Below are 72,089 nucleotides of genomic sequence, written 5' to 3'. Positions count from 1 at the left end.
GTAAATTGTAACTTTAATGTGTGTAGACGGCTTATATAAAGTGGTTTCTGTTAGTTAAAAATATTAATTTTTAATTCAATTTATAAATAATTTCTTTTTTAAATCAACTATATCTTTAAAACTATATTTTATAAAGTAAGGAGAACTGGTTAATCCATATTTTATTCGTTTTTTGAAATTTTAATTCCATTGGTCATATTTTTATTCGAGTTATAAAACTAGATGTGCTTCGTAAAAATTGTAGAAATCATTTTCTTGCCGGCACTGAGGATTCTGCCTATTTGATTACGCAAAGGCTCAAATATAACTTTTAATGCCTACACTGCCGAAATAAGCTCTACTTCTCTAGGTTCTTGCATTATCGAATATAAAAACACATGGTGTTAGAAGTTAAGTTTGACTAATAAAAAATTTAGAAAGTGAAATAAAATTAGATTTAGTTTTTAATTTTAGGAAGAAATATTAAAACAAATTTAAAAAATAATTCATAAATTTATATTTTAGTATTAGTTGCAGTGTTTATTCCAGTTTTTTTCAATCAATAACTAATAAGAAAAAAATTGTAAAAAACTTCGTTCTCTAGAAAAATTAAGTTTAATGTTCCCACTGAATTGAAATTATTCCAGCTATTTTCTTAAAAAAACTAAAAAAGAATTTATGTTTTTTAGTCATCAGTAAATGAGTTTTAGCTAATCCATTTTAGAGTATTTCGGATGTTGCAGAGTTGCATATGTTTGCTTGATTATATTACTTCATTAATTTTTTACGGTATTTTTCGATTAGCTAGGCACATTAAAAGTTAACTGATTTTTTTTAAATTTTATACTTAAAGTGCTAATAAGTTATTTGCACTAACAGTGTTAGTACTTTACTGTTATAGCTTCATTTTTCAGTACTTATTCATTTTCTTATGAACATCTATTTTGTCCAGTGCTTAAAAAAATTAATTAAATAAGAAAAATAGTAACACAAAAAAGTTGGCAGAGGTCTGTATCTTTTTCTCGACTTTTCGCTTGCACCCTTTACTGTTGAGTGAAAAGTAAATTTTCACTTTATACCCTGAGTGTATTTTCTTTAATGTTTTATAAATTAAAGAGATCTTAGCCAAATGATTTTTTTTCTTTACTAATAATAATTTATGTGCACGAAGAGTGTTATTATTATACTGTTAGGAAGTTACAAGTAACAATGTTAGAGCATCATTTTTTTATACTTATTTAGTTTTTTTTTATGAACATCTATTTTGTCCAGTGTTTAAAGAAATAAATTAAATAAAAAAATAGTAATACACAAAAAGTTGTCAGAGGCCTATATTTTTTTCTCTTGCACTCGTACTGTTAAGAGTGAAAAGTAAGTTTTTCAATCATCCTGAATGTATTTTCATTAATATTTTATAAATTAAAGAGATCTTAGTACCAAAACATTTGTGTCATCAAATGACATTAATGAGAATTTGAGAAAATTCCATTTCGAAACACTAGGCCGCGTTTTTAAATTAGAAGTAAAATAATTCAAAATTTTTATATTATTGTATTTAAAAATCCGCACTGAATTTTCTATGAAAATTTCGCATTTTTACATTCACAACTTTAACTACATTAATGTTTTTATTAAATTCCTCCTTCTTAAGGATTTTTAGTTGTGCTTTTTATAATTGGGAAATGTAAATTCGAAATTAAAATTTCATTTGGTTTATTAAGTTATTTTTTACAATATAAATTTTTTTCATTAAACTATGTTCTCTCAAAAATTTCTTTTCCCCTATTTTATTCCTAACAATGGTATTGAATATTAAAATGGAACCCTTCTTCTATTGGTCCATTTTAAACGAATCATAGTCTAGCTTTAGAGCGTATGTACTTAAAAAGAAATTACAGTATTTTAAAGAGTGCAATAGATCATTTCTCTTCGAAATTTTTGTGTGTATGTGCTCTGAGTAACATTCAATTCTAAATCAAAGATGTTTAAAGTGATCAAGAAACTGTAAGCATTTTTAAAATAAAATTTAGTTAATACCAATTTAAGTTAAACAAATCAAGCTTTTAAAGTACATTTAATTTTGAGTGATAAGTTTGAACTTTCTCACGCAGAGAAATCAAAACACTAACCTAAATTAAAAATATAAGTCATAAATTATTCAAAACGCATTACATATAAGTTAAAATGTATTTAAAAATTTAAAATTTAATAAACACAATAATGTAATTTACTCCAAATGCAGATGATAAAGTGAACTAGAACAATTTCATAAACTGAATTCGTTGATTTGAGTTAACTTTAGTACCATAATTTAAAATATAGCGGCCTTTTAAAATGTGTATTTATCTTGAACTTGTGATGCAGTGGTATAAACAAAAGAAATATTTTGAATTGCTGTTTAAATATACTTTGATAAATGTGACTATGTTTAAAGGAAAGTCCAATTTAGTTTTTATTCAAATTAATATTTCACTCGGATTTTGATAGCTTTAAAAAAAATGAGGTTGGCTTAAACCTGCATTTACTTAATGTGTTAAAACTGCATATTCATTTCATAAACATTGACATTGTGGAATAAACAAATAATATCCATTTTTATCGTTAATATTCTTTGATGTTTGGAAAGCTAATTAGATTTTATAAAGTTGTCTGGGATAAGAAAGAAATATGTGATAAGTAACAGAAATGAAATTTGGCGATAGCTCAACACTAGAAATTAACCCATATATCTAAAATGGTCATAGTATATATTTTTCTATTGATGTTTTTAGTGCAGGTAATGGGAAAACACGTCAACATTCTAAGTTTTATTAAATTCGTACATCATTATTTAGCACAAGCAATCATCAAATTTAGAATTGTGAAGAAATTCTCGGTAATTTATGTCATACAGCATTCTCTTCATTCTTGCACTAAATTTCCAAATAGCTTAGATCTTTATATAAGATTATGAGATTAATATTTATTGTATAAATTAATATTAATTGACTTGCTACTATAGTCAATAAATATCAATTGTGTTTCCACAACATCGATCTCGTAATTGCTTTATTTAAGTTGTGCTTCATTAACCGCAAATATAAGTATATCAAAGTCTTTTCCACTGTTTATTAAACTGGAGTTTATATATACTTATTTCCTCCATGCCCTTCAACACAAGAAGAATTTCGAGTGTCCATTAGATTACGAAAAGCCAAGCTCCTATGTCTAATTAAATAATAATTTGCAATGAAAATAACAATGAATGTAATAATCATAGCATCGAAACACAGCAATAAAAATATTTATAGACTTTAAATAATTATCTAAGCATAAATAAGATGATTAGCATGGTATTTTGCGAGTAAATTTAACAAAAATGTAGATTCGAAACATGTTATGGAGTGTTTACAAAGGGTCAGAGATGACAAATAGAATATTTCTGATATTTTATCAATTCAAAAAATTTCTGTTTTGGCGACGAGGAAAAACTGTGTTACATTTTTATATGTCAGTTTTCGAATAGTTTTGTTACCAATATTAGAGCTTTCAAGGAACTAAATGAATGCAAGTACGATGTTTAGGTAATTACTGGGGCGAAAGTTGAAGATTCCTACAATATTTAGCAACTACCTACAATATTTAACAACTAGCTACAATGTTTAACAACTACCTACAATATTTAACATTTCCTACAATACTTATTAATTGGGAAACACTGGCATAAAATCATTATAACGTTACAAGAGTGTTTGCGCTTGCTCTTCAGAAAAGTATTTTTTTTTCATGCATAGTGTTTTTTAATAACAATAATAATAATAAAAATAAAGAATTAATTCCTTTTTATTTCCAGTATTTATATTAGACACATGTTATTTAACAGAAAATCTAACCTCGAATTTAAGCGTAAGAACTATTACTCTACAAAAAAAGAAAAGAAAATTCTTGTAATAAAATTTCCACCACTTCTTGACTAGTCTATATGCTCAAATTTTAACTGGTGGCAACACAACTAATTCAAAATGATCAATTTATTTGATATATCGTAGTTACCTGCGGTTTTTCCTAAATGTTAAAATCATAAAAACCAATTAGACAGGTTTCCACCCCTCCTCTAAATAGGAATTCATAGAACCATTTTTTCAGTCGATTTTTGATTCTATTGCATCACAAACCCAGGATTTGTGGAATCATTTTGAACTTTTTTTTCCCTCTCTACATTATCGTTGTTTTTATTTTATAACGTAAAAGAATGAATTTATAAATGCTTAAGGAACCCGTAGGATAAAATAAAGCTATAAGACAATAAAGTGTTATAAATAAATAATTAAATAAGCTGGGAATGCGAAAACAAGTTTTTTGTTTTAAAACGCTTCAAATATCTATATAATAGCTAGCAGAGAGTGAAAATTATAGATTGAAATTAAAAAAAGATTTGGGGCAGTTATATGTAAATTTACTACACACATTTATATGTGACGAACAATTTCCCAATTTTAGCGCTATTAATCGCACTTATAAAAAGAAAAATAATATATTCAAGAAAAAGAATATTTTATTTATGTTATATTATTTAATACAAATAAACTTTTATTTTTATTCAATATAAATTTCAAGCATTGAGCATGACCGGGTATCGAACCCCGGATCCTCAAGAAAAACAATTTCTTGATTTTAATAATTTAGACATAACGGCCACATCAGACTTGACTGTCTACATTAAAAAAGCATTAACTAATTTCTAGCGCTTTTTCTATGGCTGTATTGCACCACATTGAGACCTTTAATTAGTTTATAATTATTTCCTTTAAGAAGGTAATAAAATATATTATATTATAATATTGGATCGGGTTTGAAAAGTATAGATTAGTATTTAAGAGAGGTATGAGGCAATTTTTATGCACTGTATATAATCAACGATTTCCCCATTACTACGCTATTATTCGCACTCAGAAAAAAGAGAAATAAAAATTATAAGATAGGGATTATTTTATTTACTTTACAATATTGTGAAATAAATAAAAAAACATTTATTGTTCTTAAAGATAATTTTTAAATATTGACCATGACCGAGATTTGAACCCTGAATTCTCATGACTAGCAATTTTTTGCTTCCAATCATTTAGTTTAAACAGCTACACCATACCTGGCTGCTTGACTTATAACAAGCTTTTTTTTTGACACCATATTGTAACTCATTGAGGACTCCTTAAGTTCTGTATAATTATTTCCCTTGTTACTGTAGTATAGTATATCATAATATAATATCTGATCGAGTTTGAGAGTTACAGGTCAATATTTAAGAAGAGATATGGGGCCATTTTTACGTACAGGGCTATTCCACGGTAACTTACGTTACATTCACATAAACTTTATTGCATTGAGAACTTAGAAGCAAACAAATAATATGAGTATGCATATTAAAATAAAGTGATTTCTTAAAATTACAATCAAAACCAAAAGGAATCTAATTAAAATAATTATTATTTTTTAATTTAAACAGTGTAAAAGCCTAAAATTAGTGTGGTAACTTACGTTACCGAAAAAGGAATGGCATAAATTTGCAATATACTTGAAGGCAAAATTCTGTTCTTATGCAAAAGTTTCATGATTAAGATTATATGTATCATTTTTCTGACATGTTTAAATATTTCTTATGACTAGATTTAAGATTTTATTTCTAAAGTTAAATTAAATATAATATTTTAAGTGGCTAACTTACGTTACAGTAACTTACGTTACGAAATTCCCTTTGTATCAAACTTTCATCAAATCATGTACAAATGCAAATTAAGTTATTTAAACAGTATAGTGCAAGGGAGAAAAAGTGTACATGAAGTAAATTCAGATACTTTTGATTCACACAAAACTGCAAACTCATTAAGTCCTCTGTTATTAGCTAGTACAGGGAGCTCAATTATTTTCACCATGCTTTCTTTCTGGTAGAATATTTCATCTCTTTTTTCTGGCCATTTACAATAGATTCCCACAGCAGCCATTACATTAACTTTAAATTCTTGCTCTGCAACAGACATTACCACACCAGGATATAACATGTCCTCCTATCTAACCATATATCAACCCCCAGCATTCATCTTGAATTCATCATTTTCTTTTTCAACATCTTTCACTAAAAAAAACTCTTCTGGTATGCCTTCTTGTACTCTTGAATGGTGGATCTGCTTAATGTTTTTAATCTGTGGAGATTTTGAGAATAGACTAGACACTCCACTCATCTGTTCTAGAGACTCGCACTCAGCTGTTTTTTCTAAACATAAAATAAATTTCTAAAGAATTTCGTAAGATGGAACATTATAAATATTGCTGAAGGCTTTCTTAGTCAATCCGAACTTTTCATGATGCTTACAAACACAAACATTGCCTCGAAATTTGCTACTAAGCAAGACATGCTTTGGACGGAGCTCAAAGAATTTAGTTTTTCCAATTTTGCATTCTGGATTTTCTTCCATAAGCATTTGGTGCATTTCTCGAACTGAATGATGAAGATGCCATGCTTGCACTTTCTTTTTGCTACCATTAGCATCTCTTATTATAACTACATCCTTAACTCACGGTGCCTGTCGAAAGATTTCGTTCAACTTTGAAAACATATGAATGCCAACACCCAAATTAATAACTTAAAGCAAAGAGTTTCATTAAAATTAATATCTTAAGGCAGTGATAATTTATTTAAACTTTGGTATTGTAACTGGATACATCTTATTTAGTTTGTATTGACAATTTTCAAGAGGAATAAACTCATTTCACATTAGTAACTTACATAGCATGCATGTCAGTAACTTACGTTACACATATTGAATGGGGCACAGAACAATAAATAAGTAATATTTGAAAAGAAAACTATTGCTGCTTATTTAGTGTTAGCCTCTAAGGAAGAAAAAATATTATTCTTACTTTTGTATCCCCTGTTCTTTTTTGAACGCAAAAACTTTTTCTAGTTTTTGGTAACTTACGTTACATGCATTAATGTTTAGTTGAAATTTATATAATTAAATGAATTTAACAACAAAAACTCATTTTAACGCTGCACAATATTTCTATTAAGTGTAATAAACAATATTTATTCTTTGGAACATTTTGAAATTAAAATAATGTTAACTTACAGATTTTCAAAAACTGACCATGTTCTTCACCCAAATCAGAACAAGTTAATGCCAATGTTCAATGGGTTACCAATACTAAAAAAGTAAAGTCTCAAAAAAAATAATTATAAATTATCAAACTTCAAACCTTTCTAATTCAGAAGACATCCAAAATGATAACATTATTCTTATTTGAATTTTCCAATGCTTTTCCCCTTTTTCATGGAATTGCCCTACAGTATATGAGCAATGATTTTTTATTTCAACGTTGAAAAAATAAGAGTCATAAGCGAAATATTACTTTTGTGAAATAAAAAGTGTAGAAATAATGAAAAATGAAAATGCTTTCGTAATAAAAAGATAAAACCATTAATACCGAGAGGCTGAATACCATTTTATTCATATTTCTAGAGAATAATAAATTAGGTTTACTATTGCCATCGAAATACATCATTGTTACAAAAAGAAAAATTAAATTTTCACTACTTCGTATTATTATTTTTTGTTACGTTACAAGGTTACGTCAATAATTAGACTGAAGTACATTATTTAATGGTACTCTTATTTAATAAAGTATTCTGACATTTTATATCGAATCCGTCTTTTTCGAAATACACAGTGCAAAAAATTTCAAATAAAATTGTGGTAAAAAGTAAAGGCTAGCTTTTAACTGGAGCTATTGGTTACAAACATTTTAATTTAAAATGACCTTATCAACCCCCATCGCGTCCGCGGTTAATGGATTACGTAGATTTAATTTCACTTTTTTTAAATAAATCATTTTGAATAACAATATTCTAAGAAATCCCATTGAATTACAATATTTTATTTCAATCATTTTAAAAGGTAACGTTCCAATTGAAATTGCAAAATTACCAAATTTTACAAATTGCTAGAAAATTGTGTGTTAAATATCACGATCGGTATTATTCACTTACTATAAACAATTTAAACTTACTCAATAATAGAAAAAAAGCTTAAAAAATGTGATTCGTAATGATAGTAAAATTAAATGGTATAAAAACAACTGAACTATCAAAGGTAAAGAAAAATTGTACAACAAAAACATTGCATAAATTTTATAAAAATATGATTTAATTTAAAAAATGTACTTCAGTCTAATTTCTGAAATTTCATTCCATTAATTTCAATCCATTGAAGTAAAGCATTCAATGAAATTCATGACTGACAGTGTTATTCGGAGTACTTATCAAAACATCAAAGTGCCATCAAAAAAATACTGCGATACGAAAAATTGAAGTAATAATGAAATACGAATAGTAATTATTGCCCCAGTTACTTGATTATTGTTTAAAAAAAGGAAACATTAGCCTTAAGACTATCGTTTTAGTTAGGAGATGTTGTTTTAGACAGCTTTCAGCTCACTAAAAAGGAGATGAGTGCTTTGATTGGTGACTGAAAAGAAAGTTCGCGAAGAAAAAAAATCAGAGAAAAAAAACTAAATTAAAAGATTTTCAGATTTTTTTAAGCTTCACGCACGTTTGTTTATTGATTATTAATTTATTAATTTTTTCCTTTATGAGTGTATCTTTTTTAATGTTTCATATAAAGTAGAGATGGGTCATTCTCACTGAAAAGGTATAAATAGACTAAAAAATTTTCTTAAATAAAAGTAATTAAAAAAGTGATAAAAATTACATAAATGCCTTTATTTATTTTTGTTATATGTCTTTATAATAATGGTCAAGTTTTCTATTTTATTTTTTACAAGATTTAAAATATTTTAAATCCTACCTTGTCCACGGAAAAGATGTAATAGTCAACGGAGGAGACATTTTATGTTATAAAATATAAAATGTCAATGAAGACTAATTTTTTAATTATTGGGTACAACTGATATGAGTTTAACATTAATAAGTAAATAATAAAATATTTCATTACTAGAGATAGAGCTACTTCCGATTAATCATGCTGCTATGAAAGGAAACATCCTTTTTTAACCTAGGTGTGCACTTTTTTAAGTAACTCTTACTGAATATTCATAAAATTAAATATAAAGACTATTGAAATAAAAATTATGACTCCACATGAAAGTTGAGTGTTGAGGGTACTCTTTTATGAACATTTTATGCAAGTTAAACATACTGTCAACCAAATAAAGCTTTTGTTTTTTCTCTTTTCTTCTTGTTATTGTTTCTTTTCTTTCTGGGCACAAACGGCTTGCTCTATCAATTTCTAGAAATTTAAGTACATTTAATCACGATTTTTCTGTTAAATTTTTTTCTGACACAGATTTTAAAGTTTCTTCCTCTTAATTTTTTTTTTTGCTTTCTTCAAACAATATAGGGTTTTCTTTTAATTTCTGTCCAGCTTGTCTTATACTAATTTTTTTCTGTTTCCTTCTATTTTGCATTTGAACATTTGATTGTTTTCTTTTTTTAAATTTTGGTTTTGCCATTTTTTCCTAATATTTGAAGAGAAAAAAAATGTTAAACATCACAGAAATTATTTAGAAAAATTGCCAATATTTACTTCTCTGAGAAGAAAAAGTTAAACGCAATTGATTTTCTTTAAAAATACAAACAAATTAACACATTTGTTCCATTTAATAAAATATCAATTAAAGGAAAATAGTTTTTTAATTATTAAATTGTATTATGGTTATCTAACACATTGTCTCTTCCATTGACTGTGTCTTCTCCTCCGTGAACTTGCTATGTCCACGGAGGAGACAAAAACTAGTTCTGGAATTTACAAAAATGGGGCAGTTCTTTTTATTAAATATACTATTTCTGCAATCAAAAATAAAATAATTTTTTCTTACCTTCTTTATGATGTCCACGGAGTATACGGTGAGAACTTTGCCAAACCCCAGTTGAACACAACAATCCAAAACTGACACCAAAGACAACAAAAACAGCTGATAGTTAACATTAGAAAATGGAATGGATACCTTTCCCAGCAGCTGTCTTATAGGGATTTCACATATGCTGCCCTTTATTGCATATTTACCGAACTATATTAATTGTCCATGGAGGGAGACTTCATTTTTGATGGACAAAGTTTACTAGTCATTTATTTTATAAAAATAAATTTTTTTCAAAAAGATATTAAATAAAAAGTTACTATAAACATTTAACTAGGTAAAACTACAAAAATCATTAAAATAACATTTAAATTGTTTAACAGCCAATAAAAATTATTTTGTGTCACAGACGTAGGGACGTCCACGGAGGGGATTTTGAAGTTATGTTTATTAAAAAATAAGAATGAAATATTAAGTACATTTAGCAGAAATGCATATGATTTGTTAGTTAGAACTTTACGAAAGATGATGAAGACAAATATTAAGAAATCTGCTGTATTTCCGAATATTTATTGCTAAGGGACATAAAAAATCACCTTTTTGTGAGAAGGACCCAGATATTAGAACCAGAATATATGATATTTCAGGGAATTTCAGGAACATAAAGTAGGAAATATTAGGTAGCTGTTTTTTTTTAACTAAAACAATTTTAGTTAATTAGTTGCTAGAATAACACAGAAATTTCTATATTATGTAATATAAAATTCTATGATAAAGTATTTCAAATAAATTTCCTATTTTTAAAGTTGGAAAGATAAATATTTAAAAAAAATTAATTTATTTAAAAAGTTTTAAAAGTTTTTTAGTTGCGCCACGCTTATCTTTTTAAATGTCTAGTTTTAAGAATTTTCTTGAATAAAATGCAATAAATTTAAAAATATTAGGAAGCTGTTTTTTTCATTACTAGAACCATTTTATTTAAAGTTACTGATATAAACTAGAAATCTCAATATTATTAAATATATAATTCTATGAAAAATTATTTCATATAATGTCCATATTTTCAAATTTGGAAATATAAATATTTTTAAAAATTCATTTAACAAGTTTCTTGGTTGAGTCAAACTTATTCTTTAAGCTGTCTAGTTTTATAAATTTTCTTGGATAAATACACGCTGGAAAATTTTTATTATCTTTATACGAGGAAATTTAATTTTGAATTTAAAATTTCGAGTAAAAATTATTATTTCTACTATATTTTTTATTAAAAAAATCTCATACAAAAACACAGTTCCTTCAATTATTCTAAATAATGCAATTAAATATTATAACAGAAACCTATCTTCTATTGGTCCATTTTAAGCGAATCATAGCCTAGCATTAGTGCATATGTACCGAAAAGGAAAACATCATACTTTAACACAGTGCATTAAATCATTTCTATTAGAAATATTTTGTATGTATTCGCACTGAGTAATATTCTATTCAAAATCAACGATGTTTAAAGCGATCAAGAAAATGTAAGTAATTTTCAAATAAAATTTAGTTACGATAAATTAAAATCAAAATTATAATGCTTTTAAAATTGAACTTATTTAATAAGGAGGGGAAAATTTAGCCTTTTACTTATAAAGGGTAACTTAAATGTCGATTACCTTTCTAAATTAAAAGTTAAGCTTCCTTTATTTCAAAAACATTACACATAAGAAATTACTTATTTAAAATTTAAGAGATCAGTGATTATTATGTAATATTTAGGTCCCTATCATGATTTAATTTAAGTTTAAGATGTTTATTTATATTATATAAAGATATATTTAAAGAATTTTGCCGATATTTATGAAGTATGATACCATTTATTATTTATTATTTACCTAAGAAAATGTTCATGCTATTGCTTGAACTTTTTTTAAAATTGCCGTTTGAAACTACTTTATATTAAATTCTGCTTAAAATAATGCTTGAATTTGATTTTATTTCAATTCTTATTTCTCGTGGATTCCTCATAAATACATAAATAACTGTGGTTGTCTTAAACTTTCATTTCATTTTCATTCCATTTATTAAAACAGCATATAAAATTGTCATCATTTGTTATTGTGAGAGTAAACAACCAATATCAATTCAATTATTATAGTTTCTTGTTGTTTATAAAGTTCATATTTTAATTTTAACTTCATAAAAATAACTTTTTTAACGGTTTTAAAGAAATTAGATTTAGTGAATGAGGAAATAAAAAAGGATTGGACGATATGTAATGGAATTGACTGGTACTAAAAATTTGGCGACTTCTGAATACTAGAGAAAAACATTATTTAATACATTTTTTGACTTGATATAACATTACATTGGTGTTTTTAATTTAGGTCATTCGTATATATCTCAAAAATCAAATATCCTTTAAATTAGTTCATAGTTTCCTCACAGAAGCGATTGCGAAATTTTGAATGACGTTAAATGTTTCTGTTATTTCTGTTCACTTATTGCTTTCTCCCGATTTTTGAAGCAAGAATTCCAATACCTTATGTTTTTTTATAAAGTTAATTTAGTTTAGATTGCTCATTGAAATATTTTAGATTGATCATAATCTTATAGTTTTGTAAAATTTATTTCTGAAAATTTTAATGGAGAAAAATTACAGCTAAAAATTGTAATCGTTTCCATAGACAAAACTTAAACGTTTCACTTGAATTTAGTTTTCATTTATTCAGTTGTTTGGATTTGTTTTATATTAATATTATTATTGCGCAACGTCAAACGCATTCATAACAAATTTAAATTAATTGACTACTTAGAAATTTCAGATCAGGTTAAACATTTCAGAACCACGAAAATTTTTTAAAAAATAGCATACGTGATGTATTTTAAAATTGCATGCAATTATAAAACGTTTTCATTCCTAATTCCGTAAGATTTCTATATTTTTATGTATAACCTTACTGTAGCTAAATAACCTAAACCTTAATGTAAAATGTAACCTTAATGTATGTATAGACAGCTCATAAAAAGTTGGTTTCTGATTGTAGAAAATTATTTAATTTTTAATTATATTCATAAATAATTTGTTTTTGAAATGAGTTATATCTTTAAAATGTAGGAGAACGGGTTAATATATATATTTCATTTTTTTTTTGAAATTTTAATTCGATTGGTCATATTATTATTCGAAATTTAAACGTTTACATTGCCGGAATAAGCTCTACTTTTCCAGGTTGTTAAACTATCGAATATAGAAACACAATTTGCTGTAAGTTAAATTTGGCTAATAGACACATTAGAAAAAAAAAATTTCGATTTAATTTTAAATTTTTATACGGGTTAAGTCTTAAAGCTTAAAAATACTATTCATACTGAGACAAACAGGAGGGCCGAACAGAATACAGATTTGTGCATTTTATTGACTGATGAAGAATTAGTGAATCTTTTTCTACTCATAAACTGATCTTAATTACTATAAGTGACAACTGATCTGCAGTGGCTCAGGGGATACAGCGTTCGCCTTCCAATCAGGTAACCTGGGTTTGAATCCCCAGCGATGGCTGGTCGAAACGAATCCGCATCCGGCTTGCACCGACCACAGTGCTGACGTGACATGTCCTTAGTGGGAGACGGATCATGGGTTAGAGTCCTTTTGCTGTTCGGCTAACAGTGGGAGGTTCCCGTGGTCCTCCTCTCCATGTAACGCAAATGCGGGTTAGTTCCATCAAAATGTCCTCCACGGAGGCTTAATTTCTCCCTATACTTGATCCAGGAGTTGCCTTGTCTTCCGGATAGGGTTCAAAATGACAAGGCTAAGGAATTAAACATTAGTTGTCGTAAACCCAAGAAAACTGGGTCGACAGTCCAACGGCGGTTATAAAATGAAATATAAGTGACCACTGTTTGTTTTTGAACACGTTGAAGAGGCAATTTTCCTTTTTTTAAGTTTCTAATTTTAAAAAAATTTAGTTTGTTATTTTTCGGAATGTTAATTTAAAATTTACAAACACATTAAGTGAAATTAAGAGAAACATGTTTAATTATTCGAGTTTAATTTATTATAGTAAATTATTTGCTGAGCGGGCCTCTATGTGACCTGTGCACTAAGATGTAGTCCATAAAGATAACTTAATCCTTGTAAATTACCCTTTATATTTACGACCAATTGTGTAATTTACTAGAAAGGAGAAATATAAAAGCATTTTAAAAAGCGTTCATAAATTTATATTTTAGTAAGAGTTGCAGCATATATTCTATTTTTTTTTTAATCAATAACTAAAAAGAAAAAAAAATTGTAAAGAAATTTTCGTTCAGGCAAAAACTTAGGTTTAATGTTTCCACTGAAATGAAATTATTCCAGTTGTTTTCATAAAAAAAAACTGAAAATGAATTGATGTTTCTTTATCAACATAAAATGAGTTTCAGCTGATCCATTTTAGAATATTTTGGATGTTGTAGAGTTGCATATTTTTGCCTTATTACATTATTTCATAAATATTTCGCGGTACTTTTCGGTGAGCTAGGCGCATGGAAATTCAACTAATTATTTTTAATTTTATTTTATTTGAACTGTCAATAAGTTATGCGTACTAACAATGTCATTAGTACACTGTTAAGAAGTTCCAAGTAACACTGTTACAACATCATTTTTTTAATACTTATTTAGATTTTTTTATGAACATCTCGTTTTCCCAGTGTTTAAAAAAAATAAAATAAAAAAGTAGTAAAACTAAAAAGGAAGCAGAGGTGTACATTTTTTTTCTTCGAATTTCCACTTGCACCATTACTGTTATGGGGGAAAAGTACCTTTTCACTCATCCTGAGTGTAATTTCCTTAATGTTTAATAAATCAAAGTGATCTTAGTACCAAAAATGATGTGTCAACAAAGGACATTAATGGGAATTTGAGAAAATTGACTTTAGAGACACTAGGCGAAGTGTTTTTCGTTTCGAATTAAAATCATGTTATTTAAATTAGAAGTAGAATAATTCAAAATTTTTATATTATTGATTTTAAAATTCCACAGGGAATTTTCCATGAAAATCCAGTATTTTTGAATTATAAAATTTAAATATATTAAAATTTTTATTAAAATATTTCTTCTTAATGCTTTTTAGTTGTCCTTTTTATAATTGGAAAATGAAAATTTGAAATTAAAATTTTGCCTGGATTATTCATTTATTTGTTACAATAAAAATTTTTTTACAAGAAAATTTTCTGTCACAAATTTTTTTCCACCCATTTTTTTTTTATAATGGTATTGAATATTAAAGTGGAGCTCTTCATCTATTGGTCCATTTTAAACGAATCATTGTCTAGCATTAGTGCGCATGTACTTAAAAAGAAAACATACTCTACCACAGTGTATTAAATCAATTCTATTTGAAATATTTTGTGTGTATGCATTCTGATTAATATACAATTCTATATTAAAGATGTTCAAGAACATAAGAAAAATGTAAGTAGTTTTAAAATAAAATTTAGTTAAGATTAATTAAAATTTAAATTATAATGCCTTTAAAAATAGACTTTTTTTAAAATATGTATGAATAGTTTAGTCCTTTACATTTACAAGGAAACATAAAAGAAGATTACCACTATAAATTAAAAATTAAGTCTTAATTTATTTCAAAAACATTACGCTTGAGAAATTATTAATTTAAAATTTAAGAGGTCATTTGTATGCAATATATAGATCCCTAATATGAATTAATTTAAGTTTACTATGCTTATTTAAATTATATAAAGAGATATTTATAGAATTATACTGATATTCATTAAGTATAGTTCCGCTTGTTATTTATTATTTACCTATAAAAATATTTTCAACTACTGCTTGAAACTACTTTATATTAAATTCTGCTTAAAGTAATGCTTGAATTCTATTTTTATTGAAATAATTGCTTCACGTGGATTCCTCATAAATACAAAAATAACTGTGGTTGGCTTAAACTTTCATTTCATAGTCATTCCATTTATTAAAACTGTATATAAAATTGACATTCGTCGCAATATTGAGAGTAAACAACCAATGTCAATTCCTATCATTATAATTTCTTGTTGTTTCCAAACTTCACATTTTCATTTTAATTAAAAAATTAATTTCATTTTAAAAAAATAAACTTTTCTAACGGTTCTAAAAATATTAGATTTAATGAAGATGAGGAAATAAAAAAGGATTGGACGATATGTAATGGAAGTGACTGGTACTAAAAATCTGGCGACTGCTCAATATTTCAGAAAAACATAATTTAATAAATTTTTGACTTTATATAATATTACATTGGTATTTTTAATGTCGGTAATTAGTATATAACTCAAAAATAAAATTTTTTTAAAATTATTTCATAGTTACCTCACACAAGTGATTGCCAAATTTTGCATGGTAGTGAATGTTTATGTTATTTATATTTACATTGCTTTCTTCGATTTCTGAAGAAAGAATTTTAATAGCTCAAATTTTTTATGAAGTTAAATAATTTCAGATTGATTTTTGAAAGATTTTAGATGCATCAAAATATTTGCACTGTAGTTTCGTTCAGTTGCTTTAAAAACCTTTTTAATAGGGAACAATAAAGCTAAAAATGGTGATCGTTTCCATTGATCAAACTTCTCACTTGAATTTTATTCAGTTGTTTGCATTTATTTGATATTTATATTATTACTGTGCAATCATTCTGACCCATAACAAAACCAAATTAATTGACATTTTAAAATTCCAGATAGGGTTCAAAATTTTAGAGCTACGAAAAATTTGAAAAAAAAAAAAACATAGATGATTTATTTTAAAATTGCAAGCAATTATAAAACTTTTTCTTTCATAATTCCGTAAGAGTTTAAATTTTTCTTACGTATAACCTTCATAAAGTTAAATAACCTTAGTCTTAATGCAAGAATGTAGCCTTAATGTATGCATAGACGGCTCATAAAAAGTGGATTTCTCTTAGTAAAAGATCATTTGAAAAATTAAATTTAAGTACAATTTATAAATGATTGGTTTTTAAATCAACTATTTCTTCAAAATTAAGGAGAATTGGTTAACATATATGTTTCTTTTCGGTTCTTTAAAATTTTTATCCGAGTTCTCATATTTTTATTCGAGTTATAATACCAGATGCGTTTAGTAAATTTGTAGCAATCATTTTGTTGCCGGGACTGAGAATACTGCCTATTTGATTACAAAAGGGCTTAAATATAAGTTTTAATACCAACACTACCGGAATAAACTCAACTTTTCTAGGTTACTATTTTATCGAATATAAAAACATACATTGTTTTAACTTAAATTTTTCAAAAAAAAAAAAAAAAATTAAAGAACGTTAAAAAAAATTGGATTCAGTTTTTTAATTTTATACGAATTAAGTCCACAAGGTTAAAAATAATATTTATATTGTGACAAACAGGAGGGCCAAACACAATACATATTTATGTATTTTATTGACTGACGAAGATTTAGGGCATCTTTTTCCATTCATAAACTGATCTTAATTATTGTAAGTGACCACTGTTTGCTTTTGAAAACTTTGAAGACGCAATTTACGATTTCTTAAGTTTCTTATTTCTTAAAATATTTTTGTTATTTTTCGGAATGTTAAATTAAAATTTACAAACACATTAGGTGAAATATAAGAGAAACATGTTTAATTTATAAATAAATTATTCGGAAAGCGGGCCTCTATGGGGCTGATGCACTAAGATGTAGTCCAAAACGATGATAACTTAATTCTTGTGAATTACTCCTTACAACGAATTACGTAATTCACTACAAAGGAGAAATATTAAAGCGAATTTTAAAAAAAAAGCGTTCATAAAAGTATATTTTAGTATGAGTTGCAGCGTCCATATTTTATTTTTTTTCAATCAATAACTAAAAAGATATAAAATTTAAAAAAAATTCGTTCTGGAAGAAAATTAAATTTAATGTTGCCATTGAAAAAAAATTATTCCAGTTCTTTTCTTAAAAAACTGAAAAAGAATTTAAGTTTCTTTATCAACATAAAATGAAGTTTAAACTAATCCATTTTAGAGTATTTTGAATGCTGCAGAGGTGTATATGTTTGCTTAATTATATTACTTCATGAATTTGTTACAGTACTTTTCGGTGAGCTAGGCTTATGAATATTCAACTAATTTTTTTAAAATTATATTTTACTGTTAATAAGTTAATGCACAAACGATGCTAATATTACACTGTTAGGAAGTTACAAGTAACATTGCTATAGTGTCATTTCATTTTCGTAACACTTATTTAGTTTCTTTATGAACATCTATTTTGTCCAGTGTTTAAAAAAATAATTTTAAAAAAATGTTATAACTCAAAAAATTTGGCAGTGGTCTATATTTTTTTCGACTTTCCGCTGCTTGCACCCTTTATTGTAATGAGTGAAAAGTACCTTATTCAATCTTCCTGAGTGTATTTTCTCTAATATTTTATAAATTAAAGAGATCTTAGTATCGAAACATATGTCTCAACATAGGACATTAATGAGAATTTTCAGAAAATTCAATTTCGACACACGAGGCGGAATTTTTCTTTTCAAATTAAAACAATGTTATTTAAACTAGAAGTAAAATAGTTCAAAATTTGTATATTATTTAATTCAAAATTCCATACTGAATTTTGTTTGAAAATCCTGCATTTTTAAACTTAAGTTTATTAAAAAATTTATTTACATCTTTCTTATGAAAGCTTTTCAGTTGTCCATTTTATAATTTGGAAATGTAAATTTTAAATTAAAATTTCGTCTACTTTTCTTACATTATTAAGGTTTCTATAAGATTATATTTCCTCACAAATATCTTTTATCCAATTTCATTAACAATAGTATTGAATAGTGAAATGGAACCCTTCTCCTATTGGTCCATTTTAAACGAATCATTGTCTAGCATCAGTGCGTATGCACTTAAAAAGAAATTACACCATTTTAAAGAGTGCAATAAATCATTTCTATTCGAAATATTTTGTGTGTATCTGCTCTGAGTAACATTCAATTCTAAATCAACGATGTTTAAAGCGATCAAGAAAATGTAAGCAATTTTAAAATAAAATGTAGTTAATACCATTTTCAATTAAACAAATCAAACTTTTTAAGTTTCCTTAAATTTTGGGTAATAAGTTTGAAATTTCTCACAGAGAGAGAGAGAGAGAGAGAGAGAGTAAAAAATCACCATTCTATATTAAAAATTTTTGTCAAAATCTATTCAAAACACATTATACATAAGTTAAAAATTTATTTGAAAGTTTAAAATTTAAATAGATACAATAATGTAATTCACTCCAAATGCAGATGGTAGTACCATAATTTAAAATATAGCGATATACTTTCTTTTAAAAAAGGAAATACATTTATCTTGAATTAATGATGCACTGGTAAACAAAATAATTATTTTTAATTGCTGTTTAAAAATATTTCGATAAATTTTACTATGCTTAATTGAACGCTCAGTTTAAATTTCATTTAAATTAATATTTCACGCGGATTTTGATAACTTTAAAAAATGAGGTTATCCTAAACCTGCATTTCAATTTTGTTTAATGTATTAAAACTGAATAATCAATTTATATACATTGGCATTGTGGAATAAACAAACTATAACTATTTTTATTATTAATATTCCTTGATGTGTTTTATGTTACACAGATTTCATAAAGTTTTTGAGATAGAAAAGAAATGAAATTTGGCGACTGCTCAGCACTAAAGATTAACTCTTATTTCTAAGATGTTCATAGTATATATTTTTCTACTAATGTTTTGAGTGCAAGTAATGGGAAAACATTTGTATAATCGGAGTTTCATTAGATTCATACGTTGTTACCAAACACAAGCAATCGCCAAATTTAGAATTGGGGAAACTTTTTGTTCTGTTATTTATCTCATTCTGCTTTATCTCAATTCTTGCTGCAAAATTTCCAAAGAACTTACATTTTTTTAATATTATAAGATAAATTTTAGAGTGATCTTAAATTCATACCTGTTACTGTCAATAAATCTTAATTGTCTTTCTTTAACAACGATATGGAAATTGCTTTTTATTAAGTGCTTCATTAAACGCAGCAATAATTAAATTTCATTAATTAATGCTCATTTAAGTTGTTGGGCTTCATTAAACTCAAATATATACGTATCAAACTTTTTTACGATGTCTATTAAAATGCTTTGTTAGTAAAAGCTTTTAAATTTGGTGTTTTAAAGAATATTAACTTAGAAAATATATTAACATCCGGAAAGAAAGACATTTTCATAAATAAGTCGTAGTCGTGTTTAGAAAGTTGAAGGAAAAAAAAATCTTTTAACATCTTTTGCATATTTTTTTTTATACTTATAGAAACATTTTTTGTAACTTTTTCTCTGAATAATATTCTGAATAGTAATACGAGCTTCACTTTAACCCCAATTAAATACTATATACTTTTATAAAAATGTATTTTACCATCAATTACGTATTTTTACACAATTTTTAAATGATTGATTCTCCCCGTTTCATACATTTTTGATTTTCTTTGTAAAAAGAAATCCTGATATTTCATAAGAGAGATTTCTTCTTGTAAATTATTGTATTTCAAACCTTAAAACTGTTTTGCAAAATATCATAAAACAGAAACAGTTATAAAAATTCCTATTGTAAATGTTCAGTGTATATTTAGGAGGATTTTAATTTCTAAAGCACAGTTTTAAGTGTTTAGTGTATGGCATAAGAGTTGGTGAAAAAAATAATAACTTTTTCTTTGACCAAGTTTAAACGTTTTACCTGTATTTCAGTTTAAAGTTAAAATTTCGCCACCAGCATATTATTTCCAGTAAATTAATTTAGCTACCATTCTTACACAAATTTCTCATTTTATGTTATCATTATTTTGTTATTAAACACATTTTTCTTCTAGTTAAGAAATGTATCATAGTGTCATCTTTGTTTTACATACTTTAATATTCGATTCTTATAAAATTTCATTGATGGAGGCAAGTATGAAGGTTTTTATTTGTATTGCTGCCATTTATTATTTTCAAGAACTACTCAAAAGTAAAGTTTCTCAATGTTTAGAAGAATACTTACTGCTGCAAAAAAGGTTTCGATAATTAAAAGGCACTGCCTCCCAAAAGTTGTATAATGACTAGTATATCTCACGAGAATTTTTTTTAGATATTTTATGCATCATCTTCATTCCCCGCAAAAGTCTATCGCAAAAGTCTAAGTTTTAAATGTCTTAAAAAACAGCAATTGTTTGTAAATTTTTCAAATTATTAAAAATTGTGTTATGAATACAAATTGCCAATCAAAAGTTGTGCATTGAATGAAAAATTCTTTGTGAAATGTTTAAGAAATTTTAAGAAATTAAGCCATATTTTCACACTTTGCAACAACTGTGAAAAATATAAAATTTTACAAAAAGTGCAAATTTTTAAAAAAAAACGAAATTTTCAAAAAATTGCCATTAAAAAATGAAACACTTCGCCAACGTTGGGTATTTTTTGAAATATTACTCATGAAATGTTTTGATTTTTTTCTGGTTCATTTTCTTCTCTGATCAGTAACGGGCTCTGGAAGTTTTTTTTTCCTCTTTTACTTAGAGTTTTTCGTAATTATAATACTATTATGAGGCTTATAAAATTACAACAAAAAGTAAACAAGAGAGAGAAAACTAAAGAGCATCGATTTGGAAACATAACATTGATGGCTAATTTACATTTTGAAAAAAAAAAAACACATTGCAGTATATACTTTCATATCAAAGGAAGTTAATTCTTTTAAGTGGGTCGATGGATCTGATTTTCTTATGTCAACTCAATGAACTTTGCTTAGCGTAGTTTGAAAGCTTCCTACGTCTTAATGATACCAAGTGTGGTGAATGTTTGGCAGAAGAAACTAGTTCACTTATATTCATTAAATATTTCTGATCTGTACTGAGTTCAGAAATGTTATATTTCTCACTTCTGACCAATCTTTTGCAATTCGTTGAAACTTGTGTTCACTGATGAACTCTTGCCCATTGGTCAGACAAATCCTTAAGGACTCACTCTCGTACCATCCATCTAATTCATAATACCACATTAATAGCACATTTTAGAGAAATTCGCCTATCACCCATCATTTCAGAACATTTTCAAACTCCATTGAAGCAGAAAAATAACGCCTAATTTCACACATTTATTATAGTTCAGTCACAATCAACTACAATAAACTGAGAAGCATCATTTCCTTAGCAACAATTTTATTTCGACCCAAGTTTTGCTCTAAAATGGCTCATTAAGGGCTTTATACAAACGTGCACCGAACGACCAGTAGTGGGATGTCAAGATTTTTTAATATAGGTCTTATGGGGCCAATAGAGGGCTTATATTATGATGAATAATACATAAATTCTACGTAAATTCTCCAAAGAAACTACATTCCACTAGCCACTATGAACTGAGAATTTGAACTAAACTTGTACGAAAGTTTTATAGTTATTTTATATATTTATCGCGCATTATAAATTTATTAGCTACACTTTTCGAATGCAAACAACACAATCGTGTTTTTTTCCCTTTGAGTTTGAATTTTCACCCAAATGGAAATATGCTAGTAAATTTTAAATTTAAAGCACCTTCAAATTGGAGAACATTTTGAAAGTTGATGATCAAAACATTAGTTTAAAGTTTTTTTTTTAAATTTTCGAAGGAATTCATTTAATTAATGCATTAGCTACAGTGATCCCATTGTGCTGTTACAGCCCCTAGCTAAATTACTAGACACATTATAAGATTCTTTGTAAAATCTTAATTATTGGGTAATAATATACAGCTTTATTGTTTTCACGCGGCTGAAATTTGTTCACACTTGTTTACGTTCGTATATCAGTTGGTTAACATTGTAAAGCAATACGCTAAAAATAAATACAAATAGGAAGTATATAATGAATTTCCTGCATAAAAACCCATTACATGTTCGTTTAAATATAAAAGTATTGAATATAAACTTGTGTAAAACATGTAATTATTAAAACACTACAGAGCGTTTAATAAATTGTTCTACTTATTATAATATACCAATAGAATGCCCGGTATAATAAACATTCCATATTTATACATATCGTCGAATTTGTCCAACTATCGAATTTATATTATCTATCGTCTTATTTAACCAATTGATTTACGAACGCAAACAAGGGCAAAACTGTCTCGTAAAAAAACAATAAAGCTATACATATAGTGTCACCTGATAATTAAGATTTTACATGGAGTCTCAAAGTTCGTCTAGTAATTTGGCCATTGACTGTAATTTGAGTTTATAACCTAAAAATGTAATGCAAATTAAAATTAAATATTATTTCCTTCTTTTTTCTTTTTGTGTGTGCGTGTAGGTTCCGTCGGGGAGGAAAGAAAGGGAGTAAAGAAGAGAAGGAAGTACTGGTTGAGAATGAAGAAGTGAAGGTCCAGGAAAAGAAAGAAGAAGAGTTTGTGCAAAAACCATATTGCGCAGAAGATCGTGTAGAGGCTCGATTCGTTGAAGAGTTCGACAGAGTAGGCAACAGCTACCTAACAGTGAAGCCGCCTGCTATTTGGTATCCAAACACTCACACGGATGATTTTGGATGGTTTGAAGAATCGACGTACAACAGCAAGAAGTTTCATGAAATCTGGCAATGGATTGAACCGAAAGATCTGGGTTGGTATCCCTACGAGGATGAAGGGGAGAATGATTACTGTTTCGCTGAAGAGGAAAGAAAAGACCCAAAACCACGACTGTCGGTTAGAGGGCAGGAGGTGATGAAAAACGACAGGATGGGGGACTGGTTGGAAAAGACATCAAGGCAAAAGTTTGCAGCTGCTCATTACGACATGCATGGTTTTGAGAAAGAATGGCATTTTTATGATGACTTCGAGTGGGCAGAGCCTGATGATGAAGTCGGATTGAGAGTAACAGTAGAAGATTTGTGGGACGAAGATTGGATTTCTACAAATTACTGAAAGGCAGAAGTGTAAGAGTATCTAAGTTATAAGTTAGGATTTAAGTTACAAAATAGGATTTAAGTTACTAGTTAGGATTTAAGTTATAAGTTAGGATTTAAGTTAGAATCTAAGTTACTAGTTAGGATTTAAGTTATAAGTTAGTATTTAAGTTAGAATCTAAGTTACAAGTTAAGATCTAAGTTAGGATTAAGAATCTAATTAGCAAAATAGTTATAGGAAGAGACATAAAATACTAAATAGCAGTAGGATATGATCTAAATAGCAAAACTGCAGGCAGTTAGAATTGGTCTAAAAAGTAAAATAGCACTATAAGAGGATCTAAATAGTAAAAAAATAGCAATAGGAATGAATCTAAAAGACATAGAAAAAATAGGAAAACTTAACAATCAGAAAGGATCTAAAACAGCGGTTTTCAATTTTTTTCGGCTACGGAACCCTTACTGATTAGCCTTTTTTTTGCCCGAACACCTACCTTAAAAATATATATATATAAAAAAAAACAATTGTGAAAGTTTCAAACAATGGGAGATAAATTTAATTTCGAAATAGTTGAAAAGAAGAATAGAGCCAGGGTGGGTCTAGAGAAACAGTGCTTCCCTGAGATTACCCGGGTTATAATTTAGCAATGAATGGTTCATACGACGTGCCACAGTGCTGCCGTAAAATAATCTCAAAGATAAACTTATTATGGGTTAGAGTCACCTTGCCGTCTAGCTAGCAGAGGAAGGGTTTCACGGTTTCCAACTCCAAGTAACGAAAATGCAAATTAAAAAGTCCCTTGTCTAGTCGTTCGTCATTGGCAGTCGTTCTCAATTAACGACTACCAATGTTCGACTCCGCAGAATTGTAATTTCAAACTCAGCCCAAAAGACGAGGAATACAAGGGATACGTATACATATCCCTTGTCTTCTGGGCTGAGTTTGAAATTACTAGGCTGCGGAGTCGAACATTGGTAGTCGTTAACTCAGAATTGGGTCTGCTGCTCAACGTCGGTTATAAAATACAATAAGAGGAATGATTGGGTAGGTTGTTAACATCGGCTTTTGAAATAAATAAATAAAAACCAAAATAAATAATTAAATTGAAGAAATTTTTTCTCGTTTTTTTTCTTTATTATTCTAAAATTAGGCATAATAAATCCCGCAGTTTAACTCACATTTCCAGGGCTGTATCTAGATTAGTTTTGAATTAGTTTTTAGTGTATTTGCATTAAACATAAACTGAAGATATAACGAATTAGCCGAATTATGGTTTTCATAGAAATGATAGCTTAAAAACTTGATAATGATGACTAAAGCAATATGTAACAAAGTTATCTTAGTTTGTTTCAAAAATATAAACAATTTATTAAAGAAAAATTAGATTATAAATTTTATATAAATATTAATTCGATGTAAATATAAATACTGGTCTCTAAATTATTATTGTGAGGTCGCAAAAAAAATTCCTAACTCGAGGAACCATGAAGTAGCTTATGGTCAGTGAAGGCTCGGAATCCATAAAGAAACCCAAAAAGTAGCTTATGGTCAGTAAAGGCTCGGGATCCTTAAAGAAACCCAAAAAGTAACTTATGGTCAGTGAAGGCTCGGGATCCTTAAAGAAACCCAAAAAGTAACTTATGGTCAGTGAAGGCTCGGGACCCTTAAAAAAACCCAAAAAGTAACTTATGGTCAGTGAAGGCTCGGGATCCTTAAAGAAACCCAAAAAAAAACTATGGGCAGTGAAGGCTCGGGATCCTTAAAGAAACCCAAAAAAAACTATGGTCAGTGAAGGCTCGGGTTCCTTAAAGAAACCCAAAAAGTAACTTATGGTCAGTGAAGGCTCGGGATCCTTAAAGAAACCCAAAAAGTAACTTATGGTCAGTGAAGGCTCGGGTTCCTTAAAGAAATCCAAAAAGTAACTTATGGTCAGTGAAGGCTCGGGATCCTTAAAGAAACCCAAAAAGTAACTTATTGTCAGTGAAGGCTCGGGATCCTTAAAGAAACCCAAAAAGTAACTTATGGTCAGTGAAGGATCGGGATCCTTAAAGAAACCCAAAAAGTCACTTATGGTCAGTGAAGGCTCGGGATCCTTAAAGAAACCCAAACAAATATGGTCAGTGAAGGCTCGGGATCCTTAAAGAAACCCAAAAAAATATGGTCAATGAAGGCTCGGGATCCTTAAAGAAACTCAAAAAAATATGGTCAGTGACGGCTCGGGATCCTTAAAGAAACCCAAAAAAACTATGGTCAGTGAAAGCTTGGGATCCTTAAAGAAACCCAAAAAGCAACTTATGGTCAGTGAAGGCTGGGGATCCTTAAAGAAACCCCAAAAGTAACTTATTGTCAGTGAAGGCTCGGGATCCTTAAAGAAACCCCAAAAAAAAAACTATGGGCAGTGAAGGCTCGGGATCCTTAAAGAAACCCAAAATATTGCTATTGAGAGGGTAGGCTTGGGATTGTTTAAACGAGTTGCACCGTGTTTAAGCGAGATTTACTTTTTTTAAATGCTGTTGAACTCAATTTTTAAACAACGGGAATGTTAGGACTGTGAAGTGTTTACATTGCAGATTGTGCAAGCACAAAAAAATTAATTCTGCTTGTTTTTATTTGAAAAAAACATGCAGATAGTGAGACACAGGTCAGAAGGCTTTGCTTTTCCACCCAATGGTATGAGTGTACGGGGAGTAGAAAAAAATGATCAGAAACTCTTGCTTTTTTCACGGAATCATTTTCAAAGAAGTTATGAATTTAAACTCTTCCTTAATAGAAAAGCTGCTTACAATTTTGAGAGCTTTTTTCGAAATTTAAACAACAGATTCCATTTAAGTTAGTTAGGATTCATTTATATTATTCTCTTTTTTGCCCTTTATATTATGATTATGTCTTTACAATTTTGAATTTGGACCTTTCTAAATTGATTATTTAAGATAAAAAAAAAGAAAGTGAAGAAACTTTCACCCATTCTGTTTATAATATGCTCGGCTTGTTGTGTTTCAAAATCAAGTCTTAAGTCGTTGCATGAATGTTGTTACACTGTTCAGCTTTTCTATTTACAAAATGTTTGATTCTTAATTCAATGTAAAATGTTTTCTTGAGATACGCTGGGTTTCTGATTTTTTCTACTCCTCGGGGGGCTGCTGAGAATGTCAAAAACCGGGAAGAGAAATGTAATCGCAGCCCCTTCGGGGAACTACACAGACTTTTCAATAATTAATGGCTGTATGCAGTAAAGATAACTCATTTAAAAATTTAAATTACTTTAATTATTCCCTCCTTGTATTGAATATAATATTTTCCTTCGTATTATATAACTTAAATCAATTTTCTATTTTGGAATTTTGAATGACAAATGTAAAAAAAGAAGATGTATTCGAACAAGCATTGAAAGGAAATCAATTGATGAATAAAATTATAAGATTAAAAAAATTACTTTATGCTAAAACTTTTGAGCAGATATTACTGTTTCAATTATTTTGTTTATAATAAACATAAGTCTTTTATTTTTAATGTTGAAAAGTCATGTGTTAAATAACCTCGCCTCCTCGATTGGCGTTCCCTGGGCAACGCTGCAGTTGCAAAAAGAGAATTGTTGAAATCTCTTCAACTGTAGTGGCTAAGAGGTTATATCTAGCAGTGGAATAGCAACTAAGCAACTAATTGTATATAAGGCAAAAAAATGCATAAACAGTGATGGGTACAAAAGAAACTCATAGTTCCAACTCCAAAAATGCTTCACTCTAATTTAAGGATGACATGCAAGAAATTATCACACCAAAAGGAAGCAATGATACACAATCTATGTATTTTTATGAGATAAGATACATGTCTTACAGCAGTGTTCCTCAACCTTTTTAACACCTTGAACCTGTCAACGTTTGATAATTTTACAGCGGCCAATGGGGGGGGGGCCTTCATTGTTTATATTTTAAATTATTTTGATTTATTAATTTTAATTTAATTGTATTTAAACATGGCTCCAAAATAAAATACAGTTACACCAAAAAATAAATATAAAGTGATTTAACATTTTAACTTGCTAGAACGTTAAATCAATGAGTCACGATCGAGAGAGAAGACTTCATTAGTTCTAATGTAAATTTTTTACAGTTATGCTGATTTTACAGTTATGCTGATTGATTTTCTTTTTTCATCAAAACCAATTGAAAAAGAAAATAGTAGCTGTGTTTGTTTTTTCTCTTTTCTTTTTATTCACTTTTTAAATCATTAAAAAAAATTTACGTCACTACCTTCGGGGGCTCCTTTTTCATTAGAAAAATAAAATATTAATGAAGCAAAATTATTTTTAATTTGGAGTATAAACCTAGAAATTTAAATTAAGTTTCAATGAAATCGGATGCCCGGAACCATTGAATCCACGGACAGGGGGTTTGGGAACACTGCTTTACAGCAGTAAATAGTAGAAAGCTCATTTTAGCGACAATCACTTCATCGACATCCAATTTCATCGACACCACTTTATCGACCGACTATTTAATCGACAGGTTCAATTAATCGACAGGGTCATTTCATCGATAGGAAAATTGTATCGACAGAGTCATTTCATTGACTAGGTCATTTCGTCTATAAAATCGTTTCGTCGACAGGTTCGTTTTATTGACAAAGTCATTTATGGACTTCGTCATATTGTCGAAATGATTTTTTCGTTGGCAAGGTCATTCGCAAATTCGAAACTATTTTTAGGTATACTTTCCTTTTCGTCATAATTTAGAGTATTTTCATGCTAAATATTTTTATTATTAATTAGAAAAATATTATTATATAATTTTTATACTAAATCAAAATTTCAATCGTCATAAAAAAAGCGCTTTTTTCCTATAAAAAATTGATATCGCCTTTTTGATTAGCTGTACACTCAGCTAAAAAAAACTAAACTTTTGTATGTTCTAATTGTAGTTTTCAAGCATTTTTTTCTCTGATAATATGTTTCTTTTTTAAAGTGAGAGCATTATTACGGATTAGCATCATAATTGAATGAAAATGTAAAGTCTATTTCGTGAGGGGAAAACTCAATTCTTCGCTGCAAAAATTTTTTACAATTTTTTATTTAAGACTTAAGTGCAGCTACCACAACAATCAAAATAATCATAGATCTTAAATCAGGGTGGCCACTCAAAACAGATTTCAAATTTCCCTGATTTTTTCATGTTTTCCAGATAAAAATCTTAAAATTTCCAGGTTTGTGCTTTTTTCTTAGAAAGTGTAGGATGTGTACAAGAAAAGTCTCTGTATCATAAAATATCTTATTCAAAATGTCATTTTTTTAAACATATCTTGAAAAAAAAACTCTTTTACAAGATATTTTTTTATTATTTTTTAATGTTCTGGTACAACATTAATTTTTAAAAAAATTAAAACGTGGAGAAAATAATATGTTTAGCTTGCAGAATATATTGTTTTTATTGAATAATTTTAATTGTTTTTATTGAATTTAGTGTGTTACTTTAAGTAGTATTTGCTCAAAGTGTACCTACAAAATGACAAAATCAGAATAACCAATAAAGCCTTGGATAAGTATTGTTTAATATATTTTCATTAAGGAAAAGAAAACCGTTTCAGGTGATTATATATCAATAATTTTTAATAATTACAGTGGCTCCCAAAAGTGCTCACTCACTTATAACTTATATTGAAATAAGAAATAAAAATTCAATAATTAAAATGAATATTTCACAATGGGTACTTGATAATAAGATGTATAATCTAATCTTAGCAAAACTGCACGGAATATTTCAAAAACAAAGCAAAAGTTAATTTTTTAATTAAATAGTAACAAAAATGTTACCCCGCGAAAGTCATCGTACATTTAAATGTTTTGGATCTCAGAATTAAAATTATCTTCAATTGCTTTTTTTATTTAATTATTTTTCATTTAATTTTTTATTTCTTTATTAGCAATTTAGTATCAAACCTACAATAGTAAAATTATATTTTTATTTTTGCTCGCTAACTCCGTAATATTTTATTTTGTCATTTAAAAACGACTTGTGGTCGTAATAAAATAGACCAAATTTGATTATTTGTCTTCACAAGAGGTAAATCAGTAATGAATATGTTAAATTAGTTTACTATATTCAATTGAACTGTGCAATATGTGATAAAATGCTTGAAAGAAGGACTTCATATCAGAGATTAAAATTATAAATTTGGTGGAAAAATTCATAAAATTGCAACTGAGTGTTGTAATAGTTTCTGTAAAAATTTTAAAAAAATATTCTGCACGAATTTCACCTGACAAAAAAAAGACTAGTTACACGTATTTTCAACCTTTAAAAGCTATTTTAGATGCTAAAGGAAACTCCACTAAATGTTAATTTAATGAAAAATTAGATTTACTAATAGAACTTTTTCTTAGAAGAACTTTTTCTTAGAAGAACTTTTTCTTTAAAAGTGTATGATGACTTTTGTGGGGAAAAGTTTATGTCACTTTTTGATGATAGATTCCTTAAAAATAAACTTTTCCTTTGTTTTTAAAATATTTCATATTGTCATTTAAAATATTTCAGTTTTGTTAAGATTAGAACACATTTTTTATCATTAAATATGCATTCTGAAACATTCATTTTATTTAATGGATAGTCTTATTTCATTGAAAGTCATAAGTGTATCAGCACTTTTGTAAATCACTGTAATTACATTTCAATATAAAGCTGTACTGTATACTGTATTTCATCTTACCAGTGCTTTTTATAAAATTCACTGATCATATTTTCCTTAAACCAATATCTCAAGTCAAATTTTTAAATAATGTCATTTTGAAATAGCATTTTTATTTTAAGAGATTCAGTATAAAAAAATAAATGTCAGAATTTAAAATTGTCCATTTTTTAGTTCTATACTCAATAAAAGAAAAAAAATAGATAAAATTCCTTAAAATTTATACTTTCTTGATTTTAAAACATTTAAAGATTTCCAATCTAAACACACAGATTTTTAGATTAGCATAGTTAATTGTTTTTGTTTGAACAACTGGAATCTTGTACAGTGCAGAACTAGAACACTAAGTTTCGTTTTCCTTCTCCTGACTAAACACATATGAATAAAAAAAAATTATATTTTATGTATATACATCATTTAATATGTTTCCTATATATTCCTTAGTCATTGTCAGCATTTTTAAGTAAAAAGAGGAATAGTTTTGAAATATCATCTCTGGAATGCAAACAACATTTACGAACTTTTGATATTGTGATAACTATACAATTCGAATTTTGAATCAAAAAACTAATATTTACCAACAAAACCGTAAAATGTGATATCAATATATAGTTAGTTATAAAAAAAACTTTTTTCAAAATAAAAATATACTATAAAAGGTTAAAATTAAATAGAAAAAATTAGCATTAATGCAAGAATTGTAACAATTTGTCGACAAACATTGTTGTTAGTGATGGGGGGAAATGCGTGATTGGTTGGCTTGCTGAGAAAAAATAATTTACAGATTTCTTTGAATGGGAGTTCAAAAGCTTTCAGAAAAAGAGTGCAATATAAAATCTATTATTATTAAATTATAAACAACTAATTTTTAGAGAATTTAATAAGGTTAAAAATACAAAAACATTTTGTCAAAATAGAAAAAAATTATCACTCTCAATTGTGAACAAACTTGAATCATTGTGTGAACACGGACAGAATTTAAAAACCGAATCCTAACCCCGTCTTCCACATCCACCAGAATCTTTGCCCTTCCTAAATTGCACAGTCCCATAGTCTGCATAGAGATCAAAGACATTTGCTTAGCAACCATGGGAGAATTTTATGTTGTATTCTAGTTTAACAGGGTTATAATAGAGTAAATTTTGATGAAAGCAAAGTAGGTTGATGATATTTTAACTGTTTGGAGATACATTTCCGTCAAAAAAATGTGGGTATAATGGATGAAACAATTTAAATTAAGAAAATTAGCAAATAATTTAAAGTAGTGAAATTAAAAAAATATATAAGAAAAAATTTCCAGCTTTTCATTAAAATTTCCAGGTTTTCCAGGTTTTTATCCATATTTCCCTGATTTTTCAAGGTTTTTTCCAGTATAAAAAAAATTCCCTGATAATTCCAGGTTTTCAAGGTTTTCCAGGTGGGTGGCCACCCTGTAAATATCATCATAAAATTCATCGTTTAGCCTTATCTGCCTTAACCCCCATCGTGTTTGCAGTTCATGGGCGACGTAGTTTTCATTTCACTTTTCATGATTAAAATCATTTTGAATTACAATATTCTAAGCAATCCCAATGAATTACAATATTATTTTTCAATCATTTTGAAGGCGCTATTCCAATTCAACCATTTTAAACTGTACTATTGCAACGTTTTGCTATTCGCTAGAAAAATATGTGTGAAGTAACACTTTCGGTTTTATTCACTTGCTATCAATAATTTAAAAACACTCAATGAAAGAAAAAGAATATTGTCGCAATAGTTTTGCTGCCGGGACAGCGGATATATTGCCTGTTTGATTACACAACGGCTAGAATATAAGTTTTTATGCCTATACTGCCGGAATGAGTTCTACTTTGCTAGGTTATTACACTTTCGAATATAAAAACACGCGTGGTTATAAGTTGAATAAAGTTGATAAAAAACTTTAAAAAAAATGAAAAAAATTTTTATTTTGTTTTATACGGATTATTTTTATACAGATTAAGTCTACAGGCTTCAAAAATGCTATTTATATTGGGATAAACAGGAGGGCCGAACACAATACAGATTTATGTATTTCACTGACTGACGATTGCTAAGGGAATCTTTTTCCACTTATAAATTGATCTTAGTTACGGTACGTTATCGTACTTAGTACTGTTTTAGGAATGTTAATTTAAAGTTTACAAGCACATCAGGTTCATTATAAGAGAAACATGTTTAATTTAGAAATAAATAATTCGCTAAGCGGGCCTCTATGTGGCTGGTGCTCGCAGATGCAGTCTATATAGATAAAAACTTTATTTATCCTTGCAAATTACTCTTTACAACGAATTATGTAATTTACTACTAAGGAGAAATATTAAAGCCAAATTTAAAAAGCGTTCTTAAATTAATATTTTTTTTATGAGTTACAGCATTTATTCTATTTTTTTAAAATCAATAACTAAAAAGAAAAGAAATGTTAAAAAAAATTTCATTCAGGCAAAAACCTAGGTTTAATGTTGACACTGAAATGAAATTAATCCAGTTCTTTTTATAAAAAAAAACAAAAAACGAATTTATATTCCTTTATCAACATCAAATGAGTTTTAACTAATCCATTCTTGAGTATTTTAGATGTTGTAGAGTTGCATAGTTTTGTTTAATTAGATTATTTCATTAAATTTTTACGGTACTTTTCGGTTAGTTTGGAGCATGAGAATTCAACTTATTTTTTTAAAATTTTATTTTACTTAAACTGTTAATAATTTATGTGCATTAAATAACAGGGTTAATAATACACTGTTAGGAAGTTACAAGTATCAGAATCATAGCGTCATTTTTTAATACTTATTTTTTATGAACATGCATTTCGTCCAGTGTTTAAAAAATTAAAAAAAATAGTGACACGAAAAAGTTGGCAAAGTTCAGTATTTTTTTTTCGATTTTCCTCTTCCATATTTACTGTTATAAGGGAAAAGTACCTTTTCCTGAGTGTATTTCCTTTAATATTTTATAAATTAAAGAGATCTTAGTACCAAATCATACGAGCCATCAAAGGACATTAATGAGAATTAGAGAAAATAGAGTTTCGAAACACTCAGTAACACTCACACTTTTTATTTTTGGAATTGAAACTATGTTTTTTAAATAAGTAGAATAATTCAAAATTTTTATCACCAATAAAATACTGCGATACGAAAAATTAGAGCGATATTGATATATGAATAGTACTCATTTTATTTTATTTTATGACCGCCGTTGAACAGTCGACCCAATTTTTGGGTTTACGACTACAAATGTTCAACGCCGTAGCCTTGTAATTTTGAACCAATCCAGAAGACAAGGAAACTTCTGTATCGGTACCCCCAGAGGTATTGATTTGTTATGGGAACATGGAGGACTTTGAGACTCGACAGATTTAACGTGCATCAGTCACCATTTACTACACGGGGAGTCTTCGACCAGCAGGGACCGTACCCACGAACTCTTGGACATGGGCCCGGCACCCCACTGACCAGGCTATCCCGGCCTAGTAGAGACAATTTAATTTTACATAGATAACTAGCAGCGTTACATTACAGCCACAAAGAATGGACATCGACAATAACAGTACAATATAAAATAGCTAGCCACGTCACAGGTATTTTTTTTTCTTATTTTTTTTTTTTTTTCAATTTTTAATTTTTTTTTTTTTTTTTTTTTTAACATTTAACATAAATGGCCATCACGGGTAGCTGAAAAGCTCCGGACTCACTGTCTGTCCCCAGGGACTGTGAGCAGGGTCAGTGGTGAGGCTTGTGTGGTATGTATGTTTTGTTTATGTTGTGTTGCGTGTTTTACCTATTTTTCTTATGAGTAGTAGTTGAGGCAGAGTTCTAGCGGATCATGATATAGATTACTGTTTTTTATTGTGTGTGCGTTTATAGACAGTTAAGCCATCTCTTGTTTGTGTGGATCGAGCTTAAGTTTTTTTTTTTTTTTTTTTTTTTTTTTTTCTTTTAAATTTTTATTTGCCTTACGGACAACAGCTTGTGTTGACTGACTGCCTGCCCAATGCTTGCTGGTCAGGGGTGGGGCCAGAGTGTGTTTTTATGCTGCAGCAATGGTTTGCCTGGAGCCCTGACACCTCAACATTTTATTTGCTGCCAGTATTTTTACAAAGTTATTATAAGGTTTATGACATATTGTCTGTGATGTTTCTGGTTATGGCTAGAATATTTATTAGTTTTTGCATAATATGCTTGTTTTTGAAACTGTCTGCAAATATCGTTCTGCCTTGTTCATTGGGTTTTTTGAGGTGGTATGATTCAGTTAGTGGGCAGTCATGTAGGTAGTGACTTGGGGTACCTGTGTCATCGCATGGGCATGTGTCTGTGTTTATTCGCTGCATCCTGTGTAAGAATGAGGGGAAGAAGCCATGTCCTGTAAGGAATTGTATTGCTGCTGGATGGCCTATGAGTCGGTCTGTGTCTACTTTAGGATAATATGATTTTGTTGTATAGCCTTTTTCATTTTCGTCCCAGTATGCTTGCCAAAGTTTTTGTGTGATGTTTTTAAGTTTATTTCTCAGGCTCGATGGTGGAAGCAGAACACCGCTGGGAATCCCGTGACCTGCTGCTGCGTCTTTAGCCGCTAAATCCGCTGCTTCATTGCCTATGTTACCTGTGTGCGCTGCCACCCAGTGTATTTGTGTGTTGCATTTTCTTACTAGATGTTCTAGTTGTCTTTGTGTTGTTGCCACGTGTGGGTCTTTTTGTTTCGTTTTTCTAATAGCGTGTATACTAGCCAGACTGTCTGTGAAAATTGTTGCATCTTTGCAGCTGTGTGTCTCTAACCAATTGATGGCTTCTTTGATGGCTAAAACCTCTGCTTGAAACACTGTGTTTTCTTGTTTTAACGTAAATTTGTATATATCTGTATGTTGGTTGTTGTGGTAAACACAGAATGCAGCTCCCACGCCATTGTCTGTTTTGGAGCCATCGGTGTAGATTTGTACCGTCGTTGTTTTGCTAGTACTAGTACTTGTTGGTAGGTTAGTGTATTTATGGCTAGTCTTATGGGCCGGGTGGACCATATGTGTTTTTATCTTTTGTTGATAATCACCCGCTTTTATATTGTATTGTGTGTTTTCTTGATTGAATCTTAGTGTGTTAGCTAGTAGTGCTTCTTTTTGGATTTGCAGGTGCAATGGCGGTAAACCTGCCAGAACATTCAGACCTGGTGTGGGTGCTGTTTTGAATGATCTTGTTATTCTGACTAGTAGGGGCCGCTGCACCTTGTACAGTTCTTTGATCGCGGTTTTATTTAGTTCCGTACCCCAAGCTGCTGCAGCGTACGTAAAGGCCTTTTCTGCTACAGTCTTGTACCAATGCTTGAGCATTTTAGTATTGATGCCCCAGGTCCTTGGGGCTAGTTTTATGAGATTGTTGTGTAGTGTTGTGGCTCTTGTTCTTAGTGATTTAATGTGTTCTTGGTAGTTTAGATGATGATCCAATACTATACCTAGGTATTTGATGTGATTTACCGGTTTTATTGCGTTACCGTCTATTTTGATTATTGGTTGTCTCTGCTTGAAAGGATTATTAAAAGTGATGTAGTTGCACTTGTTAATTGACAGCTTTAGGCTTTGTGCCTTACAAAAGTTGCTAAATTGTGTCATTGCCTCATTAGCATTTGATTCTAGGTGTTTCCTTGTTTTGCCTGAGACAATGAAGCTGTAGTCATCTACAAAAGCTTGTGTTTTAACATGGTCGTGTTTGAACTGTTGTAAAAAGATATCCGCAATGATAAGCCATAGTAGGGGTCCTAGGCAGGAGCCCTGTGGACAACCCTTGTAGATATCGATTTTAGTTATATCGGTACCACCGTTGAACTCAACTGACCTATGTGAGAGGTAGCTGTTGATTATGTTTGTGAGCTGAGTCGGACAGTTTATATAATTTAATCTGTGTATTATGTGTGTCCACTGTATGGAGTCAAAGGCGCCCTTGATGTCGACCGATATTAGAGATTTATAGTATTGCCGTTTACAATTTTTATTCTTTTTGGCTGTTTTGGCCTCGCTAATTACAGTTTTTAGAGCCGACTCAGTCGATCTGCCTTCTCTGAAGCCAAATTGGCAATCGCTGAGTTTGTTGTTTTTTTCCAGGTGATGGATCAGTCTCTGATAAATAATTTTTTCCAAGAGTTTCCCTATTGTTGGTAGAAGACATATGGGCCTGTAGGAATCTGGTTGTGTTAGATCTTTGCTTGGTTTTGCGAAATAAACTACTGTTGCTGATTTGATGTTGTTCGGAAAATGGTTCATTATACTTAAAACTAAGGTTTTAGATAGAAAGCATTATTGTGGCTAGCCTTTGAGCACTAAAAAGATGAGTGCTTTGATTGGCGACTGAAAATTGAGCCGTAACGTAAAGAAATAATCGAGGGAATAAAACATTTTGAGATTTTTCATTCAGATTTTTTTAAACTACACATACTTTTGATTATAGATAATTATTTTATTAATTTTCTCTTTTTAAGAGTGTATCTTATTTAATGCTTCATATATTGTAAAAATATTAGAATATATAGCAACATATTATAAATATATATTATATATATATTATAAATATATTACAACCAGAATATATGACATTTCTGGAAATTTCAGAAAAATACGAAATATCAGAAAGCTGTTTTTTTTCATAACTAAAACCATTTTACTGAATTACTTGTTAGGATAATGCAGAAATTTCAATATTATTAAATATATAATTCGATGATAAATTATTTCATATAAATTCTATATTTCAAAATTTGGAATTATAAATTTTTTTAAAAATTCATTTAGCAATATTTTTAGTTGCGCCAAATTTTATTCCTTAAATTGTCTAGTTTTATGAATTTTCTTGGATATCTTTATCATCTTTATACTTGGAAATACAATTTTGAAATTTCGTGTAAAAATTAGTATTTTAGTTATATTTTTTATTAAAAAAATCTCACGCAAAAAAAAAAAAAAATTCTTGAACAATTGTAAATAATGCATTTAAATATTATAATAGAAACCTATCTTCTATTGGTCCATTTTAAGCGAATCATAGCCTAGCATTAGTGCATATGTACCTAAAAGGAAAACATATCATACTTTACCACAGTGCATTAATTCATTTCTATTAGAAATATTTTGTGTGTATTTGCACTGAGTAATATTCTATTCAAAATCAACGATGTTTAAAGTGATCAAGAAAATGTAAGTAATTTTCAAATAAAATTTAGTTAAGATAAAATAAAATCAAAATTATAATGCTTTTACAAATCAAACTTATTTACTTACGAATGAAGAGTTTAGTCCTTTATGTTTACAAGGTAACTTAAAAGAAGATTATCACTCTAAATTAAATGTTAAGTCTCCATTTATTTCAAAAACATTACACATAAAAAATTATTTATTAAAAATGTAAGACGTCATTATTATGTAATTGATAAGTCTATTATATTTCAATTTAAGTTTACTTTGCTTATTTCTATAATATAAAGAGCTATTTCAAGAATTATACTAATATTATGAATGATTTCGCTTGTTATTTATTTTTTATCTACGAAAATATTCATGCAATTACTTAAAAAATCTTTAAAACTGTCGTTTCAAACTACTTTATATTAAATTCTGCTTAAAGTAAGTTTAGAATTTCATTTTCTTTAAATAATTGTTTCACGCGGATTAATCATAAATGCAAAAATAACTGTGGTTAGCTTAAACTTTCATGTCATTTATTAAAATTGCATATTAAATGGACATCGATCACAATTTTGAGAGTAAACAACCTATATCAATCCCTATCATTATAATTTCGAGTTGTCATTATAACTTCAAATTTTGATTTTAAATTCATAAAATAAACTTTTCTGACGGTTCTACAAAAATTAGATTTAGTAAAGATGAGGAAATAAAGAAGGATTGAACTTTGCGTAATGGAACTGGCTGGTACTAAAAATTTGGCGATTGCTCAATACTAAATAAAAAATTATTTAATAAATTTTTGACTTTATATAATATTACATTGGTTTTTTTAAGGTAGATAACTTGTATAGATCTGAGAAATAAAATTTCTTTTAAATTATTTCCACGTTACTTTGCACTAGCGATAGCAAAATTTTGCATGCGGTTAAATTTTTCTGTTATTTATCACTTATTGCTGTCTATTGAAGCAAGAATTCTAACAGCTTAATTCATTTTAGATTGATTATAAAGATCGATCATTTAATAATTTAAGATTGGTCATAATTTTATAGTTTACACTGTAGCTAAAAATGGTGATCCATCCATTGACCAAACTTGGACGATTCGCTTGAATTTACTTTAAGCTAATTCAGTTGTTAATATTTGTTTCTTATACTTATTTTACTGCGCAACGTCAATCGCAAAAATAAAAAAAAATTAAATTAATTGAAGTTTTAGAAAATTCGGATAACAACATTTCAGAACCACGAAATATTTAAAAAATAGAATGAAATTAAAGAACGTTTTAATTCCTAATTCCGTAAGATTTTCTGCATCTTTCTTATGTATAACCTTAATGTAGTTATATAATCTTAACCTTAGTGAAACTTTAATGTGTGTATAGACGGCTCATATAAAGTGGTTTCTGTTAGTTAAAAAAATTAATTTTCAATTCATAAATAATTTGTTTATTTTAAATCAACTATCTCTTTAAAACTATATTTTATAAATTTTTGAGATTTGGTTAATCTATATTTTATTCGTTTTTTGAAATTTTAATTTGATTGGTCATATTTTTATTCGAGTTATAAAACCATATGTGTTTAGTAAAATTACAGTAATCATTTTGTTGCTGGTGATGAGGATACTGCCTATTTCATTACATCCCATGCAGCATGAAAGGGCAAATAAACGTTAAAAATCCGTTTGTCCGTTATAAGGTTTTGGTCTTACGTTAAAATTACGTTAATTTCACGTGATGATTTTCACCATTTCTTCATTCGTTAAACGTATACGTTAAAATTACGTTAATTTCACGTGATGATTTTCACCATTTCTTCATTCGTTAAAACGTATACGTTAAAATTACGTTAATTTCACGTGATGATTTTCACCATTTCTTCATTCGTTAAAACGTATACGTTAAAATTACGTTAATTTCACGTAATGATTTTCACCATTTCTTCATTCGTTAAAACGTATACGTTAAAATTACGTTAATTTTACGTAATGATTTTCACCATTTCTTCATTCGTTAAAACGTATACGTTAAAATTACGTTATTTTAACGTTATCAATTTTCCCTTTAAATATTTCGTTAAAAATACGTACTTAAAATACGTTATTTTAACGTGTACATTTTATCCATTTTTTGACCGTTTTTTAAAAACGTTTTATTAGCGAAAAATTGACGTTTTGTTGCATAGTTATATTTACGTAAATTTTTAGGGATTATAAACGTAAATTTAATTGTAAAAATGTTTCAAACAAAAAGGATGAACCTCTGAGAGCCCAAGAAAGATAATCTATTACGTCTCTCTTGAATTCGAATAAACTGAACATTGCAGATTTTCATCACAATTCATATTTAATTTTTAATACTTATAATTATTTTTGTTTCATTAAACTGGTTATAAATATTTGCTTGTTGATAATATTGAGTCGGCTCATTATCAGTAACTGAGAAGGGAAATATGAGTTTTAATTCTTATATAACTAAACTATGATGAAAATTAAGAAATTTTCCAAAATACTGAATAAAGTAAACATTTTCTACAACTTGACATGCAACGAACATACCGTAGAAACACATTATACTTAAATTTAAATTATCTCTGTCAGGAACAAGAGTCGTGGTGTAGTGGTTACAGCGTTCGCCTCAAGGGTACGGCGTCCTAGGTTCGAGCCAACTCTAGAGTGGGGTGTTAATATGCGAATACTAATAAATATTATTATTCAAAGATCTTAATTTAAAAAATTTATTTTTCTGTTATTATGTAAAAATTGATTCACTATTTTTTTATATTTCAATTATCGCTCACCATACTAGTTTATGAAAAATAATTTTAATATTATAATTATTATTTTCTACTTCAATCAACATGAAATAGAAACGATTATTTTTGGTTAATTTTGTTAACATTTATTTATTAATTTCTTACTTTGCAATAATCGCTTACCGTATATAAGTTTTTTCAAAATAATTGCTAAGAAATGAGTCTACTTTTAAATTCCATGTTCTTACTGCATGAAAGAGACATTTACTTTATTTTAAAATACTGATTTAATTTTTTTTTTCTTCCAGAAACTTCATAAATTGTAAAAATAGAATTAAAGTATTTTGAAAAATTTATCAATCTTGATTCTTTAATGTATATAATATTTATTAATGAAAAAAAATATACATATCAAAAGACAGGTAAAAAGATAATTCTCATAATTAGTTTTCGTAATAAAATTTAGTGGGGGAAATTTTAAAATATTGGTTGTTATCAAAAGACGTTTTTACACACAACAACGTTTTTACAAATTTATTAAATTTTGCTTTGAATCTTGAATTTTATAATCTGGAAATTGTTTAATTATAAAATCTCAATTGCAGTAAGTAAATTATTTATGAAAATCATATATAGTAAAAAATAATATAAATTTATAAAATATAAAAAATAATATAAAATAGCATAAAATATAAATAATAATTGTAAGTTTTGTTGTAATGCCAGAAAAATAATTTTTTTTTATAAGAGCAAGTAATGATAATTCTTTATTTCTTTGCAAAATATTATTTATGAGTGAGTTTTTGTGTATGTGAAATTGAAGTACTTTTAAAAATAGTTAGAGAGTTCGGTTTATTTTTCCGAACTGTCAGTTTTAGGCTTTCTTGCATTAAATAGTCTGTCTTTTTTTATTTTGTTTTTTTTTATCATGTCTGGCAATAATGTTACATAACAGGGAATTTTAGTAAAATTTTCCTAGGGACACAATGCTTGGAAGGATTTAAATAGTTAATGAAGTTAAATAAATTGTTTTTAATTATTTAGATCATATAAATAAAAAAGAAAAGGATTTAAGTAAGGAAAAGTGAAAGTTCCTCAAAAATTGAAGTTAAGACCTAAATTTTGCAATGGTAATACATAGACCCTGAAAAAAAAAAAAAAAAAAAAAAAACACCTTTGAGGAAAAAAAAAAGGTCTCGCAGTGGACTGATCGTTAAGACACGGTTCCCAGCAGATCACCGAAGTCAAACATCACTGGCTGCGGTCAGTGTGCAAGTGCCACTTGGATCAATCTGCATAGGGACCGAGGGTGTGCGGTATTGGTCCTCTTTAAACTGTGCTACCGTAAAGTGCTCGACTTCGCGCGCATGTCGTCGGGCTACCGAAGCGGGGGTGCCATCCCCTCCGCAGAGGATCAAAATTGTGATGGTATGTCTTCGGATCATCCTCCGGGATGTTTCCCATACCGTTGCCAGTAACCCATTGTGCAGCTCTAGTGCGACGTAAATTAACGACAATAACAAGAAAGAGAAAAGAAGAGAGAAATTAAATATTTGCTTTTTCATATTTTGACATTAGTGCGACAAATTTTTTTCTTTGTTTTTTGACCAAGATTTTTCCATTTAAGCTTAGTTCCCGGTTAATAGGGGTTTTAAGGGCCATTCTAGTCCTTGACGGGGGCGGTGCTCGATCCTCGACACCACCGAGTACATGCGATATATGTGCTATTAAAATCTGTGGAATCGAGAGGCCTGTGGTCGATCACATTGCTGTGCCAAATGGACAGGGATCTGGAGAAAATTTCCTACCCCTTCAGATTTAAGTCTAAATGGATGTTAAGCCTAATGTACAGCTCTAGTGCGACATAACTAAAACTCCTACCTTCATTAATTCGTTGACACATTATCTGTTTACACTGTGTTATCTGGGAATACAATTTCAACAAAATCGTTTTAATATATACATACATTGCTTTTAAAATGAAGACAAATATCAGCAATTTTTATCTAAAGCACTGAAGAGAGAAACGGAACGCTTAACGAAAATGGATCCTTCCAGCTAAAATTAAATGTAAAATTTTTAATATATTATATGAAAATAACTTGATCCACTGGAAATGTTAACAACTTGACACCCTTTTTTACCCTTATTGTTATAATCAAGTTTTCGAATCCATTATATTACCTCTTTTTTTTTTCTTTTCTCCAAATGAAATCGTGATTTAAAATGTGCTTTTTATTTAAATGTGTATTTTTTTTTATGTAATAAATATTTTATGAATTTTTTTAAACTATTATTTTTAACACGGTCATCACCAACAACTAAAAATGATACCTAAATCATGAGACCATGCCTTTATGCATGCCAATTAATGTATGTAAAATCTTCACCCACGCAGACCAGTAAAACAAAAAATAAGCACGAAGTTTGAGAAATAACATGTAATCATGATATAATAATTAAAATTAACCAGAGATAAATAAATGTACATGTTGATCCCATATTATGTTAATCGATAAAACTTTTACATTGGTGGATGTAGTTAGATTAAATCTTTTTGATTTGATGGAAGACCTAACGTAGAATGTATTCTACAATATCTTTCTTACTCTCATTTCGGATTAAATGGAAATCCTACAATTTATGGTTCATTGATCAGCCTATATGATGCACAAAAAAATCAATGTATATTGTTAGTTTTGCAGTTCTAAAATATAACATAATTAATGTCTCATTTAGTTAAATTACTATAGTACGATCCTCTAATTCCTAACGATTGGAAATGAAGTTCCTGGTTAGAGGAAGCAAAAAAGTGTAAAGTTTTAAAATAAATAATCACGTATTTTAAATAATCTTGTATGTCTTCCGAATCAGTGATCTTAATTTATAATATTTATTCATGTTTATCTTTTAATAATAAATTATTGTTAATAATAATTTTACATTTCCAGAGCATAAAACAGCAATTTTTATGAATTCATAAAAATTATAAAAAGCATTAAATTCGAGTTTTTTTATGTACAAGCTATTCAAATAATATTATACTACTTAAAATAAAATACTATTATATCTCTGTAATGAAAATAACATTACATAACAATATAATTCCATTTTTCTTTAAGTCATGAGGTAAAATAGTAATAATTTTTTAAAAAAGGCTTGACAGTTTTATTTAACTTTTTTAAAAATATTATATGAGAGTTATTCTACAATGTAGCATTTTATTCCAAAAAATTGATTCACAATATAGATTCAAAGTAACTCTCCACATTGCTTTCAGTTATTTGAGTTTTTGTTTTACAAGTGGATTAAACGATACTGTGTTTCAACTTTTCACTCCTTTTCCGTGGGAACAAGTTCTACACAAGGATTGCTACCCCTACACTAGACGACGCTACTTGCATTTATTTACATTTTTGCACGCGTGTGTTTATATACGCCGAATTCAATGGTAAGTTCTTTTATTCCTTACTTTAATTATTACTATTTAGAATGTTAATTCATTATAATGCTTCACTATCAAAAAGAGTAAATAATTATTGTATTTAATTCTACTTGAAATAAACACAAATATTCTAAGCCTATCATTTGCGAAGTTTTACAAACTATGACAAAACGTAACGATTTTGGAAAAAAGCAAGAGAATTTGTTGAATCTCATTTACTGTGCATAAAATGTAAAGAGACAAAATACAGACCCGTTATATACGATTGTTATGCAGTTAAGATATTTTTAATAAAATCATGAATTTTTGGAAAGTTTTCTGATGGCACCTAAGCTTAATCAAGGAATATTAATCTAAAATGCTGAGTTAAACTAGTTGCGATCTTATGTAAAAAAAATTTCTATTTTAAAGCTTTAATTATCAAAATTATTAAATTAATGCTGCATTATTTTATTCACCTGACAAATTTTGTTGCTATAATAAATAACAATTAATAAAAAGTAACAATTATAAGCATTAATCTGAAGATAATACTTAAATGTTATTAATCATGGTTGACTTTACACACCAAAATATGAGTAGAGGGGATATTTTCCTTCTGTGATTTGCTGCGCCTACTATTGTGGATTTCAAACTTGCATACATTTATAAAAGAAAACTTGTAGAGGTTTGCCAGGGGGTAGTGGCTACAAGATATACCCTTTTGAATTTCTTCCCATGTTTTGTTTTCAGTGTGATGATAGTCACTGGAAGTTACCAAGACCTGTTGATTATTCTGCCACAGGTGATGATAAACAAATTTTCCGGAGTAGAAAAGAATTTTAGCTAGATTTATAATGTAAATTTTTATGTTTCACTAATTTTAGGGGATATTTCCGTATATTAATCTGTCACACTAACTACAATAGCCAAGCTACCAAAAAGATATAAACTTGAAATTTTTAAAAAAAAAAAAACATGAATGTTTGCCAAATGGTTATGAGTTATATCTTTCGAGTCCGTCCCTTTCTGTGATTTTTTTTACTTTCTTTCAGTTTCTTCGATACCAGAAGTTGCCAAGACGTGCTGATTATTCTGCCATTGTTCATTTTATAGAGATCTCCCCTGATTTTATGAATCAAATAAAAGGGGATGTTTCCCTATTTGAACTAGATTGTGCCAACTAAAAATGTTGAAACAAAAAAAAAAAAAAAAAAAAAATTGTACTTTGCAAAAATTTAAAAAGAAGTATGTAGAAGTTTTCCTGAGGGTTGCTTCAACTTATATTCTCTGAGTTACTCCCATTCTGAGATATTTTCTTAATTTTTCGTGGACCACTGGAAGTTTATAAATATTTAGCCATAGGTAACAACATAGAAATACTCATTAAACTTTTAATTCTCTATTAGGGTTACTTCTGTATTGTGAGCAGTTATGCCAACTGCTATCGTCCAGGCACCAAATAGATTTCTAACTGCTAACTTTTTAAAAGAATATGTAAAGGTGTGAGAAAGGTAGCTACGAGTTATACTCTTCAAGTTGATATCCGTTAGTTAATTTTTTTTAGTTCCTCCTAGTTGCTGCGTGGAAGTTGCTTAGAAGATATAGTGATTATTCACCGGCAGATCATGATACGGGCATTTTTCTTACTTTTTGCCTACTCAGTACGAGATGGCAATTTTATTCGCAAATGAGACGAGACAAGTTTTATGTGTGAAACAGTCCTATCATATTGTTATTAATTTGAGCTGTCTTATCTACTTACCTACTATTGTCTTATAAAGTATAAAAACTATTAGTTGTTGCATTTTTAAAAAAGTTGAGTAGTGGCATTTTCTTTTAACTTTACCTTTTTAAAGAACCAATGGTTAAACACGCTTGATTGGGGTAAATTTTACAAGAGTCTATAGCAGATGGTTCTTCAACCAAAATGTCGTGGAAGTGTCATCTTAACAAGCTATTGCAAGAGAAAATCTCACATGGACAAAATAGTTTTTTGACTATTTATTTTGCAACATGATATCTTTAAAAAAAAAGGGAAAAAAAACACCCATTTGAACATTTACTGGAAATTTTTCTTCTTATTTTTGAAACAGTTTTTGAAATTTATCAGCTAAAACGATATGGAAAATAATTGCAGTAATTTTCAATATTAAATTATCTTTAGAATTATTCTTATTCAAGCTTTTATTTAAATTTACATTGCTGTTTAAAACTTTTTTAATTCTTTTATAGTCATTGTATTCTAAAAATATGCCTAGGCAGGGGTCTGTCAAGGCCGAATTTACTACCGTTTAGCGGTACCTTCACAAATTAAACTTTAGAAAAAACAGTAGTTTCACAAAATACTTTTTCTTATAATTTTATTTTTGTATTCCTTAAGAAACGATAAATCCATATTAATGTAGTTTTTAATTTTTCACAAATTATGTCTAAATTTTCATAAAATAGGTACCTCTCAGAAAAACCTAGACAGACCCTTGCTAGGTGAAAAAGTTCAATTGAAATTTTTATTGCTAAATTTTTCTTTTAAACAATTTTTGTCTTAGTTTTTACCTAGCTTTTTACATTTCTAAAAAACTTTGTTTTTATTAACTGTATGACACAGTAATTAAGAATGTTTCTATTGACTTTATTCTTATCTGGAAAATATGATAATTGGAAAGACTGAGATGTAAAGCTTTAAAATTTTATTTTGAGAATTAAAATAGATTTTTCTGTTTTACATTTGTATATAATCTTTTGTTTTTGTTAGTGTTTTTAAGATAACAAAGCATTTTAATAACATATTTCTAATAGATTATATTTTAGTTAATGTTGCTTTATGGATACTGCTTTACAGAAAATATTATTCTTAGCATGGAAGTTTTGTTGTAACAATTATGATAATTTTTTTTTCTCTTTCTATTTTACTTCATAACTTTATTAAGTATTTCTGGTTTAATTTTTTGTTTTCCCTTTAGCCCATTCCACTAATATAGATAAGCATTAAGTAATTTCCAATTATAAATAAACTTATTTATTCATAAAAAATATTTATTAATGAATTTTTTTTAAAAAAAATATTGCTATAAAAATATATTCTGCATTTCACCATTTTTTTTAGCTAACATTCTGCCAAACCATTACTCCTTACTTCTCTAGTTCTGAATAATAAATGTGCCTGTATAAAAATATGTTTGAATAATTTCTATGTTTTTAAACGTATTAACTGAATGAATTTTCTTTTTCATAATCTATTGATGTACTTCTGAGGAAGATCTTTGAAAAGGATCTAGCTTTGAGAATGAACCTCCATCAAGTCTCATTTGAAGGTACCTGAATTAAGTATGTCTAAAGAAATAACTGTATTTGAATTGTTTCCTTTTTTCTTGTACTTAAAAATGGGTAAAAAAAATTCGTGAAATTATAAACATGAACAAATCAATTGTTAAAAATTATTTCAGATTACTTTTGCTGATATTAAAAATAGTAATTAAACATTGTTTACATAGGCTGCCCATGCTTCAATAACAACAAATAAAAGTACTAAAAAATTTGTCTCTTAAAATTAATTATAATATATTGTAAATATATTTTCCATGTACTGTAGAATCCTAATTATTTGATGCACAATCATCAGCCTTTGCACTATTCAACTAATTTATAATAGAAGTTTCTGGTGTAAGTTTCATCGTTAGTATCAAGTAGAATGGTAAACTGTTACTGTTTTTACCACCACTATTTTTGCTGTTCCAATGTTTTATTTCACTGGCACTTAAAAAAAAAAAAAAAAAAGTGTTTTATCTGCATTAAATTAGTCTTTTTATTCATAGTCCTCCATAAGTTCAAACAAATTCTGAAACTTCTATTTTGCTTTTAACAATTCTTCAACAATTATGCAGATTGATGAATCCCTCAAAGGCTAAGGCTACTCAAACCAAACATTTGGCAAACATTAAAATGAATTATAAAATGAATAAACAACATCAATTGGAAATTCTCGGGGAATTAAGATTGATACATATTGCTCAGTATTTCAAATCTCCATGGCAGAATCGCAGCGACACAGCGACATTGTTGCAGAATTTTACAGATCTCTTGCAGAAAGATTTTTCTCTTGAAAGGAAGAAAATATTACTTTTCTTTTGTACAGAAATATTTGAACATGCAATATTTGAATCATGCATTTAGATAATCAGTTTTTGACATGATCAATTTTCACCGACGTAATGTTTTGATAGTATTTTCGGCAGTTATTGATATTGATTTTCATTTGATTCTTAACCATCTTGATATATTTAAACAATATGGAAAACTCGAATCGTGAATTTGAGTATCTCTTTTTTAAGGCTGTCTTCTTTTTTTTTTTTTTTAATTCTATCGAATTTTTAGAAGTTATAGATGCTGATTTCTCCTTAAATTTTAAATCCGATATTTTTTATACGATATTATTTATTGCAACCTAATTTCAAAGTGTAACACGCTTTTGAGGAGTTCAATTTACGTAATTACATCATATTTTTTTTTGGGGGGGGGGGGGCAATTGCTACTACGGATTTCATGATATTTAATATTTTTTTATTGTGATGATTATTTACAAAATGCGAAGAAGCTAATAAAGTGTGTGTCTTCCCACCAACAAAATGTGAGAATATAACCCATAATATTAAAAAAAAAAAATTCGTGTTAAATTAAGAAAATCATTATTATTATTTTTTGTTGACACAGCGTATTTGCCATTTTAAATTAGCAACATATATGTTTGTTTGTATTAAAAGTATTTTGCAATTAGATATTAGTGCTGGAGAGTTTAGTCGCAGATAGCTCAAAAACATTCTGCCACAAGATTTCAAATTATCCTTGTTTTAATTAAACTAAGCCAATTGTATATATGTTTATATATATATATATATTTTTTTTTTGTACATCTGCAGTTTTTTACAATTCCTCATATTAGAAATTGAACTTTCAATATTGTTAACTTTAATCAATGATTTTATATCTATGACTGTAATACATATGATATTTTCTATTTATATGATATATCTGTCTATGATATTATCACTTTATTTTTATAAAGTTTTTTTTTTCAATAACTTCTGCACTATATTATTATGCTTACATTAAATGAAAAAATTTTTGATTTCATACTGTTTGAAAACATCTTTTATTTAAATATCTTATTTTTCCAAGTGAATGTTTTTGTGTCTATTATTTGGTGTTGAAGTATTAATGATTAAAATGCTTTAAAACACGATTCATTGTGTATATCAAGGTTGCAAAAAATGCTTACTTTTCTCTAAAAGAGTTAGACTGACTAGTTATTATTAATTTATTATATTTTCTTGCATTTTACTGTATACATTTAGCATACTTATGCTCCAACTTTTTATTTAAACAAAAACTATTAAGTAAAATTTATGTTAAATGTCTAATATTGCAGAAAACTTATATATCTTGTAAATTAAGTAGTTCATGCAATGGAAATTATCACTACTACAAACTATATGAATTACAGTTTGACAAAAAAATATATATTTGTTTTCACATCTTTAAATAAGTTAAAAAATTTTTTTGATATATCTGCTCTATACTTGTTCAAAAAAATTTTTATTTTATTTTTTTGCAAGGGTGTGGAAAGTTGGTAATTTTGTTTTGCTCATATATATATATATATATATATATATATATATATATATATATATATATATATATATATATATATATATATATATATATATATATATATATATATGCAGCATTAAAAAAGATAATTTCTAATTAGTTCCAAGCATAAAATTATTATTTTTTGAAACAATATTATGTTTAAAGCTGTTCCTCCGAATTGTTTTTATAGTCCAAAATTGCTATACTGCATTACTCCAAACATTCTGTCATGTTGCTACATTTAACTAACACTAACTGGTTTTTTTTTTGAAATTTTTTTATCCAGTCCTTTTAAAGTGGTTTAAACAAATAAAGTTTTTACTGCCCCCAAGCAACCTGATAGTAACACACTTGGGTCAAGGAACACCGAACCTATTTTTCCCACCCTGGAATTTAATGCCCCACCATTACTAAGAATTCCGTTGTGGAAATGAATTTCTAAATCACCTAACAGCTTTCTAATGTATTTTGGAGTAAAGTGTTACGTTTTAGCAGCGATTTTCCAGAAATTAAAGAATTTTCAAAATAACCATTTTTTGTTTAAAAAATCTTTAACAGAGGCAATTGTAAAATGTAATTCTTCACTTGAACTAAATAATATATAGTTTAACAAATTACTGAATTTGTTAAAATTACTCCTTTTGTATATTAAAGATACTGTTAGTGTTAAAAGGCATAGTATTTTTACTGTTTTAATAAATGAGAAATTAAAAATTACGTAACTGAAACTAATCGAATTGTGTTTCTGAACTACAAAGTTCTAGCAAAATATTCTGAAGAGGAATGAAAATTGCACCCAAGGAGCCAGGGTTGGCAAGATTTTGCCGCAGGTGGAAAAAACCATGGTAAATACCGGTAAAAACCGTCCTGGCAAAAACAGGTTTTTGCCAGGCAAATTGGCAAAAAGTGGCAAAAACCTATATTTCCAAGATGAGAGGACAAAAACACATTTTTGATACAAAATTCCTAAAATTGAAATATATTTTATGAATATAAATAGTTACAAAAAAATTAACAAAATTATTTATCCATAATTAAATGATAATGTAATAATATATCATTTTAGTAGTTTAAAACATTATTGATTGGAAAATTTGTGATTATTCTCTTTTTCCAGTGAAATGAACTTATTTTAAAGTAATGTAACTATAATTTAAAGCATAAAATATCTTATCAACATGTGTAGTTAATTATTGTACAAATAATAATTTTTTATAATAAATAATAATATTATACAAATAATAATATTTATTTGTAAAAAAACATATTTTAGGATTCTAAAATGAAAGGAGATCAAAAACTTTCAATCTCTTAAAAATTATTACCCTTATATTAATTATTAATATGTTAAAAATAATTTTTTCATGTAATGTTTCAAAATTATTCTTCCTTATGATTGATTTAAATTTGTTTCAATTATTTTGTAATAATATTTAATCAACAATTTAGATAATTTGGTTTTTGCCGGTTTTTACCAGTTTTTGCCGGTTTTTACCAGGTTTTTGCCACTGTCCTGGCAAAAACCCCTTTTTGCCGGCAAAAACTCCAACCCTGCAAGGAGCAATAAGAAAATGAAAAGAATGAGAGAGAAAAATAAAATTCTGATGATAAGTAAATAAACAGAAAGTATAGGGCAGCTTTTAGGAGAACTTTACCTGACAACGGGTGCATGTCGTGGCAAATATTGCGGTTATGAGAAAAAGTAATTTCAAATAGGGGTGTTTTGTGAATAGTTTTGTCTTGATTTTAGGTCAGTGTGGGTAAACCAATTGACACCTTTATTCCTTCATTGTGCTCTTACTTGTTACCAAAGCAGCCGGCAGCACCAGACTAAAAGTCTGGAGGAGTTCTCCTCAAATCCACACGAAAAATAATTTAATGTTTTGTTTATAACTTACTGCTGGCTTCATTGTAAGATTTAGTTAGGATAAAAAAAAAAAATATATGAAATTTTCTAATTCAGATTTGTGCTGTATATGTATATAATTTTGTCATGTAATATGTGACTAAAATTTTTAAAATAGATTTTCTTATATCTAAGTATTTGGATGTACTCAATCGATATATACTTAGAAGAAATTCCATGAAAATCATGTTTTAATATTTTTTTAAAATTTTTTATTTAACTGTATTTTATCTAGTCAGTATTGCTTCGTTTTAGAAATCTACTGTTGGTTGTAACAATTTAATATTATTGTCCGGTATATTTTTTTTCATATGCTAAAATATTTATTTGTTTTCCAGGAACATTGCAGTGAAGAGGTGATAGTAACAGCGGGGTGGAAGAAGTTATGAATGTTTCAGATCTGTAGCGATGTGTTATAATTGTAAATCTATATATTGTAAATATATTGTATGATAGTTGTAAAATTAATAAATCTTATTTGATTTAATGTTTTTTTCTGTATTTAAAATTATTTAGTTAACTGCTCTTCTGGATTAAAAATTGTAATTTTACGAACATAAGACTTAGAAAAATTGTAATTTTTGTAAATAAACAAATCAAATGGTAAATTTGGTTAATATTTTTTTTTTACTTCGTGTGTGTGTTAAAGTAAATTTTAGTCAAATTTTTCAAGCTAAACACTAAAATATATGCATTAAAAAAAAAAATAATAATGAGCCCAAGCATTCTAGAAGAGTAGATAATTTCCAGCAAGCAATTTGAAAACATGGACTTCAGCAGAGCAGTAGATTTCTTAATTATTAATTTAAACTAAAAAAAAAAATATTTTTTCCATAGGGGTTTGGAAAATCATGTAAGTATTGAGTAATTTTTTCTTCTACCAATTCTTTATATTACAAACTTTTAGGAATGAAAAATGTAAAAAATTCCTGAGAGACATGAAACTTCGTAAATAAACCAGTATGCTGCTGTGAAGAGGTAGAAAGATTTGCATTCCATATTCGTTGAGTTATAATTTGAATTGTAAAAATTTACAGAAAGTGTGAGATTAAAAATAAAAGCTTTTTCTAGGATTCTAAAAAAAAAAAAAAAAAAAGCATGAATATCGACTATTTTCCGTTATTTTAGTTTTAGTTCGAAAAGAATTAAAAGTTTTTTTTTTTAAATAAAAAGTAAATGCTATATTTTTTAGTGTAATTAGTGCAGCATAAACATTAAAATACGGAATGGTTTCTTTCCTTTTTAGTTAAAAAAAAAACAACTTAAAATATGCTATTGTTAACAATTCGGTTAAAATTACGATAAATTGAAATTAATTTAGTTAAATTTACGCGAAAAATTTATTAATTCACCTAGCTCAAAATAAGCGTTAAAAATATTGATATATAAGCGTTAATAATACGTAAATAAAGCTCAAAAATAAGCGTTAATAATACGTAAATAAAGCTCAAAAATAAGCGTAAATAATACGTAAATAAAGCTCAAAAATAAGCGTTAATAATACGTAAATAGTATGGATAAAATGCGTTTGTATTTTGGTTAAAATAACGTAAAATGTACGTTATTTTAATAAAAATAAGCGTTAAAAACACGTAAATATTCATGGTGAAAAAAACGAATTTATAGAACCAAAAATATACGTAAATAGTTTGGTGAAAAAAAACGTAAAAAATACGTTAAAAATTGGTTACGAAATTCACCTTAGTCAAAATAACGGCAAAAATCGGTCATTTTTACGTTAAAAACAACCCAAATATAAACGCTTTTTTACCTAATTCGAGACTACCACTCGAAACGGAAATAAAACGTTTTAAATAAACGTTTTTTTGCTCTAAACCTTGTGGCATTTTAACGTTATTTTCACGTAATTTATACTTATCTCTGCTGCATGGGATAAGGACTTAAATATAACTTTTAATGCCTACACTGCCGATATAAGCTCTACTTTTCTAGGTCATCGAATATAAAAACACACGCTGTTAGAAGTTAAATTTGACTAATAAAAAAATTTAAAAAACGAAATAAAATTAGATTTAATTTTTAATTTTAGGAAGAAATATTAAAACAAATTTAAAAAAAGAATTCATAAATTTATATTTTAGTATGAGTTGCAGTGTTTATTTCAGTTTTTTTTAAATCAATAACTAATAAGAAAAAATTGTAAAAAAATTTCGTTCTGGAAGAAAATTTAGTTTAATGTTGCCACTGAGCTCGAATTATTCCAGTTATTTTCTTAAAAACCTAAAATAGAATTTATGTTTTTTAGTCAACAGTAAACGAGTTTTAATTCTTCCATTTCAGAGTATTTCGGATATTGTAGAGTTGCATATGTTTTCTTGATTATATTACTTCATGATTTTTTTACGGTACATTTCGATTAGCTAGGCACATTGAAATTCAAGTGATTTTTTAAAATTTTATTTTACTTAAACTGCTTATAAGTTGTGTGCACTAACAGCGTTAGCACTATACTGCTATAGCTTCATTTTTCAATACTTATTTATTTTCTTATGAACATCTATTTTGTCCAGTGTTTAAAAAATTAATTAAATTAAAAAATTAGTAACACAAAAAAGTTTGCAGAGGTCTATATTTTTTTCGACTTTCCGCTTGCACCCTTTACTGTTGACTGAAAAGTACTTTTACCCTTTTCACCCTGAGTGTATTTTCTTTAATGTTTTATAAATTAAAGAGATCTTAGCCAAGTGATTTTTTTTCTTTACTATTAATTATTTATGCGCACGAATAGTGTTATTATTACACTGTTAGGAAGTTACAAGTAACACTGTTTTAGAATCTTTTTTTATGCTTATTAAGTTTCTTCTTATGAATATCTATTTTATCCAGTGTTTAAGAAAAAATAGTAACACAAAAAAGTAGGCAAAGGTCTGTATCTTTTTTTCGACTTTCCCCTTGCACCCTTACTTTTATGAGAGAAAAGTAACTTTTTCAATCATCCTGAATGTATTTTCTTTAATATTTTATAAATTTAAGAGATCTTAGTACCAAAACATCTGCGTCATCAAAGGACATTAATGAGAAACACCAAATTAAAACCTTGTTATTCAAACTAGAAGTATAGTAAATCAAAATTTTTATATTATTGTATTTAAAAATCCGTAATGAATATTCCATGAAAATCCCGTATTTCTAAATATGCAAATTTAACTACATTAATGTTTTTCTTAACTTCCTCCTTCTTAATGATTTTCAGTTGTGCTTTTAATAATTGGGAAATGTAAATTCGAAATTAAAATTTCGCCTGGTTTATTCATTTATTTTTTTACAATATAAATTATTTTCATTAAACTATGTTCTCTCAAAAATTTCTTTTCCCCTATTTTATTCTAACAATGGTACTGAATATTGAAATGGAACCCTTCTCCTATTGGTCCTTTTTAAACGAATCATAGTCTAGCACTAGTGCGTATGTACTTAAAAAGAAATTACACCATTTTAAAGAGTGCAATAAATCACTTCTATTTGAAATATTTTGTGTATCTGTGCTCTGAGAAACATTAAATTCTGAGTCAACGATGTTTAAAGCGATCAAGAAAATGTAAGCAATTTTAAAATAAAATGTAGTTAATATCATTTTGAATTGAACAAATCAAACTTTTAAAGTTTTGTTAATTTTGAGTATTAAGTTTGAACTTTCTCACAGAGAGAGAGAGAGTAAAAAATCACCATTCTAAATTAAAAATATTTGTCAAAATCAATTCAAAACACATTATACATAAGTTTAAAATTTATTTAAAATTTAAATATATACAATAATGTAATTCATTCCAAATGCAGATGATAAAGTGAACTAGAACAATTTCATAAACCGAATTCGTTGATTTGAGTTTACTTTAGTACCATAATTTAAAATATAACCCTCATTTAAAATGAAATATATTTATCTTGAATTTATGATGTGCTTGTAAACAAAAAAAATAATTTGAGTCAATGTTTAAAAATACTTTGATAAATTTTACTATGCTTAAATGAGTGCCCAATTTAGATTTTATTTAAATTAATATTTCACGCGGAGTGTGATAGCTTTGAAAAAATTAGGTTGGCTTAAACCTGCATTTCACTTTTGTTTAATCTATTAAAGCTGCATATTTAATTTATATACATTAACATTGTAGAATAAACAAAACACATCCATTTTTATCATTAATGTTCTTGGAAGTTTGTAATGTTAATAAGATTTTATAAAATTGCTGACACAAGAAAGAAATATGCGATAAGTAACGGAACTGAAATTTGGCGACAGCTCAATACTAGAAATTAAACCTTATTTCTAAAATGGTCATAGTATATATTTTTCTATTGACGTTTTTAGTGCAGGTGATGGGAAAACACGTCATCATTTTAAGTTTTATTAAATTCATAAGCCATTACCTAACACAAGCAATCGCGAAATTTAGAATTGTGAAACAATTCTCGGTAATTTATGTCATACAGCATTCTTTCCATTCTTGCACTAAATTTCCAAATAGCTTAGATCTTTATATAAAATTATCAGATTAATATTTATTGTATGAATTAATAATTATTGACTTGCTACTACAGTCATTAAATATTAATTGTCTTTCGACAACATCGATCTCGAAATTGCTTTATTTAAGTTGTGCTTCATTAACCGCAAATATAAGTACATATCAAAGTCTTTTCCACTGTCTATTAAACTGGAGTTTATATATATTTCCTCCATGCCCTTCAACACATGAAGAATTTCGAGTGCCCATTAGATTACGAAAAGCCAAGCTCCTATGTCTAGTTAAATAATAATTCTCAATGAAAGAATTGCCGCTAAAATGAAATTAATCCATTTCTTTTCATAAAAAAACTGAAAACGAATTTATATTCCTTTATCAACATAAAATGAGTTTTAACTAATCCATTTTCGAGTATTTTTTATGTCGTAGAGTTGCATATTTTTGCTTAATTATATTATTTCATGAATTTTTTATGGTACTTTTCGGTTAGCTTAGCGCATTTGAATTCAACTGATTTTTTAAAATTTTACTTACTGTTAATAAGTTATGTGCACTACTGTTAATAATACTTAAACTGTTAATAAGTTATGTGCACTAACAGTGTTAATATTACACTATTAGGAAGTTACAAGTAACAGAATTATAGCGTCATTTTGTAATACTTATTTTTTATGAAGATGCATTTTGTCCAGTGTTTGAAAATAAAAAAAAAATAGTAACACGAAAAATTTGGAAGAGGTCAGTATTTTTTTTTTTTTGACTTTCCTCTTCCATATTTACTGTTATGAGTGAAAATCATAGGCATGTATTTTCTTTAATGTTTTATAAATTAAAGACATCTTAGTACAAAATCATATGTGCCAACAAAGGACATTAATGAGAATTAGAGTAAACAAAGTTTCGAGACACTCAGTGAAGTTTTATTTTTCGAATTGATACTATGATATTGATACTTTATCACCAATAAAATACTGCGATATTGATACATGAATAGTACTGATTGTCCCAGATAGTTGAATATCATTGGAAAAAAAGGCAGCATTATCCTTAAAACTAAGGTTTTAGTTAGGAGGCATTATTGGGTCTAGCTTTCTGCTAACTAAAAAGATGAGTGCTTTGATTGGCGACTGAAAATTGAACCGTGAAGTAAAGAAATTATAGAGGGAATAAAACATTTTGAGATTTTTTTATTCAAACTTTTTTAAGCTACACATACTCTTGTTTATAGATAAGTATTATTTTATTAATTTTCTCTTTTTATGAGTATTCATATATTGTAAAAATATTAGAACCAGAATATATAACATTTCAGGAAATTTCAGAAAAATAAATTTAGAAATATTAGAAAGCTGTTTTTTTCATAACTAAAACCATTTTACTTAATTACTTGTTAGGATAATTCAGAAATTTCAATATTATTGAAATCCTACAATAAATTAATTCATATAAATTCCATATTTCAAAATTTGGAATTATAAATATTTTTAAAAATTCATTTAGCAATATTTTTAGTTGTGCCAAATTTTATTTTTTAAACTGTCTAGTTTTATGAATTTTCTTGGATAATACATGCGAGAATTTTTTCATTATCTTTATACTTGGAAATATAATTTTAAAATTTTGTGTAAAAATTATTATTTTTACTATATTTTTTATTAAAAAAATCTCATGCAAAAAAAAATTTCTTGATTTATTCTGAACAACAATGCTATTAAATATTCAAATAGAAACCTTCATTCTATTGGCCCATTTTAAACGAATCACAGTCTAGCACTAGCGCATATGCACCAAAAAGGAAAACATCATTCTTTACCACAATGCATTAACTCATTTCTATAAGAAATATTTTGTGTGCATTTGCTCTGAGAAATATTCTATTTAAAATCAACGATGTTTAAAGCGATCAAGAAAATGTAAGTAATTTTCAAATAAAATTTAGTTAAGATAAAATAAAATCAAAATTATAATGCTTTTACAAATCAAACTTAATTACTTACGAATGAAAAGTTTAGTCCTTCATGTTTACAAGATAACTTAAAAGAAGACTATTACTCTAAATTAAATGTTAAGTCTCCATTTATTTCAAAAACATTACTCATAAAAAATTATTTATTTAAAATGTACGACATCATTATTATGTAATTGATAGGTCTATAATATTTCAATTTAAGTTTACTTTGCTTATTTCTATAATTTTTGAGAGCTATTCCAAGAATTATACTAATATTATGAATGATTTTGCTTGTTATTTATTTTTATCCACGAAAATGTTTATGCAATTGCTTGAAAAATCTTTAAAATTGTCGTTTCAAACTACTTTATATTAAATTCTGCTGAAGGTAAAGTTTGAATTTCATTTTATTGAAATACTTGTTTCTCGCGGATTAATCATAAATACAAAAATAACTGTGGTTGGCTTAAACTTTCACTTCATTTATTAAAATTGGATATTAAATTGACATCGATCACAATTTTGAGAGTAAACAACCAATACTAATCCCCATTATTATAGTTTCTTGTTGAATATAAAAATCATATTTTAATTTTAACATCATAAAAATAAGTTTTCTAACGGTTTTAAAGAAATTAGGTTTAGTGAAGATGAGGAAATGAGAAAGGATTGAACTTTACGTGACGGAACTGACTGGTAGTTAAAATTTGGCGATTGCTCAATATTAAATAAAAACATTATTTAATAAATTTTTAACTTTATATAATATTACATTGGTGTTTTTAATGTTGATAATTCGTATAAATCTGAAAAATCAAATTTCTTTTGAATTAGTTCATAGTTACTAGCGATTGTAAAATTTTGCATGGCGTTAAATTTTTCTGTTATTTATCACTTGTTGCTATCTCCCGATTTTTGAAGCAAGAATTCTAACAGCTTAATTCATTTTAGTTAGATTATAAAGATTGATCATAGAATAATTTAAGATTAGTCATAATTTTATAATTTACACTGTAGCTAAAAATGGTAATTCATCCATTAACCAAACTTTAAGCTAATTCAGTTGTTAATATTTGTTTGATATTAATAATATTACTGTGAAACGTCAATCGAACGCATAACAAATTATTAATTGACATTTCAGATCAACATTTTGAAATTTTAGAACCACGAAAAATTTAAAAAATATCATACTTGAATTATTTTAAAATTGCATGCAATTACAAACCGTTTTCATTCTTAATTCCGTAAGATTTTTGTATTTTTCTTAATAGTTAAATAACCTTAACCTTAATGTAAAATCTAACCTTAATGTGTGTGTGGCTCATAAAAAGTGTTTTCTGTTAGTAAAAGTTAATTTTAAAAAAATAATTTTTAATTCAATTTAAAAATAATTTATTTTCTTAAACAACTATATTTTATAAATTCAGGAGAACTGGTTAATCTATATTTTATTAGGCTTTTGAAATTTTAATTCGATTAGTCATATTTGTATTCGAGTTATAAAACCATATGTGTTTAGTAAAATTGCAGCAATCAGTTTGCTGCCGGGACTATTTGATGCTGCCTATTTGATTACAAAAAGGCTAAAAAAAAATTTTAATGCCTAATTTGCAGGAAAAAGCTAAACTTTTCTAGGTTATTACGTTATCCAAGATAAAAACACACAATGTTAGAAGTTAAATTTGACTAATAAAAAAAATTTAAAAAATGAAACACAATTAGATTTAGTTTTTAATTTTAGGTAGAAATATTAAAACAAATTTAAAAAACAGTTCATAAATTTGTATTTTTGCATGAGTTGCAGTGTTTATTCTAGTTCTTTTTTTTTTAATCTGTAACTAATAAGAAAAAAAATGTAAAATTCAACACTAAATGAGTTTTAACTAATCTATTTTAGAGTATTTCGTATGTTGTAGAGTTGCATATGTAAAGCAATTACATCATGAATTTTTTACGGTATTTTTCGATTAGTTAGACGCATTGAAATTCAACTGATCTTTTAAAATTTTATTTTACTTACTAGGGGGCTCCGTCCCCCTGCTCGCTACCGCACGCCAACCCCCGAGAATTGCTACGCAATTCTTTTTTGTTTGCTTCGCAAACAAATTTTAATACATTTATATAAGAATATAAATGCGCGGCAGAGCATAATTTATTTTATTTAACAATGTACTAATCAACTTGATAATCAGTAAAATACAAATTCGCTGGCATGATGCTGGTTGTGGCCATTGCGTTAACTTCCCCACGAAGAGCAACACAGCTTATACCTTTAAATTGAATTTCTTGGGTTGCACAAAATGCTACCATAGCAAAAGACGAATTGTGAAAACGTATATTTTGCCTGAAATTCATTGAGTCATTGTCATTTCCCAATAAAAGCTGTTTCAAAGTTTCTGGATACGGATGAGTTGGGTTCAGCTTTATCTTGCCATTGTGACAGCAATTGTGTTTTATTCTTCCATGCTCTGCTACAAAGGATAGTGCCCTGCAATGAGAGCATTCTACAGACATAGATCCAATCAAAAGAGGTGGACAGTCATCACTATACGATTCTCCCAAATACTGATTTTCATCTATTTCTCGAAGACGATTAGCTGCCCTACTTCGATTTTCTCTTTGGCGGGCATTAGTAAGCTCTCGATTATTTTGTCGATTTATTCTTCGACGCTCTTGTTCATTTTGTCGAAACGGGGGATCCAATCTCCGCTGTCTGCGATATTCTCGATCGCGATCTGTCCTGTCAGACATTATACTGAAATTCCAAATGATTGAAATGAGTTGAATAAATAAATGTGATTTAAAATTTAACCATTTTAAGGTAAGCAAGCCTCAGTAAGCTTTATAATAGCAAACAACAAAAATGTAAACATTAAAAGATATCAATCACTGGATAGGCATAAGAATGATAAGATAAGATGAGATGTAATCAGCAAAAACCCACTCAAAGTAAATCAACAAAAAGCTTTGACGCGAATGCGTTCTCTTTTCTGATTGGCTTAAAACTGCATCCTCGCTTGGATTGGCTACTTCTTTCATACTGTCACGTGATACCTTAGATTTCATTGGCTGGTGCAACACCATCATTGGATTTTTATATATAGTTAGAAACTGCTAATAAGTTATGTGCACTAACAGTGTCAGTACTATACTGTTATAGTTTAATTTTTAATACTTGTAATTTTTTTATGAACATCTACGTTGTTCAGTGTTTAAAAAAATGAATTAAATAAAAAAAGATAGGAACACAAAAAGTTGGCAGAGGTCTATATTTTGTATTCGACTTTCCACTTGCACCCTTACAGTTATGAGTGAAAAGTAACTTTTTCAATCATCCCGAGTGTATTTTCTTTAATGTTTTATAAATTAAAGACATCTTAGTACCAAAACATCTGTTTCATCAAAGGACATTAATGAGAATTTGAGAAAATTCAATTTCAAACGCTAGGCAGCGTTTTTCTTTCCAAATTAAAACCTTGTAATTTAAACTAGAAGTAAAATAATACAAAATTTTTATATTATTGTATTTAAAATCCACAATGAATTTTCCATGAAAATCCCGTATTTTAAAATATACAAATATAACTACATTAAAGTTTTTATTAAATTCCTCCTTCTTAATGATCTTTAATTGTGCTCTTTATAATTGGGAAATGTAAATTCAAAATTAAAATTTCGCCTGGTTTATTCATTTATTTTTTTACAATATAAAATTTTTTTTATAAGCCTATGTTCTCTCAAAAATTTCTTTTCCCATATTTTATTCCTAACAATGGTATTGAATAATAAAATGGAACCCTTCTTCTATTGGTCCATTTTAAACAAATCACAGTCTAGCTTTAGAGCGTATGAACATAAAAAGAAATCAACGTATTTTAAAGAGTACAATAGATCATTTCTATTTGGAATATTTTGTGCTCCGAGTAACATTCAATTCTAAATCAACGATGTTTAAAGCAATCAAGAAACTGTAAGCAATTTTAAAATAAAATTTAGCTAATACCAATTAAAGTTAAACAAATCAAGCTTTTAAAGTACATTTAATTTTGAGTGATAAGTTTGAACTTTCTCACAATGAGAAATCAAATCACTAATCTAAATTAAAAATATTATATATAAGTTATATATAAGTTAAAATGTATTTAAAAATTTAAAATTTAATAAATACAATAATGTAATTTACTCCAAATGCAGATGATAAAGTGAACTAGAACAATTTCATAAACTGAATTCGTTAAGTTGAGTTTACTTTAGTACCATAATTGAAAATTTAGCGGCCTTTTAAAATGTGTATTTATCTTGAACTTGTGATGCAGTGGTATAAGCAAAAGAAATATTTTGAATTGCTGTTTAAATATTCTTTGATAAATGTGACTATGCTTAAAAGAATGCCCAATTCAGATTTTATTCAAATTAATATTTCACTCAGATTTTGATAGCTTTAAAAAAATGAGGTTGGCTTAAACCTGCATTTACTAAATGTGTTAAAACTGCATATTCATTTTATAAACATTGACATTGTGGAATAAACAAACTATATCCATTTTTGTCATTAATATACTTTGATGTTTGGAATGCTAATTAGATTTTATAAAGTTGTCTGGGATAAGAAAGAAATATGCCATAAGTAACAGAAATGAAATTTGGCGATAGCTCAATACTAGAAATTAACCCATATATCTAAAATGGTCATAGTATATATTTTTCTATTGATGTTTTTAGTGCAGGTAATGGGAAAACACGTCAACATTCTAAGTTTTATTAAATTCGTACATCATTATTTAGCACAAGCAATCACCAAATTTAGAATTGTGAAAAAATTCTCGGTAATTTATGTCATAGAGCTTTCTCTCCATTCTTGCACTAAATTTCCAAATAGCTTAGATCTTTATCTAAAATTATGAGATTAATATTTATTGTGTAAATTAATATTTATTGACTTGCTACTACAGTCAATAAATATTAATTGTGTTTCGACAACATCGATCTCGTAATTGCTTTATTTAAGTTGTGTTTCATTAACCGCAAATATAAGTATATCAAAGTCTTTTCCACTGTCTATTAAACTGGAGTTTATATATATTTCCTCCATGCCCTTCAACACATGAAGAATTTCGTGTGTCCATTAGATTACGAAAAGCCAAGCTCCTATGTCAAGTTAAAAAATAATTTGCAATGAAAATAACAATGAATGTAATAATCATAGCATCGAAACACTGCAATAAAAATATTTATAGACTTTAAATAATTATCTAAGCATAAGAAAGATGATTCGCATGGTATTTTGCGAGTAAATTTAACAAAAATGTAGATTCGAAACATGTTAAGGAGTGTTTACATGGGGTTAGAGATGACAAATAGAAAATTTCAGACATTTTATCAATTCAAAAATTTTCTGCTTTGGCGAGGAGTAAAAACTGTGTTACATTTTTATATGTTAGTTTTCGAATAGTTTTGTTACCAGTATTAGAGTTTTCAAGGAACTAAATGAATGCAAGTACGATGTTCAGGTAATTACTGGGGCGAAAGTTGCAGATTCCTACAATATTTATCAACTACCTACAATGTTTAACAACTACCTACAATATTTAACATTTCCTACAATACTTATTAATTGGGAAACACTGGCATAAAATCATTATAACATTGCAAGAGTGTTTGCGCTTGTTCTTCAGAAAAGTATTTTTTTTCTATGCATAGTGTTTTTTAAAAATAATAATAATAAAAATAAAGAATTAATTTCTTTTTATTTTCAGTATTTATATTAGACACATGTTATTTAACAGAAAATCTAACCTCGAATTTAGGTGTAAGAACTATTACTCTACAAAAAAAGAAAAGAAAATTCTTGTAATTAAAACTTCCACCACTTCTTGACTAGTCTATATGCTCAAATTTTAACTGGTGGCAACACAACTAATTCAAAACGCTCAATTTATTTGTTATATCGTAGTAATTTGTGGTTTTTTCTAAATGTTAATATCATAAAAACCAATTAGACAGGTTTCCTCTCCTCCTCTGAATAGGAATTCATAGAACCATTTTTTCAGTCGATCATTTCTATTGCATCACATACCCAGGATTTGTGGAATCATTTTGAACTTTTCTTTTCCTCTCTACATTATCGTTGTTTATATTTTATAAGGTAAAATAATGAATTTATAAATTTTTAAGGGACCCATAGGATAAAATAAAGCTATAAAACAATAAAGTGTTATAAATAAATAATTAAATAAGCTGGGAATGCGAGAACAAGTTTTTTGTTTTAAAACGCTTCAAATATCTATATAATATCTAGCAGAGAGTGAAAATTATAGATTGAAATTAAAAAAAGATTTGGGGCAGTTATATGTAAATTTAATACACACATTTATATGTGACGAACAATATCCCAATTTCAGCGTTATTAATCGCACTTATAGAAAGAAAAACAAAGGATTCAAGAAAAAGAATATTTTATTTATGTTACATTACTTAAAATAAATAAACTTTTATTTTTATTCAATTTAATTTTCAAGCATCGAGCATGACCGGGTTTCGAACCCCGGATCCCCAAGAAAAACAATTTCTTGATTTTAATAATTTAGACTTAACGTCCACATCAAATCTGACTGTCTACATTAAACAAGCATTAAGTAATTTCCAGCGCTTCTTCTATGGCTGTATTGTTCCACATTGAGACCTTTAATTAGTTTATAATTATTTCATTTAATAAGGTAGTAAAATATATTATATTAAAATATTGGATCGAGTTTGAAAATTAAAGATTAATATTTAGGAGAGGTACGAGGCAATTTTTATGCACAGTATACGATCAACGATTTCCCCATTACTATGCTATTATTCGCACTCAGAAAAAAGAGAAATAATAAATATAAGATAAGGATTATTTTATTTACTTTACAATTTGTGAAATAAATTAAAAAAAAACATTTATTGTTCTTAATGATAATTTTTAAATACTGACCATGATCGGGATTTGAACCCTGAATTCTCAGGACTAGCAATTTTTTGCTTCCAATCATTTAGTTTAAACAGCTACACCATACCTGGCTGCCTGACTTATAACAGGACTTTTTATGACACCATATTGTAACTCATTGTGGACTCCTTAATTTCTGTATAATTATTTTCCTTGTTACTGTAGTATAATATATCATAATATAATATCTGGTCGAGTTTTAGAGTTATAGGTCAATATTTAAGAAGAGATATGGGGCCATTTTTACGTACAGTATATGAGCAACGATTTTTCATTTCAATGTTGAAAAATAATACTAGTAAGAGAAATAATACTTTTGTGAAATAAAAAGTGTAGAAATAATGAAAAATGAAAATGCTTTTGTAATAAAAAATAAAAACCATTAATACCGAGAGGCTGAATACCATTTTATTCATATTTCACTGTTCTAGAAAATAATAAATTAGGTTTACTATTATCATCGAAATACATCGTTGTTATAAAAAGAAAAATTAGATTTTCACTACTTTGTATTATTATTTTCTTGTTACGTCACAAGGTTAATGGTACTCTTATTTAGTATAGTATTCTGGCATTTAATATCGAATCCGTCTTTTTCTAAATGCACAGTGCAAAAAATTTCAAATAAAATTGTGGTAAAAAGTAAAGGCTAGCTTTTAACGACAGCTATTGGTTACAAACATTTTAATTTAAAATGACCTTATCAACCCCCATCGCGTCCGCAGTTAATGGGTGACGTAGATTTAATTTCACTTTTGTTTAAATAAATCATTTTGAATAACAATATTCCAAGTAATCTCATTGAATTATAATATTTTGTTTCATGGGGTAATGCCCTACTTAAAAAAGCTAATGTACGTAATCTGCGTAGAGTTCAGAGAAGAATTCTTCTCTGAACTCTACGCAGAGAATTGTGCGGGGATACAGGACTATTAGTTACGATGCTTGTTTCGTCTTATCAGGTTTTCCTCCCATTGATATTTATATCTTACAGGACATGGATTATAAAAACAATATCAGCAACATCTCATTAAGTTCTAATTTCTCATTAACTAATGTTCCACATCCAGGTAATCGAAAACCTATTGATACCATTAAATTCTGCAATAGTTTTGAAAGTGACTTTCCGATCGTTTGCTATACAGATGGAAGTAAATTAAATAACAGAGTTGGCCTGGCTTTTGTGATCTTTTATAATAATATTGAAATGGAGAACCACCTGATTAGAATTCCTGATGACTGCAGTGTTTTCCAAGCTGAGCTTTTGTGTCTTTACCACTCTATTAAATGGATCTCAAACAACTCATCTCTTTCATCAAAATTCCTCATCTGTTCAGATTCCCTTTAATCCCTTTTTGCACTTAAATGTATTACTTCATTTAACAGAATTATTGTAAATTCGCAGATTATTTTAAATGAACTCCAATCCGAGGGTAAATATGTACTCTTTTCACATGTCCGAGGCCACACCGGTGTTCTGGGTAATGAAAGAGCTGACTTTCTGGCGAAACAAGCGACTAATCTTGATTCCATTTGTGATATAAGTCCCCCAAAATCTTTTTTTAGACTTTCAGCCAGACATAAAGTTCAAACTGTGTGGAATGAACAATATCAAGCTTCTACAAATGCTTCACTGACTAAACTCTTCTTTCCATCTGTTAATCAAAGACTCAATAATCAACATTTTTTCTGCAACTTTCATGTGACGCAATTTCTCTCTGGACACGGCAACTTCAAGGCATATTTGAAAAGATTTGGCTTAAGTTCCAGTGATCTGTGTGATTGCAATATTGGAGGAACACAAGACGTTGAGCATTTTATTGTAAAATGCTCACATTTTGAGAAAAATAGAAAAAACTTAATAATTGCCTTAAAGTCGCTCAATATTAACTATCCCCCTCCTCTTCGCACTTTTGTGGGAAACAAAACCGTCTTCAAACTTTTCTGCAAATTCATTGATTCAGTTTTTAATGCAATCTTATAAATCAGTTTGTTTTATGTACTATTTTTATTTTTCCTGTTCTCATCCTTTTTGCAAATGTTTTTTTTTATTATTTTACTTTTTTTTAACTTTTATTATTATTATTATTTTTTTTTCTCCCTAATTTTTCATGCCCTTTTAGTATGTATATCTGTTTAAATATCCTACATTGTTTGATACCATACCTACGTCTGTAAGCCTCGTGTTGTACTTTTTCAGTGGTGCACGAGGAATCTTTTTGTTATTGAATAAAAAAATTAAAAAAAAATATCACGCTCGGTTTTATTCACTTACTATAAACAATTTAAACTTACTCAATAATAGAAAAAAAAGCTTTAAAAAAATGTGATTCGTAATGATAGTAAAATTAAATGGTATAAAAACAACTGAACTATCAAAGGTAAAGAAAAATTGTACAACAAAAACATTGCATAAATTTTATAAAAATATGATTTAATTTAAAAAATGTACTTCAGTCTAATTTCTGAAATTTCATTCCATTAATTTCAATCCATTGAAGTAAAGCATTCAATGAAATTCATGACTGACAGTGTTATTCGGAGTACTTATCAAAACATCAAAGTGCCATCAAAAAAATACTGCGATACGAAAAATTGAAGTAATAATGAAATACGAATAGTAATTATTGCCCCAGTTACTTGATTATCTCTCTATTCTAAAAAAAAGTTCTTGCAGTTAATTTTGTCCCCTGAAAAACTTTTTAACTACGTGATGAAAATCTAAGATTAAGGAATCAATTCATTCAGAATCTTTCAGGGAAGACATTTAGGGCATTCAAATCTTTTACATAATTTTAAATTTTTATTTATTTTAGTTTTAAAGCACGATTTTGCAGTTAATAATGAAGAATAACCGCCGTTCACAACAGCCAATCACATGTCTCAAAACGGCAAGCTTAAAAAAGCGATTTACAAGTCTGAATTTTCTTTTTCAGAGATGCAACCAATCACAAAATAGTTAGAATTTCATTCTTCAGTTTTACAACATCTCAACTTATTTCGTATTGATATATTGATTAATCTGATTATTTGTTTTCTAAAACGTTAATTCGTAAGTTTAATCTGGTTTTAAAGCTATATATTGAACGGCCTATTTTTTCTCATGGTCAATTATATGTGGCATTGTCAAGATGCACAACGAAGGAGAACATTAAAATATTTATTAAAGATGATCCTGTCATTAACAATATTGTATATAGAGAAATATTATAACATATATATATAATGTCAAATTTAGAAATGTATTTAGCGTAAGGAAAATGCTATTGGTGCATTGTTTATTTTAATTCCGCAAAATTAATGTTTTCATTTATAGTTATTTTGCTGAATATTATTAAAATATTTTTTTAAAAATTACCCTGTTCTTAACAATATTGCTTATTGAAAAATATTATAGTGTTTGCATATATATATATATATATATATATATATATATATATATATATATATATATATATATATATATATATATATATATATATATATATATATATTGAATTAAATGTGTTAAAAATATATTCATTTCTTTGGGACAAAGTCTGTATTATTGTGATTATCATTTTTTTTAAACAAGTTTCATATTAAGATTATATCTGCACATTGATGTTAATTTCTGACAATTTTGGCTCATTTAGAGAACAAATAGGACATAGAAGGAACTGTAGTCAACGAAAAAAAGTGACATTGATATTGACACACTGCTTATTCTGCATTTAAGAAAATTAATTCTTTTCGATGATAACAGTTAATATTCAGTTTAATATTGAAATATATGAAATCAAAGCATTCTTGGTTTTGCGAAGCAAACCAAGCAAGAATTGCGAAGCAATTCTCCGGGGGTTGGCGAGCGTGAGCGAGCAGGGGGCGGAGCCCTCTAGTTGTTTAAAAAAAGGAAACATTAGCCTTAAGACTATCGTTTTAGTTAGGAGATGTTATTTTAGACAGCTTTCAGCTCACTAAAAAGGAGATGAGTGCTTTGTGACTGAAAAGAAGTGGATGAGTGACTGAGAAGGAGTGAGAAGTGGATGAGAAGGAGATGAGTGACTGAAAAGAAAGTTCGCGAAGAAAAAAAATCAGAGAAAAAAAACTAAATTAAGAGATTTTCAGATTTTTTTAAGCTTCACGCACGTTTGTTTATTGATTATTAATTTATTAATTTTTTCCTTTATGAGTGTATCTTTTTTAACGTTTCATATAAAGTGGAGATGGGTCATTCTCACTGAAAAGGTATAAATAGACTAAAAAATTTTCTTAAATGAAAGTAATTAAAAAAGTGATAAAAATTACATAAATGCCTTTATTTATTTTTGTTATATGTCTTTATAATAATGGTCAAGTTTTCTATTTTATTTTTTACAAGATTTAAAATATTTTAAATCCTACCTTGTCCACGGAGGAGATGTAATAGTCAACGGAGGAGACATTTTATGTTATAAAATATAAAATGTCAATGAAGACTAATTTTTTAATTATTGGGTACAACTGATATGAGTTTAACATTAATAAGTAAATAATAAAATATTTCATTACTAGAGATAGAGCTACTTCCGATTAATCATGCTGCTATGAAAGGAAACATCCATTTTTAACCTAGGTGTGCACTTTTTTAAGTAACTCTTACTGAATATTCATAAAATTAAATATAAAGACTATTGAAATAAAAATTATGACTCCACATGAAAGTTGAGTGTTGAGGGTACTCTTTTAGGAACATTTTATGCAAGTTAAACATACTGTCAACCAAATAAAGTTTTTGTTTTTTCTCTTTTCTTCTTGTTATTGTTTCTTTTCTTTCTGGGCACAAACGGCTTGCTCTATCAATTTCTAGAAATTTAAGTACATTTAATCACGATTTTTCTGTTAAATTTTTTTCTGACACAGATTTTAAAGTTTCTTCCTCTTAATTTTTTTTTTGCTTTCTTCAAACAGTATAGGGTTTTCTTTTAATTTCTGTCCAGCTTGTCTTATACTAATTTTTTTCTGTTTCCTTCTATTTTGCATTTGAACATTTGATTGTTTTCTTTTTTTAAATTTTGGTTTTGCCATTTTTTCGTAATATTTGAAGAGAAAAAAAATTTTAAACATCACAGAAATTATTTAGAAAAATTGCCAATATTTACTTCTCTGAGAAGAAAAAGTTAAACGCAATTGATTTTCTTTAAAAATACAAACAAATTAACACATTTGTTCCATTTAATAAAATATCAATTAAAGGAAAATAGTTTTTTAATTATTAAATTGTATTATGGTTATCTAACACATTGTCTCTTCCATTGACTGTGTCTTCTCCTCCGTGAACTTGCTATGTCCACGGAGGAGACAAAAACTAGTTCTGGAATTTACAAAAATGGGGCAGTTCTTTTTATTAAATATACTATTTCTGCAATCAAAAATTCATCAATCAAAAATAAAATAATTTTTTCTTACCTTCTTTATGATGTCCACGGAGTATACGGTGAGAACTTTGCCAAACCCCAGTTGAACACAACAATCCAAAACTGACACCAAAGAGAACAAAAACAGCTGATAGTTAACATTAGAAAAAGAAATGGATACCTTTCCCAGCAGCTGTCTTATAGGGATTTCACATATGCTGCCCTTTATTGCATATTTACCGAACTATATTAATTGTCCATGGAGGGAGACTTCATTTTTGTTGGACAACGATTACTAGTCATTTATTTTATAAAAATAAATTTTTTTCAAAAAGATATTAAATAAAAAGTTACTATAAACATTTAACTAGGTAAAACTACAAAAATCATTAAAATAACTTTTAAATTGTTTAACAGCCAATAAAAATTATTTTGTGTCACAGACGGAGGGACGTCCACGGAGGGGATTTTGAAGTTATGTTTATTAAAAAATAAGAATGAAATATTAAGTACATTTAGCAGAAATGCATATGATTTGTTAGTTAGAACTTTACGAAAGATGATGAAGACAAATATTAAGAAATCTGCTGTATTTCCTAATATTTATTGCTAAGGGACATAAAAAATCACCTTTTTGTGAGAAGGACCCAGATATTAGAACCAGAATATATGATATTTCAGGGAATTTCAGGAACATAAAGTAGGAAATATTAGGTAGCTGTTTTTTTTTTAACTAAAACAATTTTAGTTAATTAGTTGCTAGAATAACACAGAAATTTCTATATTATGCAATATAAAATTCTATGATAAAGTATTTCGAATAAATTTCCTATTTTAAAAGTTGGAAAGATAAATATTTAAAAAAAATTAATTTATTTAAAAAGTTTTAAAAGTTTTTTAGTTGCGCCACGCTTATCTTTTTAAATGTCTAGTTTTAAGAATTTTCTTGAATAAAATGCAATAAATTTAAAAATATTAGGAAGCTGTTTTTTTCATTACTAGAACCATTTTATTTAAAGTTACTGATATAAACTAGAAATCTCAATATTATTAAATATATAATTCTATGAAAAATTATTTCATATAATGTCCATATTTTCAAATTTGAAAATATAAATATTTTTAAAAATTCATTTAACAAGTTTCTTGGTTGAGTCAAACTTATTTCTTAAGCTGTCTAGTTTTATAAATTTTCTTGGATAAATACACGCTGGAAAATTTTTATTATCTTTATACGAGGAAATTTAATTTTGAATTTAAAATTTCGAGTAAAAATTATTATTTCTACTATATTTTTTATTAAAAAAATCTCATACAAAAACACAGTTCCTTCAATTATTCTAAATAATGCAATTAAATATTATAACAGAAACCTATCTTCTATTGGTCCATTTTAAGCGAATCATAGCCTAGCATTAGTGCATATGTACCGAAAAGGAAAACATCATACTTTAACACAGTGCATTAAATCATTTCTATTAGAAATATTTTGTGCATATTTGCTCTGAGTAATATTCAATTCTAAAATCAACGATGTTTAAAGCAATCAAGAAAATGTAAGTAATTTTCAAATAAAACTTAGTTAAGATCAAATAAAATCTAAATTGTAATGCTTTTAAAATTGAACTTATTTAATAAGGAGGGGAAAATTTAGCCTTTTACTTATAAAGGGTAACTTAAATGTCGATTACCTTTCTAAATTAAAAGTTAAGCTTCCTTTATTTCAAAAACATTACACATAAGAAATTACTTATTTAAAATTTAAGAGGTCAGTGATTATTATGTAATATTTAGGTCCCTATCATGATTTAATTTAAGTTTAAGATGTTTATTTATATTATATAAAGATATATTTAAAGAATTTTGCCGATATTTATGAAGTATGATACCATTTATTATTTATTATTTACCTAAGAAAACTGTTCATGCTATTGCTTGAACTTTTTTTAA

General features: G+C 27.6%; 1 long non-coding RNA gene across 2 annotated transcripts; it reads left to right on the top strand.

The window, feature by feature from the left end:
* Positions 1-43,688: 43,688 nt before the first annotated feature.
* Positions 43,689-51,825, top strand: LOC147802157 (uncharacterized). Of its 2 annotated transcripts, XR_015429592.1 has the most exons (3): positions 43,689-43,810; positions 45,193-47,110; positions 51,677-51,825. It is a non-coding gene; the product is annotated as an uncharacterized LOC147802157 (long non-coding RNA). The 2 variants fall into 2 exon arrangements; XR_015429591.1 differs by lacking the exon at positions 43,689-43,810 and having other exon boundaries at positions 43,817-47,110.
* Positions 51,826-72,089: the final 20,264 nt, after the last annotated feature.

The sequence above is a fragment of the Parasteatoda tepidariorum genome, chromosome 10 (assembly GCF_982258835.1).
Source record: "Parasteatoda tepidariorum strain Cologne lab strain chromosome 10, Ptep-v5.0, whole genome shotgun sequence".
Taxonomy (NCBI): domain Eukaryota; kingdom Metazoa; phylum Arthropoda; class Arachnida; order Araneae; family Theridiidae; genus Parasteatoda; species Parasteatoda tepidariorum.
Note: the sequence above shows the minus strand (reverse complement) of the source record. Positions and strands in the feature narration are given on the sequence as shown.